This window comes from Diabrotica virgifera, chromosome 2 (genome assembly GCF_917563875.1).
Source record: "Diabrotica virgifera virgifera chromosome 2, PGI_DIABVI_V3a".
Taxonomy (NCBI): Eukaryota; Metazoa; Arthropoda; class Insecta; order Coleoptera; family Chrysomelidae; genus Diabrotica; species Diabrotica virgifera.
This window is the reverse complement of record NC_065444.1, coordinates 51,508,288-51,580,376: the sequence shown is the minus strand read 5'-3', so window position 1 is coordinate 51,580,376 and position 72,089 is coordinate 51,508,288. Positions and strand designations below refer to the sequence as shown.

At 32.2% G+C, this 72,089-nt stretch overlaps 2 protein-coding genes across 2 annotated transcripts; one reads left to right on the top strand and one right to left on the bottom strand.

Annotated features, from left to right (window-relative positions):
• Positions 1-10,992: 10,992 nt before the first annotated feature.
• LOC126879505 (uncharacterized) lies at positions 10,993-15,958 on the bottom strand. Its single transcript, XM_050642565.1, has 2 exons — positions 15,558-15,958; positions 10,993-14,996 (listed from the first exon to the last, which is right to left on the bottom strand). Exon 2 carries the CDS (start codon positions 12,503-12,505, stop codon positions 11,108-11,110), a length of 1,398 nt encoding a protein of 465 aa, XP_050498522.1. The 5' UTR covers positions 12,506-14,996; positions 15,558-15,958; the 3' UTR covers positions 10,993-11,107.
• A 26,707-nt stretch (positions 15,959-42,665) lies between these two features.
• Positions 42,666-43,453, top strand: LOC114327666 (histone H1-like). The gene is made up of 2 exons (XM_050644758.1): positions 42,666-43,162; positions 43,220-43,453. The coding sequence occupies exons 1-2, from the start codon at positions 42,716-42,718 to the stop codon at positions 43,451-43,453; spliced, it is 681 nt and encodes a 226-aa protein (XP_050500715.1). The 5' UTR covers positions 42,666-42,715.
• Positions 43,454-72,089: the final 28,636 nt, after the last annotated feature.

Below are 72,089 nucleotides of genomic sequence, written 5' to 3'. Positions count from 1 at the left end.
TTTGGAAGGTATTGAAAATACCTATTCAGTCATAATAATTTTGTTTGAGTTTAAGCTAATTTTGACGAATAAATGAAATAAATATAAAATTGTAGTTTCGCATTTAATAATTGAGTGCCTGAGTAAGAGAAGGGGCTATGCCACACAACTTGAGATTTTGGTATTTTTGTAGTTCTGCATAGTGCTGCCATCAAGGAACAATAATATGAACTTCTTGTAAGTGTGGCATATCCCCTTGTTTGTCTATCAGTGTAGGTATGTTCCATCTAATAAAACCTTTAATTACTCAAAAAAAATTTGTGGCATAGCCCCTTCTCTTTCTCAGACACTCAATTAATAAAAATTCCAAATTCCGCATATGATTACTTGACAAAAAGGTTGACGTTGACGTAAAAACTATATACTAGAGAATTGAAAACCTCAACTTTTTTGACAAAACCATAGTCGGACATTTGAATTTTTATTAATTAAATGCGAAACTACAATATTATATTTTTGAAGTTATACTTCTTTAGGCGCGATTGAGATTGAGGGTGAATTTCTATTGATCTGCGCGCATGCGCACACCGACAGTTTGGTATTAGTCTTTATACGGGCTCTAATTGGGTGTTGAAATGATCTGTCAATAATTGTTCAATATGGAGGTTATCGGTAAACAAAAATGTTGTATAATATATTAGTTTTTATTGTTGTGAGGACAGAAATAAAATCAAATTTATAATTATAGTGACTTTTTAAATAGTTTTGAAAAGCCACAGGTACGTTAATTCTAAATGTTTCAGTTGTATTCCAATAAAAAATTATCTTCATACCTATTTGGAAAATGTAAAAAAAAATAATGTACTTATTTAATGCTTTAATTTACATAATCTGATTACGAACAAACTTTCTACAAATTTTCATCTAATGTATCGCTTTCTTACTCTATATATTGTTGTATTTTAATTCGACAAAAATCAAACTAATAAAAATTCATATAAACAAAATGTCAAAAAGTTGTTCAGTTTGTGTATATTCCCACATGACGTATACGCGAAGGTGGTGCAGTTTGAAATCGCTTCGACTCTCGTACGGCGGGATACACGGGAAGTAGGTTCAAGCCCAATACAAGTTATATCATTTTTTTAATTTTTTTTTTATAGATTTTATGATTGTAAGTATATTATTATATAGGGTGTCCCAAAAGTAGGGGAACGGTCGAATATTTCGCGAACTAAACATCGGATCGAAAAACTGAAAAATACGTGTTCAATCATTTTCAAAAATATATCCAACGACACCAAACACCAACCGTCACTACACCCCCTGGAGGTGGGGTGGGGGGTAACTTTACAATCTTAAATAGAAACCCCTAGTTTTTCTTGCAGATTTGGATTCGTTACGTAAAAGTAAGCAACTTTTATTCAAGACATTTTTTCGAACTGTGGATAGATGGAGCTATAATTGGGAAAAACGATTTATCCTGATACCATAGGTAAATTATAGAAACGGTCTAATATCTCGAGAAATACACTTCCAAATGAGAAACCAAAAAACAGATTTTTAATATTTTTCGAAAACCTATCGATAAACACCAAAAATGACCCTCCAACCCACCCCCTGGGGACGGGGTGGGGGGTAAATTTAAAATATTAAATAGCAACTCCCACTTTTTATTGCAGATTCGAATTCGTCATGAAAAATTAAGCAACATTTATTCGAAAAATTTTTTAAAATTGCTGATAGATGGCGCTAATAAATCATATTTTTCCAATTAAAGCGCCATCTATCAACAATTCTTAAAAATGTTTTGAATAAATGTTGCTTAATTTTTCATGATGAATCCGAATATGTAATAAAAAGTGGGGGTTCCTATTTAAAATTTTAAAGTTACCCCCCACCCCACCTCCAGGGGGTTGGTTGGAGGGTCATGTTTAGTGTTATTCGATAGGTTTTCGAAAAGTATTAAAAACTTTTTTTTCGGTTTCTCATTTGGAAGTGTATTTCTCGAGATATTAGACTTTCTATAATTTACCTATGGTATCAGGATAAATCGTTTTTCTCAATTATAGCGCCATCTATCCGCAGTTCGAAAAAATGTCTTGAATAAAAGTTGCTTACTTTTACATAACGAATCCAAATCTGCAAGAGAAACTAGGGGTTTCCATTTAATATTTTAAATTTACCCTCCACCCCACCTCCAGGGGGTGTAGTGGTGGCTGGTGTTTGGTGTCATTGGATAGATTTTTGAAAATGATTGAACACGTATTTTTCAGTTTTTCGATCCGATGTGTAGTTTGCGAAATATTCGACCGTTCCACTACTTTTGGGACACCCTGTATAATTTTTTTCAGAAAATACGTATTTAATTAAAATTTTTGGCAACAATTATTGTTCAGAAATCATTTGTGGCATTTTTCAATGTGTTTGTGTGTGTTTTATTCTTTTATTTTTTTAATTTTTGGTATTGTTTTAATAAAAATTTTTGGAAAGTAGTAGAGAAACTGTTTAAAGTATATTGATTTCGTTGAAATCATATAATAGAAGTATAACTTCTTACGTGCGTACAAAGTACACACATTCTTTTTTTTTTTATTTAATTTATTCACCAAAATCAAAATTAACTAAAAGCCAAAAAAAATTAGAATGACTGAATAGGTATTTTGAATACCTTTCAAACGAGGTATCACTTGCCATAAGGTCCCATTTAAAATTATCGGTCACAGTGGCTCTAACGTCATCTGTCAGTATTACGTCACCTGTCATGACTAGTTAAGAAGCTTACATCCGTTTATTTCCTCCTTACAAATTTCACTATTATAGTGTAACAACTAGCTGATGATTTTCTGTTGGAGTGAATGAAAAGGGAGTGGTAAACTCCAACAGAAGTAGTAAAAAGAAGAAGGTCTACTTAATGTAGCCAAAGGACAAAAATGTGTGGCTTCTCCGTTGAAGAAGCTGGAGTAACTAAAATACAACTTTGTAGTAGTATTTGTATGGAAGGATGCCAAGACAAAGAATATCGAATTGATACAGGACTAGAGATGAGAAATCATTAACAGATAGATATAACTTGAATGGCTAGCTAAATATGTATGAGAAGGGCCACTTGACACTCAAGGAAGGATTCGGCCAATTTGCACGGCTATTTTTGGCCAGACAATAGATTAAAGGAAGTGACAATGATGGCTCGAAAAGAAGATATGAAGATAATGTTCAGAAAATAGATAGAGTAAATATAATAATATACTGAAAATAGAATGAATTTTTGGGCGCCAGAAGAAGGATAACTAGGTTAACGCTCTTCCAGGTATTCTACGCTGCTATAGAGTATGTTAAATTTGTAGTACAAGTATGTGAAAAGTTATTAAAGATTATTAAATTATAAAATATACTACTAAAAATAAAGGAGTAATAAGAAAAAAAAATCACAATAAATGTATATTTATTGAATGTAACTACTAGATCTTTTTAACAATCTCTGAGTTAGGACAAGTAACTAGTGTGTAACTCTAACATGACAGGAAAAAGTGATACTAGTGAAAGTCAATTACAAAATCATCATACAACTATGATCTAAGAATACTCTTTATAAGGTTAGAAAAACTGACTACGGGTACCTCTAATACAGGAAGTACAACTTACAACTAGGTTAGTAGAACCCTCACCAAATAATAATTGTACGTTTATAATACGTACACCTTAATTAAATACTACCTGATACTATATATAACATATAAATACCTCACTGTGAGTGGGACAGGCACAAGCCTTATTGAATAAATAAACCTACGAGTGGATACACAGATCCTTTTCCTAACTCGTGGTTTATAATAGTAATAATAACAAGTGAAACCAAAAACTAATCTGAGGGATTAGAATCCAGAAGTTCATATGAATTTAATAAATTAAAGTTAAAGTTAAATAAAGTTAATAAGTTAAAGTTAAGTAAAGTTAATAAGTTCAAGTTAAATAAAGTTAATAATTACAATTTTGACTAATATGTGAAGTTAATTTTTAAAAATTTAATTAAACATATACTAAAATAATGGAATGAGTTTAAATAATTATACAAAAGTGGAACACAGCCTAAAAATAATCAAGATAAGAGTACCGACTACTATTATCAGGGAAAATATCTGAGCTCAGAAATTTATACCTTTATAGATTGCAGAGTGTTGGGGAACGCTATCAATTAAATATTATGTTGTAAAGAAAAAAAAACCTATAAAAAATATAAAGCAGGAAAAATGTGTGTGCAATTGAACTATAAAAAAAAAATGTACTAAATATCACAAAACCAGTCTGTCTTTAATAAGAGCACAGTAAATGTTCCCAAACAAACCACTCTTTCCTAATCTTGAAGTTGATGTAATGAGCACCCAAGGGTGCTAACTCTCGCTAGCAGCTGTCCTGCTGGAGGTACAGGAGAGGAAGACTGGTAGAAAGCAGCTGAAGGTACTCAAAACTGTTGGAAAGCAGCTGGAGGTACTCAAAAAAAAAAAGAAAATGTGGAAATAATCCAGGCTGGTCGCCTATTGATTGTTTCTCTCTGTGTGGTCTGGCCTTGGTGTTGTTGTAGGGTGGCTTTAAGATTTCATGGTAGGTGCTAAAAAAAACACAGTGTGGTGTTACTACCAATCTACCAATGTCAAAAAAAAGAAGCAAGAGATACGAGGAGGTGTTTTTATTCCTATGGGAATAAGAAGAAATAGGTCATTAAGTCCAAAAACTTGAATGACTAGACAGCTTGACCTTTTATCAGGTTGCTATCAGATGACCTTGGTCAAATAACACAAGTAATTTCCAATTGAAATACAAAATATAATTACTGTGAAAGAATATTTTATTATAATATATACACCGGTATATAGATATATTATACAAGGATGAAATATAGTAAGACTAAGCGATGGATACTTATTTGATCATCGTTCAAAAGATAGGAGTTCTGTAGACTTGAAAGGAATATAAAAAATGGAGTTTAAATTAGCTCTATTTTCCAACTGGAAGCACAAATTAACAACGAATATTGAATTATCTCTAGATGAGTTTGATCCATGAAAATAAAACATAAAAACCATGAAAATAGACTATGTGAAACTTAGTTAGCAAATGTCAAGGACTTCCAAAATGGCTGAATAAAATACTTAATAAAATGTGTATTTACCGGGGTAGAACTCATTGGATATAGTATGCTCTAAAATTCTTCAAATCCACTGCTGCTGGATAACTTCACTATACTTTTATTGTAATATTTAATCAATTTGGAACTGAGAATTAGAGGTGAATAATTGAGTCTAATGACCCCGCACACTACGATTCAGACCGAACACTCGAGAAACAATGGCAATCCAAGGCTCACGTTCACAGCTGAATCCTTCGTACCCCTCTACTAAGCATTGGCTGTCAAAGTGGGGAAACCAATGTTGCCACGTTTTAAATGTGACGTCATCAAGCATTTAAAAATTCTGAGATGGGTTTAAGTTCTATTTGAATAAACATTGAAAGAAAATAATTCTGAAAATAATTAAATAATATTTTGGATAGTTAAATAATATCTTCCCATCAATAATCGATTCTATAAGGGGCGGAACGTCACATTCCCTTTCAACCACCAGAAAAAAAATTTTATTTAAAAAAAATTTTTTTTTTTTTTTTTTTTTTCAAAATATTAAACTAGAGTAGTAGTGCTTAGTGTATCATTCCCCGTTGATTCGCAAGATTACAAATAATCACCACTAATAATCAAGGGAAAGTAGGATGGTCACTGCAGCAAATAACGGAAATTGCAAAATATGACCCGAAGTCCTAGTAAAAGTGCTAAAGATGAGACATAATTTATAATGACAAATAAGTGTCGAATTGGCAGTAAATCCAAAGTTGAACTATCCATGGACATCAGATTTATAAGGAGTATATCCAAGGACGAACAACCAGGCAAAGGTGAGAGCCAATTCATACCATAACGCAAGTACATATACTAAAGTCACCAATGAAATCAATAACTATAATAAGTGAAGAATCAAACACTCAATCCTAAATTGGACTAGCAATGGACACCAGATTCGTAATAGCATATCCAGAGAAGAACAACTAGGAATATTTATAGAATAATTTTCACCAATACCAACTAATATAAATAGTGAACATACCAAAGGAATGCAAACACATTAACCAAAATAAATGTGGAATCAGACACTCAATCCAAAGTCAGACTATCAATGGACAACAGATTCACAAAAGCATATCCAATGAAGAACGACCAGGAAGATTTATGGACCAATTCACATCCATACTAAATCCTATAAATAAATTAGGTCTACGTACACCCACATCCGGTAATACGAACCTATACAACCAAATAAACAAAATAAGTGAAGAATCGGACACTTAATCCAAAATCGGACTAGCAATGGACACCAGATTTATAGGAGCATATCCAAAGAAGAACGATCAGGAAGATTTATGGACCAATTCTCACTAATACTAAATAACTAACTAAATTAGCTCTAGATCTACCCTCATCCGGTAATATGAGCCTATCGAAACTAAATAGTAAAAATAAAGGATGAACTTATAAGTTCTATGACTCCATGGTAAATACAAAATATGACGGGAACGAGCTCCCAATCTTTCATAAGACTGTATATTCATGTGAACATACATAGGATTATCCAGGAGATATTCCTGAATCTAAGCAACAATTAATGCCTAAGGAAAGAAGAGGGAATCTACTAAAAAGAAAATCAATAATTTGTCCCAGTGGGTTAATCACTAACATTACGACTCTACGTCTATGGAAAGTCAAGCATCAATATACTATGAACTAAGAGACATAAAATAAGCAAACTAGACTTCCCTATTATCGTGTGAAAATGTGCCTGGAATATTTGGAACAATTGCACAAGAATGGTTAGGAAGTGTTGTACACCATTTCCCAACCAGAAATATTATCATGGATAAACATCTGCCTACTCTGACAAGAAAGACATGGATTACGAAATCGGATAGCAGTGATCAGTTGCTGAACTTCGAACCCACGTATTCACCAACTTTGAGCATTAACAGACTAGTTCATAAGAAGAAATATGAAGGACTCAAGAATTCATTTATAAATCAAAATTCCAAATTCATTCCAGAATCATCCTGTGGAGGAAGTAAGAATCCGAATTAATATAAAGTATTTAAGGTACCTGTGACAAATATCAATAAAGTAACCCAATAACAAATTAACAACCACAACTTCTTTCCAATATGGCAAATCCAATGACATGATATAAAAACAATAAAAAAAAATAATAGGTATGTAATCAAATATCCAAGATATAACACATAATCTAAGATATGGTAGTGTAACATAGCTCCATCTATATTAAGCAAGAATACTTGTATGAGCCCACACATCCAAATATCTTAATATATAATAATCAACAGCCCTTTTATTCTGAGAGGTTGAGTACAAAACTAAGAGTACAAGTGGAGGTTATTAACTTGGTAATACTACTGGCTGGATTAGTATTTGAGAATATTTGTCGATAATGACTCAAATGCAATCTATAATACAAAAAAAATAATAATAAACTCATACAAGCGGTATTACACAAGAATTCGGTACCTAATAACTAATACGTGAGAAATCATCAAGCCATGCCGAAGGATAAAAATTGCTATGGTCAGGCATTATCTGGTGATTAACAATTTAAACTAAAATACTATACCATAATAAAACTAATTAAAGGCAAACACAGGAAGATATTAGCTTAAACAACCCTGTTAAGCTAATCTTCTTCCGATGAAGTTGAAGAATCCACATCGTCCATGGTGTTGTCAGGCAGTAAATCCTTTACATGAAATTGACCAATTCGCTTATTAGTCGAATTGTCCTTTAATTCATAAATCAAAGGAGATATTACCCTTGAGACAGTACATGGGACATATTTCTGGCAAAACTTTGCAGAAATGGCATCACCCTTATTGGATTTGACAAAATTGCGCTTTAAGACTCGATCACCAACAAAGAATCGCAGATCTCGTTTCCTCAAATTATAGTGCTGCTGGTTCCTTAGGTAAGAAGTTTTTAACTTCTTCCTAATGTCTGCGAAAATATGAGGTAACGTCTGGAGATCATCTAAGCGATGAAGTTTCTCAGATATTTGAGGAAGATTTTCGGAATTGTCTGAAATTACACCAAAATAATCACCTGATAAAGCCACATTCCTACCAAAATTCAAATATGCTGGAGAGCACTGGGTAACTTCATGGACAGAAGTCCTTATGGCTTGAGCTATGGAATGAATATATTGATCCCAAGCTCTGTGATCAGGGTAAGTATAGGACCTTAGAGCTGTGACAATACTGCGATTTACTCTCTCAGTATGATTTGCTTGTGGATGGTAGGCAGCATTATAAAAGGTCTTTTGAACCTTATATTTAGCTAGAAGATCTTTAAAGGCCTTCGATACAAACTGAGGACCGTTGTCACATGACACAATTTGAGGAACACCATACACCAAAAAGACTTGTTCCTCCAAATATTTTAAAATTGCTGGAGTTGTGGCCTGGCGAAGGGGACAAACTAAAGGAAATTTAGTGAAATAATCCACAACTACCAGGCAATAGGTATTACCCTTGTAACTCCGAGGATAAGGTCCAATGAGATCCATTGAGATCATCTGCCAAGGAAAATTTATGTTCCTGAAGGAACCCATAAGTCCAGCCTGTGGTAGGTTACTTGGTTTACAAGTAGCACAAACCATGCATTTAGAAATGTACCTTTTTATAGACTTCCGCATACCAGGCCAATAATATAATTCGGCAATACGGTGATAAGTCTTATAAAAACCAAAATGACCCGCCGTAACTTCATCATGAAACATATGCAGAATATTTTCCCTATTTGGCGTAGGTACAACTATTTTCCACTCCGACATATTGGATAAGGACTCTATCGGACTTAAGATGTGTTTGTACAGAATATTATTCTCTACCTTAAAATCAGGATATTTTTGTGGGTCCTGAGTGACCCTATCAATCATATTCTGATACCACATATCAGGACTTAAAGAGGACAGATCTAGGACATTAATATCATGGACACGTGAAAGAGCATCTGCGACCACTACCCCGTTTGCCTTTCTATGGACAATCTTATATGAATAGGCAGCCAGTTTGCATATCCATCGAGAAAGCCTCTGTGAAGGGTTTTTCATACTATGAAGCCATACTAAGGAACTATGATCAGTAATTATAGTGAAATTACGACCTTCCAGATAATAACGAAAAGCTTCTAACCCATGGATGATAGCTAAGAGTTCTTTCTCCGTAGTTGAATAGTTTTTCTGGGCCTTGTTCAACTTCTTACTAGTGTACGCTATGGGGTGTTCGGAGCCATCTTTCAACTGAAATAATACGCCTCCAGAAGCTGTATTAGAGCAATCTGTCATTAGATAAAAATGCTCATCAAAATTAGGTGACATCATAACCGGAGCGCTCGTTAAAGCATCTTTAACGCGCCTAAAAGCTTCGTCAGCCTCAGGAGTCCAAGTAATGGTCTGTCCCTTTTTCCTGTTCTTCAAAAGATCAGTAAGAGGTGACAACAAAGTAGAGTAGGACGGTACAAATCGCCGATAATAGCCACACATTCCCAATATCCTACGGACTTGGGTGGTGGTCTTTGGTATAGGAAAATTTTTGATAGCAACTATTTTCTCAGGATCAGTCCTCAGCCCCTGGTTATCCACAACATAACCCAAGAACTTAAGACTAGGGCGACAAAACTGACATTTATCCAGATTGACCGTTAGATTAGCTTCCTTAAGACGTAAAAATAACTTATCTAAAATTTCCATATGAAGGGAAAAATCAGGAGTGACAACCAAAATATCGTCTAAATAATAGAAAACATAGGGCTCTAACGGTGGACCAATGACTAAATCCATCAGACGACACATTGTCTGAGGAGCAGAAACAAGACCGAAAGGCATGGTGACAAACTGGAATAATCCTTTACCACTGACAGCAAAAGCAGTATACTTCTTGCTCTCTTCACTCAGTGGGATCTGTAGGAAGGCCTTAGACAAATCAATAGAAGAGATGTATTTGGCATTCTGAAGTTTGCTCAAAATCACATCTATTCTGGGGATAGGATAAGCATCCCTGTTAGTTGTGATACTGTTTAGTTTTCGACCGTCAAAGCAGATCCTGAAGGATCCATCCTTCTTCTTCGTTAACCAGAGCGGAGAACAGTAGGACGATGTTGAAGGTTCTATGATATTTAAAGCAAGCATCGAATCTACTTCCTTTTCTAAATCTGCCTGCCAGGCTTGAGGTATGGGGTACTGATATAATCTGAAAGGAGTGGGATTTCCCACTTCGATAGTGTGAGAGATTAACGACGTACGACCTAGTTTGTCTTTTGAAGAAAGAGTAGTAAATTTAGAGATCATACTCTCTAATTGCCTTTGTTCAGAGCTTGATAAACTAGCAAAATCGTGAATAGCACTAAGGGTAGATAAATTAAATTCAGATATGGAAAAAGAAAAATCAGAACAACTTAAGGTACTATTGAAAGCATTGAAAAAGTCCATACCTAAAATTATAGAATTCTGCACGGAAGGAATAACATAAAATGTAATTTCCCTACATAAATCTGCCACTGTGATTTTAATTTGGAGTTTGCCCGTAATGGACTGAACTGTACCATCTGCAGTAGATACTTGCAAAGATGAAATGGGCATAATGGGAATACTAGAATTTTTCAATAAATTTAACGAATGTGCCCCTATCAATGAAATATTAGAGCCACTATCTAACAAAGCTAAACACGATTGTCCTAAAATTTGAATAGGAAGATATGGCCTATTATCATTTTGTTTCCTAACTAATAACGAATTAATATCTAGATCTAAAGTATTTGGTTGTCTACAACCGTTATATGGAACTAACCCAGACGTATCATCATCATTAACAAAACTAGAATCTAATATAGATAATGGAACCACATTACTATCACAATTATTATTGTTACGTTGAACACTACCAATCAAAGAAGCGTTTGTAAATGACCATCTGTGATCATTTGAATCAAGCGAATCTAACGTATTATCTATAGAAATAAATTTCTGGTTTAATTTTGTTTTGTGGTGTGTGCTGCTTTCTTGAACGACACCCCTTTCCCTTTTCGTGAAGATGGGTTTGGGTTGCTGGATGTGCTTGGTCCAGCAGTTTCGTTTGACGATGGGGTTTGATTCCCTGATTGGATGTTGGACGGAGAAACGTTCAGGGGACGGACCTCCGACGTGTCGTTTCCCGAACACTTAGAACAGTTTCTTTTAAGGGTGTTCTCTCGGCCACAACCATGGCAGAAAATACGATTTTGAGGAATCCCACAATTGTAAAATGGGTGACCAGGCTGATCACAATTCCAGCAGACAAGAGAACTAACAACCGAAACATTATGTTCATGACCCTTATTTAGCCAAGAACGTTGCCTAAAGGAAGTTGGCTGAGAAGAAGAGTTAGAAGAGGATCGAGATGTGGATGGAGGTTGAGAAGACCAGGATAACGTTTCCTCCAAACGTTTGCATTTTATAGTAAGGTCATCAATGTTCTGAATGTCCATAAGAGCTAATTGTTGATGATAAAAGGGCAATAGACATTTAAGGATGATTTTAATTTTAGCTAAATCTGACAAAGGAGTGTCTAAACGACTACACATACCTAATATAGTATTAATAAACATAGTAACAGATTCCCCAGGTTTCTGCTTATGATTCTTAATTTGATCTAATAAATCATCCTGGAATGAATACGGAAGAAAATCCGACTTCAACTTTTTAATCAGATCAGACCAACAAGAAAAATTACCCCTGTTATTCATAAACCATGTAAAAGCGGTCCCGGTGAACAACTCAGCAGAAGCAGCAAACAGATCCTCTTCAGAAACACCTCTAGATATTCGAAGACATTCAACCCTTTCTAAAAATGACATCACATCAGTGTGCTGTTTTTCACCTGAAAATGAAATACCCCATTTGTGTACTTGAACAGGTTTGGAGTACGTAAAGCTAGGTACATTGACTGAAGCATTAGGAGTAGAGGTAGCAATGGGGTTAACTCTAGAATCAAGTTCACCCTCTAGTGTTAATATTTTAAGAGAAACAGACCTCTTGAACGGTTCCTGTTCTTCAGAAGGACAGTGTAGCAAGTGTACACGGGCAGAAATATGGCCTAGACGAGATGTTAATCGCGCATACTCTGTATCCTTTACAGTTCCCCTAAACTTTTCGATTTTTTTAGACAAGCTGTCCAATGTTTCAGTGATTCCTTTTTGCTGTTCCTCAAAAGGAAGGGATACAGCTGAAATTTGGAGAAAACTTCTATTGCCAGCTTCTTGTTTCAAAGCACCTCTCAAAAGATTGCGTTTTTTATCGACAGTTGTCGACTCCTCTGGCATTATGTCCCGAATCTTTAATTCATAATCCAATTCATCCACCAGAAGATGTTCAGCTTTAAAAGCACACATGATGAGAGCAAAGTTATTGACAAATAGTCCAAAGAACAGAAATATGAAAAATATGAAAATATGAAAGTTTGCACGCAAAATATATATAATATAAACCGAGAAAATATCAGCAACACACCAACAAAATCAAAATAGCCAGCAAAAAAAAAAATATATATATAATGCAGTATATAATCTAATAAATAAGATCAAATAAATATATAAGATCAAATAAATGGATAAATAATCCAATAAATATTGTATACTCAAGTAAACCTACTACCTAAATACTGGAAGTAAATTTTTTTATTTATATGTAACTTACCACCACTCTAGAAAAAATATATATCTATAATAATAATAATAATAATCAACACTTAGTTGTACCTCCAACTATACCACTATTGACTGAAGAAATAAAATTGTTATATGAATTATATTATTAATAGCAATATTAAATATAAGTTCCCAATAAAAATTCAAAATCTAACCCAGAATGTAAGCTGCACAAACATATACTATAATGAGGTCCCAAAATATAAACAAAAATCAAAACAGCGTTTAAGAATACCTGATATGTATCAGAAATTAAAAATAAAATAAATAAGTAACAATATGTGTATAGGATACCAAACGGAAATAACAAAGAGATTTCAGATAAAAGAGAAGAATTGACCTAAATGAATACTGTCTCAGACCAAAAATAAAGCCCCACGTTGGGCGCCAATGTAACAACTAGCTGATGATTTTCTGTTGGAGTGAATGAAAAGGGAGTGGTAAACTCCAACAGAAGTAGTAAAAAGAAGAAGGTCTACTTAATGTAGCCAAAGGACAAAAATGTGTGGCTTCTCCGTTGAAGAAGCTGGAGTAACTAAAATACAACTTTGTAGTAGTATTTGTATGGAAGGATGCCAAGACAAAGAATATCGAATTGATACAGGACTAGAGATGAGAAATCATTAACAGATAGATATAACTTGAATGGCTAGCTAAATATGTATGAGAAGGGCCACTTGACACTCAAGGAAGGATTCGGCCAATTTGCACGGCTATTTTTGGCCAGACAATAGATTAAAGGAAGTGACAATGATGGCTCGAAAAGAAGATATGAAGATAATGTTCAGAAAATAGATAGAGTAAATATAATAATATACTGAAAATAGAATGAATTTTTGGGCGCCAGAAGAAGGATAACTAGGTTAACGCTCTTCCAGGTATTCTACGCTGCTATAGAGTATGTTAAATTTGTAGTACAAGTATGTGAAAAGTTATTAAAGATTATTAAATTATAAAATATACTACTAAAAATAAAGGAGTAATAAGAAAAAAAAATCACAATAAATGTATATTTATTGAATGTAACTACTAGATCTTTTTAACAATCTCTGAGTTAGGACAAGTAACTAGTGTGTAACTCTAACATGACAGGAAAAAGTGATACTAGTGAAAGTCAATTACAAAATCATCATACAACTATGATCTAAGAATACTCTTTATAAGGTTAGAAAAACTGACTACGGGTACCTCTAATACAGGAAGTACAACTTACAACTAGGTTAGTAGAACCCTCACCAAATAATAATTGTACGTTTATAATACGTACACCTTAATTAAATACTACCTGATACTATATATAACATATAAATACCTCACTGTGAGTGGGACAGGCACAAGCCTTATTGAATAAATAAACCTACGAGTGGATACACAGATCCTTTTCCTAACTCGTGGTTTATAATAGTAATAATAACAAGTGAAACCAAAAACTAATCTGAGGGATTAGAATCCAGAAGTTCATATGAATTTAATAAATTAAAGTTAAAGTTAAATAAAGTTAATAAGTTAAAGTTAAGTAAAGTTAATAAGTTCAAGTTAAATAAAGTTAATAATTACAATTTTGACTAATATGTGAAGTTAATTTTTAAAAATTTAATTAAACATATACTAAAATAATGGAATGAGTTTAAATAATTATACAAAAGTGGAACACAGCCTAAAAATAATCAAGATAAGAGTACCGACTACTATTATCAGGGAAAATATCTGAGCTCAGAAATTTATACCTTTATAGATTGCAGAGTGTTGGGGAACGCTATCAATTAAATATTATGTTGTAAAGAAAAAAAAACCTATAAAAAATATAAAGCAGGAAAAATGTGTGTGCAATTGAACTATAAAAAAAAAATGTACTAAATATCACAAAACCAGTCTGTCTTTAATAAGAGCACAGTAAATGTTCCCAAACAAACCACTCTTTCCTAATCTTGAAGTTGATGTAATGAGCACCCAAGGGTGCTAACTCTCGCTAGCAGCTGTCCTGCTGGAGGTACAGGAGAGGAAGACTGGTAGAAAGCAGCTGAAGGTACTCAAAACTGTTGGAAAGCAGCTGGAGGTACTCAAAAAAAAAAGAAAATGTGGAAATAATCCAGGCTGGTCGCCTATTGATTGTTTCTCTCTGTGTGGTCTGGCCTTGGTGTTGTTGTAGGGTGGCTTTAAGATTTCATGGTAGGTGCTAAAAAAAACACAGTGTGGTGTTACTACCAATCTACCAATGTCAAAAAAAAGAAGCAAGAGATACGAGGAGGTGTTTTTATTCCTATGGGAATAAGAAGAAATAGGTCATTAAGTCCAAAAACTTGAATGACTAGACAGCTTGACCTTTTATCAGGTTGCTATCAGATGACCTTGGTCAAATAACACAAGTAATTTCCAATTGAAATACAAAATATAATTACTGTGAAAGAATATTTTATTATAATATATACACCGGTATATAGATATATTATACAAGGATGAAATATAGTAAGACTAAGCGATGGATACTTATTTGATCATCGTTCAAAAGATAGGAGTTCTGTAGACTTGAAAGGAATATAAAAAATGGAGTTTAAATTAGCTCTATTTTCCAACTGGAAGCACAAATTAACAACGAATATTGAATTATCTCTAGATGAGTTTGATCCATGAAAATAAAACATAAAAACCATGAAAATAGACTATGTGAAACTTAGTTAGCAAATGTCAAGGACTTCCAAAATGGCTGAATAAAATACTTAATAAAATGTGTATTTACCGGGGTAGAACTCATTGGATATAGTATGCTCTAAAATTCTTCAAATCCACTGCTGCTGGATAACTTCACTATACTTTTATTGTAATATTTAATCAATTTGGAACTGAGAATTAGAGGTGAATAATTGAGTCTAATGACCCCGCACACTACGATTCAGACCGAACACTCGAGAAACAATGGCAATCCAAGGCTCACGTTCACAGCTGAATCCTTCGTACCCCTCTACTAAGCATTGGCTGTCAAAGTGGGGAAACCAATGTTGCCACGTTTTAAATGTGACGTCATCAAGCATTTAAAAATTCTGAGATGGGTTTAAGTTCTATTTGAATAAACATTGAAAGAAAATAATTCTGAAAATAATTAAATAATATTTTGGATAGTTAAATAATATCTTCCCATCAATAATCGATTCTATAAGGGGCGGAACGTCACAATAGGTATATCCGTGCAAAAGATACTAGGGGGGTACGGACTTTTGACTAGCACTGTAGATATGGCATTCACAACCCAAGGTAAATGAATAAATAAAATAATAACAAGGTGTTCCGGAGATCGAAGAAGGGTATCAACTATCAATAAGAATTAAGAAGAGTGCAAATGCAAAAATAGACCAAAAGAGGATTGAAGATAAATAAAGACAACACCTAATAGGTGCAAAAATAAATAAGTAAAATAAGTAAAAGTAGCAAACAAATTTTAGAAGGAAATAAAGAATATTAACCAATCGAAAAATACTTCTTGTTATACTTCTTTAGTGATACTAAGGTTTGCTATTATTATGACAATTTTAACTCTCGACTCTCGAGACTAGAACTAGAATCTGTAGGCGAAGTGTGATGGATTCGACCATTATTGGATGGAAGTTCATTTTATCTAACAATAAAAGACAGAAATCTTTTGTTTTCTATACTTCGACAAAATGTATTACAATTTATTGTCCCTATTAGTCCTGTCGCCAGGGGGGGTACAACGGCCTCGTTAATTCAGATGGACTTACTCAAGTTTTTTTTATGTATTTTGACCCGTAGAACACGAATTTTTTGGGTAACAGTTGATCCGGATGTCGATAAGATTGTTAGAGACCAAGAACTTGAGGAATCAAATAACAGCGATTTTTGGCAAAACAAAACACTATTTTGTATTTTTTGGGCCATTTTAAGTAAAAAATATTTCTACAAGTTTTTTCGTAGGATGCACAGTTTTCGAGATAAACGCGGTTGAACTTTAAAAAAATCGAAAAATTGCAATTTTTGAACCCGAATAACTTTTGATTAAAAAATAAAATAGCAAGTCTGCTTACCGCATTTAAAAGTTTAAGTCAAATTATATCGGTTTTGATTATTTCCATTGGTAAAAATTTATTTTTTTATTGTTTAACAAAGCTATAAACACGTAGGGTTTCCCGTGCTTTTACATGTGTTTTAACGCATGTAACGTAGAAATAGTCTTGATTGCACTAGTACCTATTCTACCTACTCGTTCGATTTTAAATGAGAAATCATAGAAACATCACTCACGCACTAGTTGTTTGTAGCTTTGTTTAACAATAACACAATAAATTTTTAGCAATGCAAATAATCAAAACCGACATAATTTGACTTGAACTTTCAAAGGCGCTAAGCAGAATTGCTATTTTATTTTTTAATCAAAAGTTATTCGGGTTTAAAAATTGCAGTTTTTCGATTTTTTGAAAGTTCAACCGCGTTTATCTCGAAAACTGTGCATCCTACTAAAAAACTTGTAGAAATATTTTTTGCTTAAAATGACCCAAAAAATACAAAATATTGTTTTGTTTTGCCAAAAATCGCTGTTATTTGATTCCTCAAGTTCTTGGTCTATAACAATCTTATCGACATCCGGATCAACTGTTACCCAAAAAATTCGTGTTCTACGGGTCAAAATACATAAAAAAAAACTTGGGTAAGTCCATCTGAATTAACGAGGCCGTTGTACCCCCCCTGGCGACAGGACTATATAGCTGATTCGGCAGAGTGCCTTTCTCAAGTGATGTATTTTTACTATGCGCCTACCTTTTATAGTCTATAACTGAATAAGTTGGAGAGTAAAGAGCTCTGTCTCAAGCTCAAGTTAGTCATTCAGGTATATCAGTAATAGGTATTTTTTAATTTATTAATTTCCATGGATTCTATTAAAGATATCATAAGGCCTTTATTTTGAATATCAAGAATTTGAAATTGGTCATCAATAGAATGATTATGATCTAGAAGGTAAGTGCGTATTGTACCCTCGGAGATCGCTGGGAAAATTTACACTCAAAATAACAAAATTCAGTTTGGCAACACTGTGTGAATGTTGATAGTAACATATCCCTTTTAACAGAACTGTAATTTAGTCCAGACAAATTAATATATTTTTTTGCAAACAAAAATGAGATTTTTCAACCAAATAATTTTTCAAATATGATGTGCAAAATAATTTTTAATTGGGTTCTGTTAATGAACTTGCTTTTTTTGTTATTAAAGTAAAAAAAACTTAAAATTTCACTCATTAAATCATTCTCGTCCAGTTATCGTTTTAATTATTTTAACTGTACGAATATCCGTCGACTAATTCTGAATGATTAATGGGTTGTTAAAACATTTTATCTGTAGCCGCTCATGGAATGTCTTAAAAATATCGAATTTCATTGATAAAATGTGCATATCCCATAGATCTTTCTATTATTGAAAGTCCTTTTCTGTTCTGCTATTCGTTTGTTAAAGGTTCTATTACCAGTTTGACCAATGTAAGTTTTTGGGAAGTCATCACATGTAAGTTTGTATACACCACTGTATACGTGCTTTTCCTTGTTTTTCTTAAAATATTTGCTTAAATTGTTTGTTCTGAAAGCTAGTATTAGTCCTTACTTTTTTATTAAATAATGTTAAAATTTTCTTTTTTATTAAGTAAATATAATTGAAAACTTTCGTATTAGAAAATGTATAAAAAAATGACAAATAATTCCAATATTATCTATTAATAAATTTATTCATGAATTCCGTCATAAATAACTGGCTTTAGTAGCAACAGCGCCACCCGAATTCGAGCTAAAAATTGTCTGTTGTCGTTTCCGATCAATAAATTAGGTCTGTATCTATATTAAAGTCGGCAAATCTGTCTGATGACCTCTCTATATCAAAATAGTTTTAAAACTTCCATGTTTTGTTACTAAGAGACTCCACCATCGACGAATACAGAAGAATTGTTCGCTGAGATTCAAGGAATTTGAAGATTTATCTCTTTATTTGCTTTCAGTATTAGTCATGCCACATAACTTCATGTAGTGGACACATATTTGTAGTTTGATGTCAATGTTACTTTAAGAAATAATGTTTTCCATTATTTACAAAGTACTCATCTCAATAGTTTACAATTGCAAACTAAAACTAATGTTGTCTTATACCTATTCCAACAATTCAAAATAGGTGTGGTAAAATAAATATTTCTTTCATAATTATTACACTATTCTGCTACATATCTGATGCTGGTTTTCTAATTAGAACTATAGACCAGGACGCATCTGTAAAAATATTAGTACATTTCGATGTTGAGAGGTGACTCATGTTTTTTTTGCAGAAATTGCTTGAAAATAACACATATAATAATATTTGAGTTATCCTCCCACTCAAAAAGATGCGGAACATTGTTTAAATAATCAAAATGTCAAAAAATTAAGGAAAAATTCGATTTTTTCTTGATTTTTTGATTATAACTTTAAAAGTTTTCGATAAAAGTTGCACCGACATAAAAGTTAATTAGTAATTAACACCGACATAGTAGTTAATTTTAGTAATTAAATTTCCTACAATATAGGATTAACTGAAAATTTTAAAAATTGTCACCCTTGTTGCAAAATATCAATAATTTCGAAAAAACCATAAAAAAACAAGTATTCGCATTTTACGTTTTTCAACCGTTTATGCTACACTTAGGACCTTCATATTTCACCCAGAAAAAGTTTATGATATGATAAAACAATACCCATAAGATCGGTTTAATAGATTTTGCGAAATAAATTTTGCAATCCAGCTTTCGCAAAAAAAATTCATTTTTTCAAAATGTTGCAGCACTGACAATAAAGCAGACAGCAAGTTCAATTTTTTTTACTTATACAAGAATACTGTACCTTTCATTTGCAATTTGCAAAATTAAAATTGGTTAACTACCACGGCGTCAGGAATTTTTTTAAATAAACATTAACTTTTGATGCTATACGCAGGACAGCGGATACGTTCGCTCTGATTGGGCTTTTCAATGACCTTTGATACTGATTGATAAATTTTAATTTTTAGTACATTTCGAAATAAATAAATAAATTTATTTATTGCAAAATAAAAACACATACTCTGTCCTTTGAAATAACACTTTTTTTTAGCAAAAACTTTCTTTGTTCGTATATTTTAACCTAAAAAATAAAAGTGTATTTTATTTTTAAACATATATGCAACTGTTTAAACAATTTTTTACAAACAATATTCAAATTAGTTTGATTTTTGTGGAATTAAAATATGAACATACAACAAAATATAGAGTAACAAAATAATATATTAGATATAGATTGGAAGAAATTTTGGTGGAAATCAACTTGTGTGAATCGAACACCGCTGTCCTCCGCGTAGCACCAAAAATTAATGTTTATTTAAAAAAAATATCCTAAGGCCGTGGTAGTTATGGTTCATTCTACCAACATACGACTGTTTTGGATTATCGCGACAACGAATATTTCAGTGTGCAACATAAGAAGTACGAAAGTAATAATAATCCAATAATTATAATAATAAATAAACTTATTAAGTTTTAACTTATTAAGGCTCTAATAATTATTCCAATAAACAGCAATGTAATTTACAATTTATTTTCGTTCTTCATATTTTGCACAATAAAATATTCGTTGTCGAAATAATCCAACACAGGCGTATATTCGTGGAATAGGGTATAACCGATTTTAATTTTGCAAATTGCAAATGAAAGGTACAGTATTCTTCTATTTAAAAAAAATTAATTTTTGCTATCTGCTTTATTTTCAGTCCTGCAACATTTTGAAAAATGATTTTTTTTGCGAAAGCTGGATTGCAAAATCTATTGAACTGGTCTTAACTAAATTTACAGTATTGTTTTATCATATCAAAAAATTTTTCTGGGTGAAATATGAAGGTTCTAAGTGTAGCAGAAATGGTTGAAAAACGTAAAATGCGAATACTTGTTTTTTATGTTTTTTTCGCAATTATTGCTCTTTTGCAACAAGGGTAACAATTTTAAAAATTTTAACCAATCTTATATTGTAGAAAATTTAATTACACAACTTTTATTTTAGTGCAACTTTTCTCGGAAGTGAATATTTTTAAAGTTATAATCAAAAACGAAGAAAAAAATCGAATTTTTCCTTAATTTTTTGACATTTTGATTATTTAAACAATGTTCCGGACCTTTTTGAGTGGGAGGATAACTATAATATTATTATATGGGTTAATTCCAATCAAGAAAAAATTCGATTTTTTCTTGATTTTTTGATTATAACTTTAAAAGTATTGCACCTTTTTCGATAAAAGTTGCACCGACATAAAAGTTAATTAGTAATTAACACCGACATAGTAGTTAATTTTAGTAATTAAATTTCCTACAATATAGGATTAATTGAAAATTTTAAAAATTGTCACCCTTGTTGCAAAATATCAATAATTTCGAAAAAACCATAAAAAAACAAGTATTCGCATTTTACGTTTTTCAACCGTTTATGCTACACTTAGGACCTTCATATTTCACCCAGAAAAAGTTTATGATATGATAAAACAATACCCATAAGATCGGTTTAATAGATTTTGCAAAATAAATTTTGCAATCCAGCTTTCGCAAAAAAAATTCATTTTTTCAAAATGTTGCAGCACTGAAAATAAAGCAGACAGCAAGTTCAATTTTTTTTACTTATACAAGAATACTGTACCTTTCATTTGCAATTTGCAAAATTAAAATTGGTTAACTACCACGGCGTCAGGAATTTTTTTAAATAAACATTAACTTTTGATGTTATACGCAGGACAGCGGATACGTTCGCTCTGATTGGGCTTTTCAATGACCTTTGATACTGATTGATAAATTTTAATTTTTAGTACATTTCGAAATAAATAAATAAATTTATTTATTGCAAAATAAAAACACATACTCTGTCCTTTGAAATAACACTTTTTTTAGCAAAAACTTTCTTTGTTCGTATATTTTAACTTAGAAAATAAAAGTGTATTATTTTTAAACATATATGCAACTGTTTAAACAATTTTTTACAAACAATATTCAAATTAGTTTGATTTTTGTGGAATTAAAATATGAACATACAACAAAATATAGAGTAACAAAATAATATATTAGATATAGATTGGAAGAAATTTTGGTGGAAATCAACTTGTGTGAATCGAACACCGCTGTCCTGCGCGTAGCACCAAAAATTAATGTTTATTTAAAAAAAATATCCTGAGGCCGTGGTAGTTATGGTTCATTCTACCAACATACGACTGTTTTGGATTATCGCGACAACGAATATTTCAGTGTGCAACATAAGAAGTACGAAAGTAAATGGCTCTAATAATTATTCCAATAAACAGCAAATAATGTCGAAATAATCCAACACAGGCGTATATTCGTGGAATAGGGTATAACCGATTTTAATTTTGCAAATTGCAAATGAAAGGTACAGTATTCTTCTATTTAAAAAAAATTAACTTTTGCTATCTGCTTTATTTTCAGTCCTGCAACATTTTGAAAAATGATTTTTTTTTGCGAAAGCTGGATTGCAAAATTTATTTTGCAAAATCTATTGAACTGGTCTTAACTAAATTTACAGTATTGTTTTATCATATCAAAAAATTTTTCTGGTTGAAATATGAAGGTTCTAAGTGTAGCAGAAATGGTTGAAAAACGTAAAATGCGAATACTTGTTTTTCATGTTTTTTTCGCAATTATTGCTCTTTTACAACAAGGGTAACAATTTTAAAAATTTTAACCAATCTTATATTGTAGAAAATTTAATTACACAACTTTTATTTTAGTGCAACTTTTCTCGGAAGTGAATATTTTTAAAGTTATAATCAAAAAACGAAGAAAAAAATCGAATTTTTCCTTCATTTTTTTGACAATTTAAATACATAGTTAAACAATGTTCCGGACCTTTTTGAGTGGGAGGATAACTAAAATTACGAGTCACCTCTCAATGTCCATCTCAAAACAGATCCGCCCTGGACTACTCTCCAACTAGTATGTAATAAGTCCATCCACTATGTAACTATTGACAAATTGTGTATACTAGTGTATAGTATATTGACGAATGTTTGAATTATCGCTAGTTGCACTTCTGCCAAAGTATTTTATTTTCTAATCTGGTTTTCTTTGCTTTTTATCGAGACACTTTTTCATATATTCCAGTGACTGCTGAAATACGGTATTATCTGTGTCTGTGATTGTCTAAACATTTGATCTGAAGTGAAATATCAATGAATAAATCACACATTACTCTTCTTGCTTCTATTCTTCTTTAATCCTTAAGTAGGTATTTGAATTTCATCACGTATTTATAAAACTATCGGAAATTGGAACGATATACATCCTCCTCCTCTCCTCTATTTATTCTCCTTCGTAAGGATGTAGTGGCGTCATATAATTTGATTGACTATTTCTGTCAAATTACCTCTCTCCTATGCATATGGTTTTGCTTCGGAAAATGAGTAGCTTCTTGTCCTTTATTTGGTCTGGCCATCGTACTGGAGACCTTCCTCTAGATCTTTTTCCCGCTACGTTGCCTTCAACTGTCATTCGTTCCACGCCTTCTCTTCTTCTAGTATTGTGAGTAATGTGAATCCAAAATATCTCAGTATATTTTGGTGATGAGTCTAGTTTTTATGTTAAGTTCTGCTATTATTGAATTATTTTTGCGATGTGCGGTCCATAGTCCACGGTATGCGCAACATTCTATGGTAGACACATATTTCGAATGTCAATTTACTCTTCGAATCAGCTTTTTTGATGGTCAATGTTTCTGAGGTGTAGGTGGCGATAATAAAATATTAATGCTCAAACAAGGCAAAATTGTGTGTTTTCTTGTAATCTCACTGTCGTTCCATTCTTTTGTAAGATAGACATGCAATAGGGCAAAATAAAAAAAGTTTGTACCAATATAATATTATGTAATAATATTTAAATAATAAATAGGTAGAACAAGTTGTCGCAAGGAAATACAAAGGGTAGTTGGGAGTTGCTTGTTTTTCAAAACTTTTAACTACAGATAACATCTTAGAATTGCATGTGTATTATCAATTATCATTAAACATTTTCATTAGTAGAGTAGTATGGTATCCGCTTCGGTATCCACTTTGATCCTGTATCGTGTTCTATGCATTAAACATTTTAAGAACCATTGTACTTAGTAATATTCACAGGCATGTGTATTTGCCTATCTTTAGCTTAAATACATGGTATGTAATGGTTAGTATGATGGTTGTAAGGCAAAAAGACTACATTGCTTTTACCATAATTTCTTATAAAAGTACATTGCGTGTAGCCATTAACCATCGTTATATGTATAATTGGACCTTTTTAAATTAGAGAGTCAAGGTTAGTCTTGTACTTGAGATCGTATCAATAGGGATGTTCACAAAAAATTAAAAAGTCGTTTCAAACATGTAAAACGACTAAGAAACACTTTAGGAATAATTGTCCAAAATTTCAACAAAATTGAAAAAGTCTTTCTATAAAAAATCTTTATTAGAAATCTAGCATTATTTTAAATTTCAAGAACGCTTCTCTATTGGCCTGACGTCACTAGTTGCATACCCCAAGCGCGCGCCATTCTCATAGTGTTATTGTTTACCTGTTTGACGTTTCAGGTCATTTTATTTTGTTCTCTTCTTATTTTATCAGGGTTAAAGTGGAGTTTTATAGTGAATTTGTTTAGTTTAAAGTGGATAGACTGTTTGTAAGAACATATTTTGGGTGGTACAAAAATAAACAAATAAAATGGAAGAAGGTTTTCAGAAAGCCGATTCGTATAAACTACTGACTGTAGTGTAGATGTAACAATGGTGTATGATTTATTGGCATCTTGTAAAAAAATAAATCTACCACAGCTTTACTGAGTATATATTCCATATAATTTTCCATGTCTTCTTTAAGCTAAAAAAATAAATGCTTAATACTCCACAAAAAAATAGAGAAAGTTGTATGCATGCATTGTATGCATGCATATTGTATACATACATTGGCTGGTTATTACCTTACCTTGGTTAGGTGTATTAAAACTATTTTTATTCTTCTTCATGTGCCTTGTCCGTTGTCGACGTTGGCTATCATCATGGCAATTTTAATTTCATTTGCGGCGTTTCTGAATAACTCGATCAATTTTTGTCCAAATCATTGGCGTAAGTTTTTAAGTCATGAGTGTCTTTTCTTCCGGGTCCGCGTTTGCTCTCTATTTTACCTTGCGTTATCAGTTGGAGTATACGATATTTATCATGCCTCATGAGATGACCGAAATATTTAAGATTTCGTTTCTTAATTGTAAAAGATATTTCCTTTTGTTTTCCCATTCGACGCAATACCTGTACGTTGGTGTGGGTCGCCAGGATATTTTGAGGATACGTGGGTACACACACATCTCAAATGCCTCTAGCTTTTTCATTAATGTTTCCATTATTGTCCAGGCCTCTGCGCCATATAGCAAGACCGGAAATAATAACATTTTAGCAGCCGCATTTTTAGTGAAAGAGATATTATGTCGCAATGGGTGAAAATATTTCTCATGCATGTTGTTAAATGTTGCTCTGTCCTTTTCAACTCTAGATCTTATTTCGGTTGTTTCCTATTTCGAGTTGACAACTGTTCCAAGGTAAAAAATATTTTTGAACTTGGGTATTATACATTTTCATTTCAACCAATCTTTTCACTAAATTATTAATGATTTGAATATAATATAAAGTCATACCTACATCCACATGTAGTTATTTCAAGGTTTACTATTACTGTATGTATTATTAGAATCCCGTTTTTAGGAATATCCCAGTTTAAGGAATACAAATTTGAGGTCCCGAAACTTTTTCATTTACTCCTTAGGGGGTAGGTGCAAAATCTTGGTCTAATTCTATTTAAATTCATTAATTTTTTTCGAATTCTGAGAAAACTAATAAGTATTTTTGAAAAATGTAAATGCAGAAAGAACAATTACATTATTACCAAGGGCCGAAAGTCTCTGGAAATCTTCTATAGTGTTTATTTTATTAAGTTAGTTCTTCAAGTTAGTTATTTTAAGTTATAGCTGCAACAAACCATTTCTTTTTCTGTTTTAAATTGTCTGGAACGGTCATAAAAATCTTGTCAGAACTGTTTTTTGATGTACTTACACACCCAGGAACAAAACACCACTTATTTGGCTTCATTTTTAATAATCAAGTACGTAAAAAACTACGCACATTCAAATACACTTCGTAAATCAGTATACAAAACTAGTCGTCGATCAAAGACGTTACGACTGCTGACGTCACAGACCGTAGCCTCGCTGCAGGGTACCGTTTTTTTAGCCTCCAAGAAAATCAACATTGTGAACTCATTTATCTTAAAAAATATACATTTTTAAACAGTTTTATGATTGTTACGTTTTTATATACCTTGTAATCTATTGAATTTAACTATATTTAAAAATTAGTGAACATCCCTATTGTGTATTTGTTAACATTTTGAACATGTTTGTACAAGTACCAGGTTTTTGCTACAAGTTTTTAATAACGGATAATATAGTTTGTAAACTAAGAAAGAAATGGTATTTGAAGTGCAGCTGTATTCACTGAAAATTCGTCAAGAATATAGACAAAACAAGCTGAAAATGCGAGCATTATCATAACGAAGACTTTGTTTATTTACGTATTTTAATTCATAATATGGAAAATTGCTATTATGAAAAGTTGTTTAGAATTAAAAATTTTGTTTTAATGTGCAATTATATCATTCTAATTTAAATGTTGTGAACTATAAAGGTACTTTACTCGTGATCGAAATTCATATTTTTTATATACCTCGTATAAAATTAATAAAATTTGATATATGATGATTGCATCATAAATATTAGACCATGAAGAGCTTTTTATGAAGAATAACTTTTCTTCGTCAAATTAAAAATAAAAGAGTTATAAATGAAAATGTTGTTAGTATCCATAATTTGAGAAAAATTTTCAAATATTTTTTTCCATTAGAAGGATGTAATTGCACATATCAGACCATAATTTTTTATTCCAAACAACATTTCATATAGTCGGTTAGCTAAACTCAGAACTCAGACACAACTGGTTAGTGATTTTAGTCAGTAATTTTACCAATTTGACAAAAAAATAATTACTAAATAGTTAGTAATTACTAAATAATTAGTAATCTTGCCAATTTTGGCAAAATTGGCAAAAAACAAAAAAAATACCTACTAAAATTACTAGCCAGTTGTGTCTGAGTTTAGCGAATTGACTAATAACAATTTTCATTTCATAACAAATGGAACAGTCCATTTATTATTAGGTACTCCCATTAAAGGGGAGGCCGTATACTCGTATAAACCTGTTTAAAATTGTTAATAAATTATTGCTTTCAAAATATACTCAAATTGTATTTTTGAACATCGTATTTATTTTATATAATAATTAAATTCACTATCAAATGATATATTATATTTTTTGATATTTTATTAATAATTTATTTTAAATTTAGTTTGACATTCACGAAGTGTCAAACTCAAATAATGTAAATAACCTATACTTTGCTTAACAAATTCAGATTAAAAAGCTAGCCTACTTTCTAGCAACGATTTCAGCTGTAGTGTGTCGGCAGAAAATAAAAGGATTGTGACGTCACATTTTAGACTTTGAGGTCGATTATGTCGAAGACGATTAGAGATATCGAAATGCCGTTTTCAGATTTGGATTCAGAAGACAAAACTACATAAGAATCCATCGATAAATCTGCTTTAACTATTGCAGGAGCGGCAACGCAATAACGCACAGACTTTGCGAATTTATAAACGAAAAGTTTTCGTTGAAAATTTATGTATATTTCAAAGATAGATATCATTGTTACTTTAACTGTACTATACGTACTTTTTTACTGTTCTACATTTTTTTGTAAAACAGTAAAGAGTAGTCTTTACTGTTTGATCTAAAGTCTTTTGCTGACTAATTTGTTTTAATTGCAGAGGTATTCTCAACTTATTTTCCTCTCAACTTCTAACAGCTCTATCCTTTGTACCAAATAGAAATACATTTCTACACCTGACATGACCAAACCATTGCAGTCTTTGCAACCAAACTATTCGTTTCCAGCTAAATCAGCACTCCTGTATCCTGTGGGCAATTTTTAGTGTCCCATTTTCTGTTATGTTGGCGACGAGGTATTTAAATTTTCTTGCGACAAGACAAGAATTCTTGTCTTGATAACAACTTCTTGTCAGGGGCGGCCCGTCGGGGTAGGCAAGGTAGGCGCCGCCTAACCTCTCCAAATGTACAATAACATAAATTATTAATATAAATTACTTATTTCAAAATTGTTAAATTTTGACACAATACCTACAATAAAAAAAGAATGTGTGTGTACTTTGTACGCACTTAAGAAGATATTCTTCTATTATATAATAGGTAATTTAAACGAAGTAAATATACTTAAAAGGTTATTTGTACTTATTTTATTTAAAAATCAAACTAACTTTCTTATCTACCACTTTCAAAAAATAAGAATATCTTCAAAAATTATATAATAATATACTTACAATCATAAAATCTATAAAAAAAAAATAAAAAAATAATAACTTGCTTGGGGCTTGAACCCACTTCACGTCTACCGCGCCGTACGAAAGTTGACGGCACTTCAAACTGCACCACATTCGCGTATACGTCATGTGGGAATATACACAAACTAAACGTTTGCACCATAAATTTATATGAATTTAATAAAATTATTAGTTTGATTTTTGTCGAAATAAACAAAATATAGAGTAAGAAAAGATATATGAGATGAAGATTTGTAGAAAGTTTGTTCGTAATTAGATTATGTAAATTAAAGCATTGCCTACTAATAGGTAACTACATTATTTTGTTTACATTTTCCAAATATATAGGTATTGAAACTATTAGGTATTTCCAACTGAAACATTTAGAATTACGTACCTGCAGCTTTCCAAAACTATTTAAAAAGTCACTATAATTATAAATTTGATTTTATTTCCGTCCACACATCAATAAAAACTAATATTATACAATATTTTTGTTTACCGATAACCTCCATATTGAACAATTATTGACAGATCATTTCAAAATTTCAACACCCAATCAGAGCCCGTATAACGACTAATACCATACTGTCGGTGTGCGCATGCGCGCGGATCAATCAAATTTTACCCTCAATCGATTCGCCGCTGAAGAAAAATATCTTCAAAAACTACTTTTTAATTTCTCTCCGAAATTGTAATTATTGTACGTCCCTTGTAGTAGTAGTAGAATAGAAATATGCTTTATTGTCATGAAAAATTTAACAATTTTATAGACAAAGCTTACAAGAATCATAAATAAAAACAATAACAAATACAATTTACTAAAATTATACAAATCGTCAATATAAATAATAAAACATAATAAAGTAAAACAAAAAAAATCAGTAACAATCTGTTGCAAAATTAATTTTTTTTTTTGCAAATTGCGTAATCTACCTTAAGAAATTTAACAAGTAATTTAATAAGTTATGCTGCTGCATATGACACTCAAATATAGATTAAGATTCTACTTGTACATAAGAATACTGTAATTTCTTAGTTATTAGTTAAGAAACTCTGCTATTGAATAATATGGTCTTTCAGATAAATAGACTTTTGTCATTTTACGGAACTTGGGGAAAGATGATGCAGATTTAAGTTGTAGAGAGAGATGGTTGTATAGTTTTTTTGCAGAATATAATATATATTTCTTTACTAACTCACTGGACGGGATCGGTAAACATATGTCAAAGGTAGAATTTCTGGTGGAATAGTCATGTCTAGGTCTTGCTGGAAAGACATGTACATGTTTACGAATTAAGCAAACAGTTTCTAAAATATATAAAGAAGGTAATGTTACATAGAATCCTGTGATCTTTGAAGTAGCTTCTGCAATGTGTTGTTCTTCTGAGGCCAAACAGATATCTTATTGCTCTTTTTTGTAATTTAAAAATAACATCGGATTGGGCAGCTGTACGAAAACCCCAAAAAGGCAGACCTATCGAAGATGGGACTCGAACAATGAAAAGTATGATATTTTGGAAGAGGCTAAATTCATTTCCTTCGAAACAGATCTTATTGCAAAGCAAACTGAGGATTGTTAACACATCTTGCTTAACACATCGATATGAAGGGACCATTATAGGGTTCCTATCTAAAAAAATACCAAGATACTTTACAGAATCAACGATACTGACTGGCTGCTATGAAGAGGTAAGGGTTGAAGAGTTCCTGTATAGGGTAATGCTACTGTTTTATCTACGTTAAAAGAGAGTAAAGAATCGGACCAGGATTTTATTGTCAGTAGATCAGAAGTTATAGTAGCATGAAGAGTTGCGATATTTGAGTTGCTCCAAGTGATACTGGTATTGTCAGCAAAAGGAAAAACTTTTCCATCGATTTTTAAACTAGTGATGTTATTAATAAAGATAAGGAAAATTAGAGGACCCAATACTGAACCTTGTGGTACCCCACATACAACATTTTTGAGACTAGAGTCTGTATCATTTGCTCTAACCAGTTGTTTCCTATTATCCAAGTAAGATTGAAACCAGTTCAAAGAAATACCTCGAATTCCATAGAAATCTAGTTCTTTTATCAAAATGTCGTGATTTACACAATCAAAAGCTTTGGCATAATCACAAAAAAACAGTGGCAGTGTGCAGATTATTGTTTAATGCTTGATAAACCTCATGTAGTACAGAAAACATGGCATCGGTGGTACATTTATCATTTAAAAAGCCGAACTGATTTTGAGATAAAATCTTGTTATCAACGAAAAAGGACATAAGTCGGGCTTTTATGAGTCTCTCAATAATTTTGGAGAGTACTGGTAGTAGAATTCAATAGGTCTATAATTGCAGGCATTAGATTTTTCACCACCCTTATGAAGAGGAATAATGATGGCCGTCTTTAGGCACTCTGGAAATTTACCTATCTCAAAAGAATCATTAATTAGAGAGATGGTCTGTTACTTTTTGAAAAACTACAAACTTTGGATACATTATCAACATTTACCTGTTCAAACTTAATTTTAATGACTAGTTACAATGGGAAAACAGATTTTAAAGATATTTTATGTTCAGTGTAATTCTGTTAAAATTTAAAAATATGTAATTTTCTAACCCAACAACTTTTTCCAGTTCGCCAATAAAAAGGTCAATTAACCCCAATTTCATACGAAAACTGCATACAAATTAAGCGGTTAAACCAAACTTCCAAAAAATATCTGCAAATAAATAAAACAAACTAGGTGCAAAGTGCGCTTTTATTACCTCTACATCCATTAAATTTCTAGATTGTTATCAAGTATCATGTATACCACCCAGCTCGTTCATAACCCCGGGTGTCTCCAATTGACATATTGCGCAGGGGGTTGTCCATCGACGTTATTTATCGCACACAATAGCTCAAACGCAGGGTGTTGGGATCCATCCCATTCTGATAAAGGTAACCATCTTTGATCGCGAGAGGTATAAGGACTGTTTTGGTATGTATTTCTTTTGAAACACCTACCTAGCTTGTGTTAGAAATGACAGATGAATTATAATGCAGATTACCCGATGCGATTACTTAGAATGAAATATGGCGGGCAAGATGGTTTATGCGTTATGCTGAGAAGAATTTATTAAATCGGTAGTGCAGAGAAGGCACATATTTAAATACATATGAATATCTGGAACTTTTAGAAAGTTGGAAAAAAATATATTTCAGAAGTTTTATGTTTTTTTTTTGTTTTGCATTACATTTTACTGAAAATTTTATATCGCCTCAAGAAAACACAAAAATGAAATTAAATTTTTCTTTTAATATAAAAACGCACGAAAATTTTTTTGAAAGTAGCTGCAACAGTATAAACAACTTCTACCTACTTATAAAAAAAAACTAAGAAGATGTAAACCTCCGCGAGATTGAATCGGGTTTACCTCTTAGAGTAGTAAAAAAAAAACAAATAAAACGATATAATTACATAAAAAAATGCAACCAAAACAGTGAATTATTTAAATAATTGTTAATAATTGTAATGAGTTAATTTAGAGTTAGAAATGCAAAAGAAATCCTCTGATTGCAAAAAATTGTTTGTTTTAAAATATCAAAATGTCTGGCTAATTGCCTAATGATGAAATTTGGTATGTGGGGTTAGAATAATATTTTGAACAACTTGTTCAAATAACTTTTTCCGATATATGTAATGCAAAGCAAAATATCGGTATTTTACCGTGTTCTTGGATTCGCAGTAGGCCGCTTTTAGAATTAAAAAAATTCAGTTGAGTATCTCAAAAAAAGAATGTGTGTGTACTTTGTACGCACGTAAGAAGTTATACTTCTATTATTATGATTTCAACGAAATTAATATGCTTAACAGGTTATTTGTATTTTATTTAAATATTAAACTAACTTTCTTTACCTACCACTTTTAAATTTTTTTATTAAAACGATACCAAAAATATAAAAAAAATATATAAATCGTCCGGTATTTAAACCCGGGACCTCTTGATCTCCGCTCACACGCTCTACCACTGAGCTATATTACTTTTGCTTTGACAGGTTACAAGATTTCACATACATACTGACAAATTTAATACAAAAATACTTTAAATATACTTACTATTATTATAAAATATCTTATTCCCGAGGAAGACAAATCCAAAGACACAAAAATTATAATAAATAATACATTTACTAAAAATACTAATATATTCTTTTCACACCTTTTCTTGCACTGATATATTTATACATAACTTGAAAGATTCAGCAACTAAATGGCATACTGTCTGTGTGCGCATGCGCGCAGTATTATGAAATTTTATTCTCAATCGCGCCTAAAGAAGTATACCTTCAAAAATGTGAACCTTCAATCTGTATGGACTGCAAAAGTTCAAATCTGTATTTATTTTGATATGCATATCTACTTACAGAGATAGAATTGTTAACAAATAAACGACACAAACTTTGGTAATACACTTTTACAATTATTTGACTAACTATTTTTAAAATTATATGATATTATGAAATTATGAATTATGATGATATTACTTATAAAATGTAAAAAAAACTGGTCAAAAAAATGGGGCCTTAGATTTTTTTGGCAGTTTTTGAAGTTATACTTCTTTACGGGCGTAATGACGGTGAAATTTTATATGGGAAAACCTAGCGACCGGGCGCATGCGCATTATAACTTTGTTCTGATTGGATGTTCAAATGACATGACAAAAATTATCCAATATGGCAGCTGTGGCACAGCTGTGGGACTGCGTTTGGTTATAATGTATGCTTGTTGCGTTTTAAAATTTGTAGGAAGAGAAACAACAAACAAAAAGTTAGTTAATGGTTATACTGCCTTTTTAACTAGTTTTCATATTATATTGTTGGACTTATTTAAATAGAAGAGATGATTGTTTCATGCCAATGTGAAAGCTCATCAAACTGTGCCTAGTATGAGTGCCGCAGATCTCGCTTATTCAAAGCTAAAGAATCTTTCACTGGTAAGTGTTTTATAAATAGTTGATCAAATTTTGTTATGATATTTGAACATAGCCACTTTGCACGACGCAAGTGATTGCGAAATTTATTAGTCGTTATACGGGCTCCGATACCTACCTTGAACCTACCAAAATACATAAGTAGTATGTAATACTTTTATTTACATAATTTATATTTATATTTACATAATATATTGTCTTCTTACTCTATGTTTTGTTGTATTTTTTCAATTCTAAATCATTTCAATTCAAAATCAAAATAATTTAATTTACATAAGTTAAAAATGTCAAAAAGGTTAATCTGTTTAGTTAGATGATCTTCGCACATAATGACAAGCTGTCTCTGTGGCGCAGTTTTAATGCGAGAGAATCCCAATACAACGCAAATACCAGCCGCGTGGTAAGTTGGTTCGAATCCCAATAAAAACTTTTATTTTTTTATTTTTTTTTTTATACATTTTATGATTGTAAGTATATTTATTATATAATTTTATTTTCAGAAAATACGTATTTAGTTAAAAATTTTTCCGACAATTAATGTTCAGAAATCATTTCTGGCATTTTTAGTGTGTTTGTGTGTGTTTTATTTTTTTATTATTTTAATTTTTGGCACTGTTTTAATAAAAATGTTTGAGAAGTAGTAAGTATAAATTAATTTAATATTTAAATAAAATATAAATAAAAAGTATATTAATTTCGTTTATAATCATATAATCATATAATAGAAGTATAACTTCTTACGTGCGTACAAAGTACACACACATTCTTTTTTTTTGGTAGTGCAAATTTGTCTAAATATTTTACATGAAATATTTTACAATAGGGGAGGTATAGCCTCCCCTATTGTAAAAATCACGAGCCGCCACTGCCTATTTAGTTTGTAAGCAGTTTGTTAATTTATCTACATTCATTAGATTACTGTATGTTTTTGGTTCATTTTTGTTCGTTTGTATCAATGTGTAAATGTCGCTGATAGGAGTATTCTTTTTGGTATTCACTATCGGACAATATTTTGTAAACAATGCAGTATTTTTATTAATTTACATTATTTCCTATTTTTAAGTTATTATTTTCAACTATTCTTAATTAAGTGTATATCGAAAATACTTGCAAATGATGAATGAAACTTCCTGATTTAGTCATCCCCGTCTGCTCTCCTCCAAGAACCGTGTTTACGCAGAGGAATCCATTAAAACCGTTCAAGGAATTTAGAAATTGACCATCGAAATTAACACGAGAGGAACAATTTTGAATGTACGAGGTTACCCAATGAGATGTGTACACCAAAAACCAGTTTCAATTTTGGGTCCTTCACCCCAGAACACTGATTCTGCCTTTAATTATTTAATAACTATTATTACACCTCGTGAGTGCACTCGGCAGCAAACTGGGACGAAGAGGAGGGTTCTAGAAAATATAATTTAGTCATAGGAATGTAAATCAGGCAGTAATTAAGTAGTAATTTGATCGTGTGTGCACTTTATAAATAAAAAGTGCTGGCTGACGAGTTTTTAACTTTGGTCTGCATGACCCTTTTCGTGTTTTGTTTGGAATCTTTAGATTGGGTAAAGACTGTCATGCTAGGATTAAGGTTTATGAAATAGTTAATGAACTATAGTGATTGATTAGTGGGATAAAGCTCAATAGATCCGCTGTAGTAATAGTTAATTGTTAAATATAGTTAATAACAAATATTTTAGCCATTTTTGAGCTTCACATTACAAAATTAGTTAGAATGTTACAGGATGTTCGATAACACCGTGGCAGACCAACCGTATGTTTTTTTAAATGGAACACCATATCCTTTATTTTAAATTCGAAATCCTGATAACTTGTCCATCACAAAAATATAAAGGTTTGTTATGTTGTACGAGGTATTTACAAAGGTATAACGAATTTTATATGAAAATCGTAACAAGTTCAGCTCCCTGTATAAATAAAAATAAGCAAAACAGCAATGGTTTATTGATGCCATATTTTTTACGTATTATCAAAATATTCAAGAATTATTCATTTATATCAATTTTCTTTATATCAGGGTGAGTCAAAACGCAAGTACATTATTTTCTCAGTAATTTTAAATGGAACACCCTGTATTGGATATCACTATTGAAAAGTACCATTACAGTACTTTAATTTTTGGATAACATTCCCTATGTCTAAATTTATTAGTTTTCGAGATATTTTCATTTTTCAATGGACCAGTTGCGAGGCCACCCAAATCACCAGAATTTAATAAACTGGACCGATTTTTTTGGGGTACGTTAATAATGAAGTTTATAAAATACCTCCAACAACAAGGGATGAGATGAAAAATAGAATACAAAGTGTATTTCGATGTATTTATTAATTTACAAATGCTTCGTAGAGTAAGTAGCTCATTCAATGATCGTTTTTAGGGTTTACTGTAAAGAGACCGAAATCATTAGACCGAAAGCAGTAGACCGAACTCATTAGACCGAAAAGCACTTTACCGAAACCTCACTAGACCGAACAGTAGAAGACCGAAAAGCAGTTCTTTTTACTTGTCGCAGTAAAAGAGAAAGACTAATGACTAACTTATTTGGATAATTATTATAAACAGTTAAAAATGGTGTTAACGTCACTCTACCCTTAATTTATTTTTACCTTCACTAATTTGTTTAACGGATGAAAATTATTTTATATCAGAATGTACAGAGTAACAATGTACACAGTCTATATATAAAATAATACAAAAAAATCTTCTTCAAATGCAAATCCACTAATGGATGTTGGCGATCACATTTTCCATTAACTCTTTGTTTCTTGCAATGTGTATCAGTGATTGTATGTCGGTAATCCCTGTCCATTGGCTTATGTTTCGGAGCCAGGACATTTTCTTGCGTCCTATTCCTCTCTTGCCTTCAATTTTACCCTGGATTATAAGTTGAAGGAACTGGTATTTTTCGTTTCGCATGATGTGACCCAAATACGCCGTTTTTCTTTTCTTGATGTTTTCGAAAAGCGGACATCCACATTTGTGACTTTCGCCGTCCATGGTATCTTTAGGATACGGCGATAAAGCCACATTTCGAAGGCTTCTAATCTGTTTATATCCCTCGTTTTGAGTGTCCAGTCCTCTATGCCATATAGCAGCACCGACCACACGTAGCATTTAGTAAACCTTAGTCTCAGTGTAAGGTCGAACTCTGAGCAGCTCAGTACCTTCCTGAATTTTACAAAAAAATACAATAAATAAAAAGACAGATATAAAAAATCTTAGCATAATTTACTGCACACTTTTTAAATTTATTTACCATTTCGGTCTAATGCTGTTCGGTCTAGTGAGCTTTCGGCTTTCGGTAAAGTGCTTTTCGGTCTAATAATTTCGGTCTACTGCTTTCGGTCTAATGATTTCGGTCTAATTGTCGTGTACCCGTTTTTAGGCGTGCATAAATGTGTTAGGAGGTAATTTTGAACACCTTATGTTATTAAATATTAAAAATATTTTATTTTTTATAAGTAGCTTATATAAAATATTTTAAATAAGTAGCTTCTAATTTTTTCAAACATGTTTTTTTTGCAAAATGTATTCCTGATAAATAATATGTCCTTCTTTATTTGTTACATTGTTACATTTACATACAAAAGTACTGTTTAATTGTCTTCACAAAATCTTGTATTTTGTGTTTGTGTGTTTTTTTGTAAAATTTATTACTAATTTTCTTTATTTATTTGTTACATTTACATAAAAATTAGTTTTTAATTGTTTCAAAAATGTTGCATGAAGTGGTTGTTTTTTTTTTTGTAAAATGTATTACTAATAAATTATTTTTATTTCTTTATTTGCTACATTGTTACATTGATTACCGGATTGATAATCAGTAATCGTCAATTGTCAATTCAGTCATGGTTTACTTAAAATTTAGATAAATTTAGACACCTCAAATAATTTGCTCTGAAAAATGAGAATATCTCGAAAACTAATAAATTTGGACATAGGGGATGTTATATAAAAATTAAAGTACGGTAATGTTACTTTTCAATAATGATATAAAATACAGGGTGTTCCATTTAACATTACTGAGAAAATAATGTACTTGCGTTTTGACTTACCCTGCATACAAAGAAAATTAGCAATGTCAATAATTCTTGAAAATTTTGACAATAAATAAAAAAATATGGCATTAATAAACCATTGCTGTTGTGCTTATTTTTATTTATACAGGGAGTTGAACTTGTTACGATTTTCATACAAAATTGGTTATAACTTTGTAAATACCCTGTATAACATAACAAACCTTTATATTTTTGTGATGGAGAAGTTAAAAGGATTTCGAATATAACATAAAATATGTATAGGATGTTCCATTAAAAAAAAACATAAGTTTGGTCTGCCACTGTGTTATCGAACATGTAAAATTCTAACTAATTTTGTAATGTGAAGCTCAATGTTGGCTACAATTTTTGTTATTAACTTTTATTGCTATCTATTACTATAGCGGATCTATTGAGCTTTATCGCACTAATCAATCACCCTGTAGAAAAATAACTTCTTGTTTGATAGCTTATGTTATACTTAACGGAAGCAACAACGAAAAAATAGTTAAAAATTTGTTAAAAATATTAAAATTTGAACAACAAACGACTTTGTTACTTATTTGGGAATATTATTAAAAGAAAAGTAATGATTTAAACTTAACATAGTGTCTTTCTATTTGGGCGGTTTGAGTTCAATATTGCCCAGCGATATTTTTGCTATTATTTTTTCCCTATCTCTTCTGGAGTCTTTCCACATACCGCTGGTTTCTCCAAGACGTCAATCCCACCTTCGAATTGCCTTCGTTTCTCTATTTTTCTGAAAGTTATTTTCATCTTATCCCTTTTCTTAACTCGTTGTGTTATTTTAAACTCCTTTGCAGATTTGCGTGTGATTACCATTGTTTCAAAACCTATAAATACTGATATAACAAGAAATAACGCTCAAAAAATCTTCGTTTTAAATTTATGGGGATTTTCGCAGACCCAACTATGAACCCCAGTTCATAAAGCTGTCCAACTCAGTCTATCGTAGAACCAACTGTATTTTGTGTTTAAGGTAGATATATTCAGATACGTTTGGCAGTTTTGGATTTATCAAGCCTCATTTGAAAAAATAAAATTTTATCTTTTACTTGTAAGTTTTTCCCAGTGAGTATGGTAAGATTGTGATATGCACAATGTAATAACAGAAATGGTAAGACAGGGGTAGTAGGAGAAACTAATAAATTAATAATGCAGACACTTATTATATAGAACAACAAATACATGTTGCAGATATGGAAATTCAATAGATGAGTGAAGTGACCAAAAATGCTAATATGTATTGGTAATGAAAAATTAGGGGAAATCTAGGACCAACGCGACACAGTAGTATACGACAGTTAAACCTTTTGTTTAATGTTGAGATGTTGAAAAAGCTCAGTATCTTACAAAAAATGCAGAACGAATGAGGGTGGGTTTGTTACAAATGATTAAAAGGGATAGGGAACTTGTAAGCTTCATTGAAGTTAGCAAAATAAGTGATCTAGGACATTTTTACCTAGGGGAGAATATGCAGCAACCTTCTAAGTTCCATAATGTAGAGAAATATTGAATATATAAACACTTCGCGAAAAAAATTAATCGCTGGCAAGATGTAACAATAATTGTAACAGAATAGGAAACAGATATAGACCGAATTAAAAACAAAAGTTTTAACACGACTTAATTCTAAAATCAAAGTAAACATTAGGTGTGGTCGTACATAGATGGTCGTAAATATTTCTTTACTAGGAATATTTTATTCAAATATATCCATTATGTATTCTTAAACATTGTCATATATACCTAATAAACTCTTTACTATTAAGGTCATATACCTCGACTTGGTGCCACTTTTCGTTTAATACTGTGAAAATAAACAAAATGTAGTTACCAATTTTTTAAATGATAAACTTTGTCATACTTTAATTACTTAAACATTGATTAACTGATTTTTTTTTGTTACAGGTAAAGCAACTTTCTTCTCCATTGTCGGTAAGATTTTGAAACCATATAGACTTGCGGTTTATAAATAAATTAACCAATCACCAAATCAGTTCTTAAAAGAGAATATGTCCTGTCATTAGGATCTGAAACAATAAACAAAGTAGATAACAAGAGAACCTATACAATTAATACAATTCAATAAGTTTCATTTTTTTATTTTTTCTAACGACTTCATTAAATTAGATACTTCGTTTCCTTCGGCCTATAGTGTATATTGTACCTTTTTCCTCTGTAATTCCTAGAGATGCATCAAGTCAAACTAGTTTGATTTTATTCAACAAACTTGACTTGACTTGAAAATCAAACTTTTTTTGTAAAAAAGTTTGACTTGACTTGATTTCGATATCTTTAGGTTTGACTTGAAATCAAACTTCTTCAAACAGTTTGAAGTTTGAATATCATATTGGCAACGTAATTATTTCCAATTCTAATTGAGAGCGTACGGATTTTGTTGTGACTTATTTGGATAGGTCTGAATCTGTATTCTGCTACTCCGCAAATTAGTTTGTAGTTCATATTTTTTAGACGTCCATATTTGGCTTGTTTATTACGTTCGTTTTGAAGTGTGTGGCTTTGGAAGATAATATCTGAATTTGGATATTTTTCGGTTCAGAATAAGTACCAGAACAAATTAAAGAAGAAGAAGAAGAAAAAGAAGAAGAAGAAGAAGAAGAAAAAGAAGAAGACAAATTGAGTCTGATATTGAAAGTATTTCCACTGCAAAAATTAAGAGAAACAAGCTATAGTCGAAGCAGTATTAATTAAGAAAAATAAATATACTGATTTATTTGATGTTGTGGCAGGTGATTTCAAAGCAATGAAAATTGAAAAGTGCATACATACTTCTATTATATAAAAATAAAGAACAGCGTTATAAAATCACAAACAGTGAACTAATTATTTAAAAGGACAACGTTATGCATAACTCGATCAAGCGCCATTTCTTTAAAATCGAGATAAAAGCGGATTCTGGTGACACATAGCTAAAACTATCTTGGAAAAATCCCTGTTATTGTCACGTTAACGGTTACTAAGAAAAACAAAAATAAACCAAGCGACATTCTGTATATTAAGGGATTTTAGTTTTGCATAACAAGACTATATTCATAACTGCCATTCTTAACTGCCATTCATAACTGCCATATCCATAACTGCCATTCATAACAGTTTCGCAATTGTAGACTAATATAAGCGCCCACTTTAGTCTGTTTATGCTAAACTAAGCGTTTGGCCAGAATAACAGTTTTGTCCCTATTAATGTACATTAATTTTGAAGTTTCCGTCAAAAAATGATGAAATTTTTTTAAAGTGAAAATGTTGTGTTTATTTATAATTAAATTGAAAAATACAAATAATCTATATAAAATCTTTATATTATGTCTAACGTGCTATGTACTAAGAATATAGTATAAGTCATAAAATGGACCTTTCGGGATTCTTCTATATTTTGAATTTTGAATGTTTATTAATCATTTCTGTACTAAGAGTATAAATCAATAGCCTGTTTTTCATGTATAAATATTGATTTTATTCCAACAGTACAACTTTTAATTTCAAAAGTCTGCTTTGTAGGTGCAGGTCAACTTATACTGTTAGTACCTACTGCTTTCACTTTACGCAGCTTGACTTTAGTACACACCACATGTTACGATTCTCTGTTAGATTCTGGGGCGTTAGTATTGAAAAAATGTAGATAATCCAAATTTGACCATAAAATTTCAAGGAATTAACATGCTTAAAAAGGGGTTGGTACGAAAACAGATTTTTGAGGTTCTTTGTTTTCTTGCTTTTTAACTTTCCTAAACCTTTTTTTATGACTTTCGTCCTGTCGTTGAAGACGGTGCCGGTGCGGTGTTTATTGTTATGGGTTATAAAAGCAGAAAATTATAAAAATATGTAGCTAGATCCCATTTTAACCAAAAACTGTTCATTTAGTATTTTTTTTATTTAATTTTGTTGTGCGTGCTTAAAATAATTTACTGTGAAGGTGTCAGTGTTCTATTGTACATGATTTTTAAAAATGAGTAGAGGGAAACAAATACTAAAATTATTGGAACTAAAGGATGATTTATATGGCACTCAATGTATTATTAAATTTCTTATCTTAGTTGGCAACTGACATGTCTATCTCAACAAAAAAATATATAAAAAAATAATAAAATAGAGGTAAATACCTACCCTTTTAAATATACCTTTGTAAAAGGTATATTTAAAAGACCCTAATAATAATTACTTTATTAATTGGACAATGAAGAAAAATGTGGTCTAGATCTTCTTCCTCTCCACACTCACAGTATGGATGTGTTTTAATGTTGATTCGATGTAAATGAGTTCCAAATATACCATGTCCTGTTCTCATTCTTATTATGTTCGTTAAGTGTCTTTTATCAATATATGGAAACTTTTTAAACCATGGTGTATCCATGTTACATCACAAAACAAAACGTTTTCGGATTACCAAGTAATCCATCATCAGTGTTAAGCCAATAACATGCATGCGTGAGCCACCAAAAAGTTATGGGTAAAAACCCTTTAAAAGGTATAGTTTAGACACTATACCTTTTAATATGTGAGGTTCATACCTCTCATATCACATCCACGTGGGTTAGAGTCCTCTGTTGCCCTGGGTAATATTCAGGAATATTTGCAATATCCAACTATTTTAAACATAATATGTAGTATAATATAAGATCTTATACCTTTTAAAGGGTTTTTACCCATAACTTTTTGGTGGCTCACGCATGCATGTTATTGGCTTAACACTGATGATGGATTACTTGTTAATCCCAAAACGTTTTGTTTTGTGATGTAACCCTTCTTAGGGTCTTTTAAATATACCTTTTACAAGGGATCCTGTATTTTTTGTGATTTATGGTATACAGCCATCTACAGGAATTTTATTTTCCTCGTGGATTGTTAAAAAAATATATCTACGAAATAAATTATTTTTCAAACTCTTTCAAACTAGTTTGACAAACAGTTTGAATTTTCAAACCTGTGCGATTGACCAGTTTGACTTGACTTGAATTATTTGTCAGAAGGATTGACTTGAGTTTGACTTGAAATTAAGTCAAACTCAAGTCAAGTTCAAACATTCAAGTCAAACTTGTGCAACTCTAGTAATTCCTCTCTCTCCGATCTCGCTCCCTTTTCGCTCTAACTTTCTCGTTCCTTCGTCCTCGCCTCTTCCATTATCACTCTCTTTCATTCATTCTCGCCTCTTTCACTATCACTTTCTTTCTCTCGTGCTCTTTCTCTGTCTTCTGCTCTGACTCTTTCAGTGTGTCTCTTATTCGCTCTTCCGCTCTTGCTCTCTCTATTTCGCTCTTCAGCCAGTGAATCGACACATACTGCATATTAACTTACGATTTTTTATATCTCCCAACGCAATGGCAGATACAGAAAACCAATCATCAGCTGCTTCGGCTACGTCGGCTTCTGGAACGCCACAAACATCCTCACCATCCAAAAAGGAAAAGAAGGCAAAGAATCCACGGGCAAAACCTTCCCATCCGCCAACATCTGAAATGGTGAACAACGCTATCAAAGGTCTCAAAGAAAGAGGTGGTTCTTCCCTTCAAGCTATCAAGAAATATATCGCTGCAAATTACAAAGTAGATGCGGAAAAAGTTGCTCCTTTCATCAAGAAATACTTAAAAGCTGCAGTTGCTACCGGATCGTTGGTGCAGACAAAAGGAAAAGGAGCGTCAGGAGAGTTAGCGTCGGCCTCCTCGTCGTCTTCTGAATCTGCCAAGCCTAGTTCAGGAGAAAAAAGAAAGCTGGAGGAGCAGATAAACCGAAAAAAACTGCCGCCGCTACCAAACATTCTGCTACCGGTGAAAAGGTAAAATCTGTAAAGAAAGTGACTAAGGCTAAAAAAAGCCGCATCAAAGGCAGAGAAAAAGCCAGCCAAGGCGAAAAAAGTTGAAAAGAAGTCAGCACCTAAAACTGCGTTCTCATCCGTAGTTCCGACTTCCGCAGAAGTTAAAGCAAAAACACCAACCAAGGCGAAGAAATCAAATAAAGGAAGTTCAACGAAAAAACCAAAGGCACCCAAGCCGAAAACAGCCAAGGCTGCAGCAAGTTCACCAAAAGCTAGAAAGGCTGCTCCTAAGAAGAAGAAGTAATTGGACTAATGAATATCTTCGAATTATTAAAAATAATCTCCCCCTCACTCCCTCATTTTCCTGAGCTCTGCCGCCTCTGTCGCTCTATGCCCAGCCCTCTCTCCTCCTCTCTCGTTCGATATCTTTTGCCCTGTCACTTCGATTTCTCCCTCACTCTATCAAGTGTTTATATTTTTTTGAATACCGAGAAGACATTAATTAAACCCGAATTATGCTTGGGTAGCCAAAATGAATCTCTTATTCTTCTTCCTCTCATATCCTTTTGCCCTCTCAGATGTGAAAAATAAAGATATCAAGACGCATAGTGTTCCAAACTAGAAGAGACCATGTAAGCAAAGAAAACATACGAGCGCAATATTGGCAGATGAGGAAGACAAAGGCGATGTTATTGTTATAGTCAACTGAGAAAAAAAATGGAGAAATACAGACTACCGAAAATTGCTCTAGAAAGAAAGAAAGAAAGAAAGCCAGGTGAAAGCAGATGCAAGAAAGGTCTCAGGCGGGATAGAGAGATTAGGCCTGGATCCCGCGTACCAATAAAAAGTTTACTAATAGCAAGCTGAAAATTTGTTAATAGCTTAACGGTGTCTAGTCGGACAAACTTTGATGTACGGGAACACTGGAACAGGGGAAGTTTTAATTGTGAAACAGGTTACAGGTTTCGAACGTCAGACTACGAAAACGTCCCAGACGTATTTTGTCGGGCAGAACTTCCAATTGATTTGTTACCTTTTCATTAAACTTGCATACAAAAATCAGATTGCTATTTATCACCAACATAATTCCTGTGATTTGACATGTCCTACGTGTCGGACTTATTAAAATTCCCAACATATTTGTCGGACAAACATTTTTCATATATTATATAAAGTTTGCTATTGAATAAACTTTAAAACAACCTGCTAGTTTTCACAATCATAAACTTGTCAAGGTGACAAGTTCCACAATTAAAGTAACGTTCTACAATTAAAACTTCCCCTGTTCCAGTGTTCCCATACATCAAAGTTTGTCCGACTAGACACCGTTAAGCTATTAACAAATATTCAGCTTGCTATTAATAAACTTTTTTTTGGTACGCGGGATCCAGGCTTAGATATTTGACATTGCAGTTCACAAGATATCCTAGCAATGAATCGATATTACCAGATCGAAAGAGCAAAAACAAAAAAAAAAAGAAATTTATTACATCTAAAGTGTTTATTTTTCTATGAAACATTTGGTCCATATCTTTTCCACCGTTTTGAGTTTTTATAAGTTATCTTCCTTATCTGCCTTCGATATATAATTTTTGTTTCTTCTTCTTCATCTCCATGTGCTGCCTTTCCAATTTCTTCTATGATTTTGTCCGTTACTAAATTAAAAAGTACTGGGTTAGTGCTGTCTCCCTGTAGGTATTAATAGACCAAGGCACATCTGTAAAAATATTAGTACATTTGGACGTTGAGAGGTGACTCAAATTTTTTTGCAGCAATTGCTTGAAAATAACTCAAAAAGGTCCGGAACATTCAAAATGTCAAAAAATGAAGGAAAAATTCGATTTTTTTCTTAGTTTTTTGATTATAACTTTAAAAGTATTGATTTCCGAGAAAAGTTGTATTGACAAAAAAGTTGCATAATTAAATTTCCTACAATATAGAATTAATTAAAAATTTAAAAAGTAGTCACCCTTGTTGCAAAATAACAATAATTGCGGAAAAACCATACAAAAACAAGTATTCGCATTTTACGTTTTTCAACCATTTATGCTAAACTTAGGACTTTCATATTTCACCCAAAAAAACTTTATGATACAGTAAAACAACACTGTAAATCTCATTAAGATCGGTTTAATAGATTTTGCAAAATAAATCTTGCAATCTAGTTTTCGCAAAAAAAATTCAGTTTTTCAAAATGTTGCAGGACTGAAAATAAAGCAGATAGCAGGTTGAAATTGTTTTTGCTTATAGAAGTGTACTGTACCCTTCATTTGCAATTAGCAAAACTAAAATCGATTAACTACCACGGCGTCAGGAATTTTTTTAAATAAACATTAATTATTGGTGCTACGCGCAGGACAGCGGATAGTTTGCTCTGATTGGGCATTCCAATGACCTTTGATAATGATTGATACATATTAATTTTTATTACATTTCGATATAAATAAATAAATTTGTTTATTGCAAAATAAAAACACATACTCTATCCTTTGAAATAAGACTTTTTTAGCAAATACTTTGTTCATATATTTTAACTTAGAGAATAAAAGTTTATTATTTTTAAACATATGCAATTGTTTAAACAATATTTCATAAACAATAGTAAAATTAGTTTGATTTTTGTGGAATTAAAATATTAAAATACAACAAAATATAGAGTAAGAAAATAATATATTAGATAAAGATTGCAAGAAATTTTGGTAGAAATCAACTTATGTGAATCGAACACCGCTGTCTTGCGCGTAGCACCAAAAATTAATGTTTATTTAAAAAATTTCCTGACGCCGTGGTAATTAATCGATTTTAATTTTGCAAATTGAGAATGAAATGTACAGTACACTTCTATTAGCAAAAAAATATTCAACTTGCTATCTGCTTTATTTTCAGTCCTGCAACATTTAAAAAAAATTAAATTTTTTTTGTGAAAGCTGGATGCAAAAATCTATTAAACCGATCTTAATGAAATTTACAGTGTTGTTTTACTATATCATAAAATTTGTCTGGGTAAAATATGAAGGTCCTAAGTGTAGCATAAATGGTTGAAAAACGTAAAATGCGAATACTTGTTTTTGTATGTTTTTTTTTCGCAATTATTGCTATTTTGTAACAAGGGTGACTATTTTTGAATTTTTAAAATTCTATATTGTAGTAAATTTAATTACGCAACTTTTATGTCAGTATAACTTTTCTCAGAAATGAATGGTTTTAAAGTTATAATCAAAAAACCAATAAAAAAATCGAACTTTTCCTTCATATTTTGACATTTTGAATATTTAAACAATGTTCCAGAACATTTTGAGTGGGAGGATAACTCAAATATTATTATTTGAGTTATTTTCAAGCAATTTCTGCAAAAAAATTTGAGTCACCTCTCGACGTCCATCTCAAAACAGATGCGCCCTGGACTATAATATCTTTTAGTTTCACATCTGCGTTCTTTTTACGACCACATTTCACATTTCATGTAGTTTTTAGATATTGTAATTAATTGTTGTTTTGCTAACAAGATTTATCTTTTTATCGTTATATCTCTTATAAAATATTTAAAATAAGTCTAAATGAGACGAGCAAAATAATTTCTTCTTTGTTATTTTCAATGTGATCTAAAATGTTTTCGTGCTTCTAATACACAAGTAGTCTTGTGTAATTGAAAGTGAAAGAATACGCGAGTGTAACGTTTTCACGGATGAACTCGATCATTTAATAATATGCAAATGTAATTTTAAAGTCATCATTTAGAATCGCTGTGAGGCATAATGGCGTTTCACCCAAACCAACTGCATTAATGAACTCTTCTAGACTCGGACAGACATGTTTATACCCACACAAAGTTGCACGCGCTTCGGACCATATCGCTTATTTATTATTACAAGTACTTGTACTGAACGTGACCTAGACGATGGAAGAAATCATTAAATTATTACATTTCAGTTCTCCTTCTCTTGCTCAGATTGGCGAATTTAGTGCTCTTGGAGGGATAACATTCATCAAATATTTTTGCTCTGCCCGACTATTGAACGGAGAGATCGTAAATCTGCGTCTTTTTATGAAAATCCCTAGAAACATAAATGATTTATTTTCCGTCTCAAATGAAATATAATCTAGACATTAAAATCATAATCTGCAGCTAGTCTCTATCATATACATATTGACAAAAACCAAATATAAATTTTATATTTTATATTTAAAAAAATACCTACTGTTATGTAAATAGCATTTTCATTGTTTAAACTTAAGAGCGTAGGCGCAAATATTTTACGGCTATCCCTACTTTTTCTTTTTTTACACGGCAAATTACGTGTAGTAAAATTCTCACTGATATGGAGATGTAAACATTAGTTGACAATGGAACTTTTGAATGTTCTTGGATAACCGTCACTTGTATAATCGCTAAATTATTAAGTCAGTCAATTAATATGATTATCTTTTAACTAATTATGTATTCAGTATAATTTGGATTACAATAATTTATATGCTATACAATAAAAACTAATAATCAAGAAAAAGTGATAAAGGGATTTTTTTAATAATATATCGTTAGGTACTATGAAACGCTTAGATAAATTTTGAACATCTTTAACAACAAAATACTTGGATCACAGAATATACCCTGGTGTATTATCTGCTTGGATATTCCATAAACAATAAATAACTTTTTATTAATTTCACGTCTTAATGCAATTATTTATTAAATACACTATCAATATTATTTAATAAACAACTCAAAAGTTCCTGAAACATTCCTGAAGCCGTGTCAAATATTTAGTAGCATTGTTTGTCACTGTCACTGTCTTCTCATCACATTATGTTGGACTGAGTGCGTTGTATGACAAAGATAGCGAATGTTCGATTTGGAAAATATCACCACGAACATGGTGTTCATTTTTCACGAATCATGAAAAAACTAATAAATATTTTTGAAAAATTTAAACGCAGAATGAAAGACTACATTATTACCGAGGGCCGAAAGTCCCGTAGAATAAATAAAAAGTTTTTTTTGATTGAGATATTTGAAATTAAAAATCACACTAAATTTTCTCTTTTTTTTCACCCCTGTAGCTTATTAAAATAAACATTATAGAAGTTTTCAGGGACTTCCCACCCTCGGTAACAACGTAGTCTTTCATTCTGCGTTTAAATTTTTCAAAAATACTTATTAGTTTTCTCAGGATTCGAAAAAAATGAATGCGTTTAAAAAAGCATAGGAGGTGAAATTTTGTGCCTATCCCCTTTGCTATATTTAAGACGAATTAGGCACATTTCTACTAGTGTTATTGCTAAGGATTTCCACAGTTTTCATTCGATTAGTTTTCTGAACCGATCTCTTGAGTTTTTTCTATCCTGCCAACCTCAATCTTGCAAGGTTCTTCTTTTCATTGCCTTATATCTTCATATCTAAACAATATTCGAGGTATGTGTATGTGCCTTCTTATTCATATCGAACATTATAATCGGTTGTATATGAGCTGATTCAGTTGTTCCTTTGTTATTCTTCAATATCAAGGCTTTTCATTCCTGATGAAATATTTGCCGATCTTTCTGAATGCACATTCCTCTTGTGCATTGTCAAAGTTTGTTGTATGACTTGACATTCGTTGGTAATTTATTCTACTTATTTCTATCTGTGAATAGTTCTCTCCTGTTTCATACTTTCAAGATTTTGATAGGTATCTCTCCTGACCTGGTCCTCCCACTCTCTGGACTTTCCGTTGATCTTTTAGTTTCTAGCTTCCTGTATGTGTCCCAGCCATTTCAGTCTTTGCGATTTAATAAATCTAACTATATCTTCTCCCTTCATTTCATTATGTCTCTTATTAAACGCTTTTCTTTAGTTCAATCGTTTGGGTCAAATCTTTAGACGTTAATTTGACTGCCTTTTCTTCAATGCAAATGAATAAAAATTTGCAGACATATGCATTCGCGGGAACAATACACGAATAGTCAATAAGTGAGATTTTTGTATATTTAATCTGTCTAACAGTTTTTTTCGAATAATCCTTCGAGTGTGATTTTTGTTTATTTTTTGCTTTTTAGTTGTTTTTTTTTATATTTTTAATTTTAGTCACTCGTAAGTAAAGAAAGGCGTTTCTGAAAAACATTGTTTTCATATTTTTTTATTTTATGGTTCATTCTTCTTCTCATTTCTCCGTTTCCCATTCTTATTGAGCCCATAATTCTTCTGAGGATTTTTCTTTCGGATATTCTTATTTTTTTTTCATGTTCATATGTGAGGCACTTTGTCTCAGCTGCCTATGTATTTACGGGTGTGATTGCATCTCAGTTTTGTATTTCTGAATAAGTTCGTGTACTTCATTAGCCTATGGTATTTCCAATATGTTGTGTTGCCTGCTTTATTTTTGTCATTTACAATTGCTCTCAAATATTTACATTGTTATAACAAATTGTGGTTTTCTATAACAGATTTAATATATCCTGTATAATGTTCGATTACAAATTCTTTGGGACAAAATTGGCATCTTTACGCTAAAAACTCCCATAAGGATTACATTGTCCTATGTTCCGTGAACTGAACAGTCAATGTGAGTATTGTGAATCTCTGTACTAAGGTTTTCTCTCAAAGTTTTTAAATATAATCAAAAAAGTAAAATTACTTAATAATTTTGTAGAAAAATTATTACACCTACATAACTTAAATTCTTCTCAAATTTAAACTGTCCATAAATATATGAATTTTAGCCTCCATTCCGAAGTTTGAAAGCAGCGCCGTGAGTTATATATAGTATTGATTCACTCTCCCAAACCAAAAGTTTTCAACGTATAAAAGATTCATGAAGCTACTTTTCTAACTTCTTCGCTGCGTTGTAGTATACATCCACCATGCCGTTTGTTACTAGGAAGAATGTAACAGCTGGCTGAAATTGAGGGTGGCATTACCCCTTTCCTCCATTGAATGAGACTTGGAGGATTTACTGTGGTATTTTTAAATTATTGCTAACGAGTGTGATTATGTGAATTGGGTGGGTCTTTTTTAATATCTTGAAAACAAATTATTAAGCCACAAAAAACAAGGGATCGCAACATTCAACATTAAATTAGAATCAGGACAATCTTAAGATCAAACGAGTTTATGAATATATATGTATTAATATGATATTTAAATTCGTGTAACACACATACATACTAGGGCGGTCCAATAAGTAGGCTACTTAGCCTACAAAAGAAGAACAACAATTTTGTGAGAAGTAGGGATGGACTCGAGCCGAGCATTTGACAAGCTTGAGCTCTGCTCGAAATGTCTGGCTCGAAAAGCTCGGCTTGAACTTCGAGTTGCAGGTTGAGCTCGTGGCTCGTGTCGGCTCGGTTGGAATTTATTAGATATTTTACGGATACACTGTATATTGAAAATATACATATTTGTAGTCTAAGTTACTTGTTCTCAAACAAAAGTATCAGTCGCAGCAGAAACAAATGAAATAGACAAAGTAATAGCTAAAATATTGACAATCTCCTTGGAAAGCTCGGCTCGTTTCGAATTCAGCTCCGCTCGGCTCGAAAAAAATTTGATTCGGCTCGAAGCTCGGCTCGCAAGAAACATACTGGCTTGAGCTTGAAGCTCGGAGCCTCGACCCGATCCGAGCTAAGCTCGAGCTTGTGACCATTTCTAGTGAGAAGTTGTCTATTTCTGAACATTATCTCCTTTTAGCTTGATACGCTTGACCCAGTGATAATTCAACTTCCCTAACCCGTCTGAAAAATAAGTTTTCTAGATGTCTGCATAGTAGGCTTCCGTGGTGGCGATGAACTCCTCATTCGATTTAGATTTCTGCGCGACGAGTGACTTTTTTAAGATAAGAGGTACAGGGTCAAATCTGGAGGATACGGTGGATGGGACTGCAGTTCGACCAATTTGGCCATGGCAACGGTGTAGGTATGAGCCTCCACCTTCCTCCATGACAGTGCCTTGTCATGGTGGAAGAGTATCTTTTTCGTCGTCAAATGCGGCTGCTTTTCGACGTCTACTCGACCTTTTTCCAGGAAATCGATGTAGATCATACCTTGTGAATTCCAGAAAAAGGTGGCCATCACCTTTTCGGTCGATAGAACAGTTTTCGCCTTCTTCGGAGAACATTCGCGGTTTGACGTCCACTGTTTCGACTGTTTCTTGGACTCTGGAATGTACCAGTGGATCCATGTTTCGTCAACTGTTATGAAACAACGTAGAAACTCCTTTGGGTCACACTTAAATAGTGTCAAACACTGCTCTGAAGTAGTCTCACGGTTGCACTTGTTGTCTATAGTGAGCAAACGCGACACCCGACACCCATTGCGCCGACAGCTTTCTCAAACCCAAAATTTCATGCAGGATATGATCTACGCAGTCTCTCAGTGTCAGCTATCTTGCGCACCTTCATTCGGTAGTTTGCTTATTTGGGATCGTGGATTCTTCACACGTTATCCTCAGACTTATCAAAAAAATCGATGTCCTACCACGTTGAAACTCGTTAAACCAATTTTCGACGGTCGGCATCGAAGAAGAAGAGTTATCGCATACAGCAGGGGTGGGCAAAGTGCAACCCGTGGGCCGCAAGCGGCCCTTTAGACATTTTTTTGCGGCCAGCGAAAAAAAGTGAATTATTCTCATTTAAAGATTTTTTTAATTATTGCTTATATTAATAATTAAATATAGATAATACAGCTATTAACACTTTTGCAGCGGGTGATTTTTGCGCAAATTTTCAAAATAACGCGGGCAATTATTTGGGTTTCCGGCACAGTTTTATCGGCTCTCTCAATGAAATCCGTAAAACTTCAACAAATGGAAACGATATTCTTGAAGTAGTTAGAAACTGTTTGGAAATTTTTAAACTAACTCGTAACCACCTAGTAAGTGGAGCACCTGATGGAGCACCAAAAAAAGGAGCAAATTCAAATATTGTAAACTTAAAGTTTACGTTATTTTGTCACTGCATAATCCATCAGCAGGTATTGTGCAAAAATGTTTTGCAAGTAGACATCGTCATTTCAATTATTATAACTAATATTTTTGGTTTTATTCGTTCAAGAGGAATAAATCATCGTACATTCATAGCATTTTTGGAAGAGTAATAGAAACAGAACATACTGATGTCATATATCATAATCATATTCGATGGTTAAGTTTAGAAAAGGTTCTTAAAATATGCTGTGAATTAAGGGAGGGAATTGCTTTATTTTTAGAAATGAAAAACTGCGACAAATTTGCTAAATTTATAAGTTTTGAACGCAAAATAAAAGTTTTAAAATGAAACTCAAACTATTCATTGATCATACAAAAAATTCAATTCAATTATTTCCCTCATTAAAATCATTAAATAATGTACCATAAAATAAGTTTAAACTTTATGAAGAAAAACTTAGTAATTTGCTGACGGAATTTGAAAATTGTTTTAAAGATTTTGAAGATATATTTTTCATTGCCACTTCTAAGAAATCATTTTTCAGTTCAAATTGATTTGGTACATTCAACCAGAAAATAAACCACAATTTAAGTTTGAAATTAAATTTATTTGACGTTTTGATTTCCACTTCGGAAATCGTCATAAAAATAAAACATACAAAACGATTCAAAAACATATTTAGGTGTTCATCACTTTACGATTTGACAGACAAAAAAGAAATTGAAAATAAAATTGTCAAAACTTTAAACGCGTTTTTCTCAAAACTGCTTTTTTCAAAGGCGGTGGACATTGCAACTCAAAAGCTACTTGATAGATCCACCTGAAATATTTTATAGATTTTTTTAGTGAGGTAATGCTGTCGAGGTATTTTTTCTTTAACAATGATAAGTAAGTTTGTTTTGCACCCCTTTTTTACAAAAAATTTCTTATTTTGACTTCTGAGTGATATCAAAAACTCAAAAATCATTCAAACTAAAAAAAAACTTGACAACGTTACCTCGATAAACTCATAAGCTAATAAAAATATTTTTGAATTTTTTGTTGGTGTCTACTGCAAAATCCCTTTTTAGAGGTGTCTGTAAAAATTTGCCACTGTTAACTCATTTTTCAATATTTGGTCACAGCATAATAAACGAAACGTTTTCTATGGTGTGATTTGGTCTTGAAATTTTTTTGAATATTCTTTGAATTGTACCGAATATGTTTATTTAATTTAAAAATAAAATAATTCTACCATAGTTTCAAATAAAATTCACAAAAATGTGCTTGAAATGTTGATTTTAAACTATATCCTCCCCCTTCCCTTTAAACAAAATTAGTAGAGTTAAAAATTCGAACATGTTAAGGTAGGTAACAAAAAATATCGGCCCTCGGTAATAGAACAAAAACATTTTGTGGCCCTTTCTAAAAAAAAGTTTGCCCACCCCTGGTATACAGCATACAAGCGCTCTTTGATTTCGCTGTATGATTTCCCTTCCAAGAACATTTCGTTCTAAAAGAATTCCGCAATCCTGCACTAGATGAACAACTATCGCAAATCGTTGGCATCAAGAAAGACAAGCAAAATTCATCATAAACAAAAACGTTTGCAAGGACTTTCTTTTCTACTGAAAAATATCTGTAACTCTTAGTCCATCCTTTAGTAGTAAATAATTAAAAATAAAAAAATCCATTTACGTAGTGTACACTCATTAAATAAACGTCAAGCTCTTGAACGCAGTCGAAGGCTCGATCAGAGTCATAAATCACGGTAAATCACACGAGCCCTCTCGACAAGCAACGCATAAAACGTTTTAATAAAAGCCAAGACATTCTCTTTCGTGCAGTAGACCTCCAGACCCATAATTCATAACGTAAATGAACATAAGATGATAAGGAAATGATTAATTTGTAACAAATGCCTGTTTGTATATCGTGTAAAATGTAAAATAAAGAAATTTATTGCTCCCACAAGCAGCAAATCCAATGTTCGAGAGTGTACGGCTTTATTAATGCAGATTTATGGGCTGCTGTCATTTTGTTAATCAAATAGGAAACCTGCTGCAGCTACGTGAGGTTTAACTATGCATACAATACATTCCAGAAAGATTTTGCATTGATATATTAAATTTTCCTCATTTGCAAAACCTTTTGTAGATATGCATCTAGAAGTTAATTCGGTTTTCGTTGTTTCCGAACGAGAAATAACTGTACGTTTGTATAAAATTACAAGTCGCTTGTTTTATTGTAAAGTTCCAACGATATATAAAGCAACAGCATTTTTTAATTGAACAGATGCGGGTAGAACAGTTGAATAAATAAAACGAAACGTTTTACAGTCATTAAACTTTTAAAACAGATCAATCGCTAATTCGATTTTTAAAATATGTCTCTTCTTTGACACCCTACATTTATGTCTTTCTAACTTTGTCTTTTCCCCATTTTTTGTAACGCTCTTATTTTCTCGTTTTACCTTTCATGTTCTTGTTTAAAATACAGATCGATCATTAAGTGGGTTTAAAAAGCTCTTTACTTTTGTGTAACTGTACTTATCTTTTGCATTGCACTCGTTTTCTCTCTGTTTCTTTCTCATTTTATTTTTCTGTCTTCTTGTGTTTTCTCCCTACTATGGCGCTACAGCCCAAGTCGAGTCCTGGCCTCCCCCAGCATCTGCTTCCAAATGTCTCTGTCCCTCGCTGCTCTCCTCCAGTTATCGACCCTCAATATCTCTTTAGCATCGGTTCTCACTTCGTCTATCCTCCTCTTCCTTGGTTTTCATACTGGCCGACGTCCCATCATAGTTTCGCTAAGCGTTCTTCTAGGTGTTCTGTCATCCACTCTTATAAGGTGACCTGCCCGGCGCTATCTTTGTATTTTTGCATAATTTGCTAGAGAGGTCCTTTGTATTATTGGAATAACTCGTGGTTGAACCTTCATTATCGCAAATGGGTTCCAATATCCTCCTTAATATCTTTTTTTCAAAATATTAATAAGGTTTATTGTCTCTTCGGTCATGATTCATGTTTCTACGCTATATTATGTTGCTATTGGTCGTATGATGGTTTTATACATCTTCATCCTAAACAAACATTCTTGTTTTGTTGGATTTTCAAACATGGGGTGGTACAATTATTTTGCAGGTGTACCTGTCTGACCTACATTTGTGGTGTCAATAAACTAAATCACAAACAGTTCTTGTACAGTGATGCCAAATTAGTTAATTTTATGAAAATAAAAGTTCGCTTATATGGCGAACAATGTAATTTTTTTTTGGAAACGGTTAACTTTAGAAAAAAATGTTATATGACTTTTTTGTTCTATATTGTGTATTATATCCATACCTTAAAGGAACGCACTATTTTCGGGGACACCCTGTATACATATTTTAAACTTTACTTTACTACAAACACATGCGACAGAGATAAGTTTGCTTTGTTTGCAAGCATCATCCGTTTCCGTATTTCCTCCTCTTTGCTATCTTCTTGTGTTTCCCCTATAATTTTCATTGTAAATTTCTTGTTTAAGGAACAAATCAATCGAACATTCGATTTATAAAATATGTCTCATCTCCGTACCTTTCTGGCTTCACCTCTACTTGGTTTATGTCTTGTGCACATCCTACAATTTGCATCTTCCTTTCTCTTTCTTTATTATTTACTCCCATTTTCTTTTACTTTCTCTCTCTCTCTCTCTCTCTTTCTCTCTCGTTCTCTCTCTTTCTCTCTCTTTCTCTATCTTTCTCTCTCTCTTTCTCATCTCTCTTTGTCTCTCTCTTTTTTTCTCTTTCGCTCTCTCTCTATATGTATGAAGCAATAAGGAGTCAGGAGAATTTTCTTCGGTAGCGAATTAAGTGAACGGCAAATCGAAGCTTGTCGGAAGACATCAGACGATGTTAGGAATACACTTTTATTTCGACAAGAGAGCAAAGACGTCAAAATGAAAGTAGCAGTAGACGATTGTATTTCTTTTCATTTCGAACTCCACCACTGTTCTACACGTGTTTCGAGTTATTCAACTCTCATCAAGAACACTTATGGTAGCTCAAACTGAAATGAAATGCAATCTATTTGGCCGTTATAACAACATGTAGTCCAAGAGGCAGCGCTGAAAAATCTCTTTGAATTTACTAAAGCTAGTTTTTTCTTAGCTGATTACTGTGATTGTGTAGAGAAACATACTGCGGTCGCTCAAGCGAAACGTAGAACAGGGGTTACTGAGAGGGTATCAAAGTGGCTTTCCTACGAAGGTAATTAAATCCATTTACTAAGGTTGAAAATCAGTACACACATTCTAAATTGAATATAAATAAAAGTTATTATAGTCGGTCAGCTGTATGACGGGACAGAGCCGGTTGGTCGGCCCCAGTGAATGTACAGGGTTATTCACTATATTTTGACCCCCTTGTAAACTGCTTTATTTACAGAATTAGAAAAAATGTAAAATACAAAGTTATTCGATTTTTAAATTATGATTTTTGACATATATATCGTATTCGTGACGTCATCCATCTGGGCGTGATGACGTAATCGAATATTTTTTTAAATGGGAATAGGGGTCGAGTGCTAGCTCATTTGAAAGGTTATTCAATTCCTATTCAGGATTATAAACATTAACATGATTAATTATACAGGGTGTCCAAAAAACATTTTTTTAATTAAATTAATTGTTTAATCAATTATAGAAAAATTTTTTTGGACACCCTGTATAAATAATGATATTAATGTTTATAGTACTGTATACAGCAGGGGTGGCCAAACCACGGCACGCGTGCCACGGTGTGGCACGGCGGTGTCTTAGAAGTGGCACGCGAGGAAAAATTAACTTAGTAAAAAATTAAAAATTCGTCTTTTATTCTACGCCACTCTTTTATTGTACGCCACGTTCACGTTATTCTCTACTCAGTTGATTCTCAACTTTTGTGCGAGACGCTTCAAGTTTGTTTGCCTTGTGAGATAGTGTTTTTGCAGTTTATTTCCTTTTAAAACAATTGTTTTCGAAATGACCACGAGAATGAATTACTCCTTTATTGCAATGTTCATGGTTGTCCAAAGGGAATGCACTTGCAAGATTTTGGAATTTGAAAGAGTGTGTTTTGTAATTTTTGGAGGAGAATGAGGAATTGCCAAACGAGTGCTCTCTGTTGAAAAATGAAGACTGGCTATGGGATTTAGCTTTCCTTGCGGACATAATGGGACAATTGAACGTATTAAATTTAAGATTACAAAGAAAAGATTGTATTTTTCCAACCTTAGTTAGCCACGTAAGCTCATTCAAAAACAAAATATCACTTTTTTATTCAGATTTTATTGAAAAAAAACTTACTCATTTTAAATTCATGAAGGAATTAGCCATCAAATTAAATAATGTTCCAAATTTCGAAAAGTTTAAAAATTTAATGTCAAGTCTTCAAAGCTCATTTATTATGAGATTTCAGGATTTCCAGGAGGAAAATAAAAATATTCAACTTTTCAGAAATCCTTTTTCCATTTCACTTAAAGACGTTGAAAATTATCCGCCGGAATTCCAAATGGAAATAATAGATTTGCAAAGTAATATTTTGTTGAAAAATAAACATAACGAGCTTGTTTCAAGTACAAGTAATTCAAATTATATTGAATTTTGGAAATACGTTTCCACAGCTGATTTTCCATATCTTCACAATTTTGCTTTGCGGTATTGTTGTCGTTTTGGTTCGACGTATGTTTGTGAAGAAATGTTTTCAATTATGAATGTTATTAAATCACAATATCGTTCAAAATTAACCAATAATCATTTGAAAAATCTAATTTTATTAGCTGTAACAAAAATTGACCCCAACATTCAAGATTTAATTAAGAAAATTCAGATTCACAAGCCACATTAACCACATCAACCATAAACATGTACTGTACTACTAGTAATAAATTAATAAACAATCTCGAGTAGTTGATAATTATATTTTTTTTCTATTTAAAATAAAAAAAAGGTCGTAGAAAAAGTATAGTATTCTACTCGCATGTAATGGCTATTACTCACTCTGATGAATTACGACACTCGCTTTCGCTCGTGTCGCAAACTTCATCGTGAGTAATAGCCATCATTACATGCTCGTGGAATTATATACTATTGTAGCTACATTTATTTTTTGTTATTTCATACAAATTCCACCTACCTATTGAATTTTTTGTTAGAAAATTTTTGGTGGCACGACTAACTTTTCATAAACAGATAGTGGCACACTGTTAAGAAAGTTTGGCCACTCCTGGTATACAGAATTGAATAACCTTTCAAACGAGCTAGCACACGACCACTATTCTCATTTAAAAAAATAGTCGATTACGTCATCACGCCCAGAAGGATGACGTCACTAGTACGATATATATGTCAAAAAATCATAATTTAAAAATCGAGTAACTTTTGTATTTTACATTTTTTTTCTAATTCTGTAAATAAAGTAGTTTACAAGGGGGTCAAAATGTAGTGAATAACCCTGTACATTCACTGGGGCCGACCAACCGGCTCTGTCCCGTCATACAGCTGACCGACTATAATAACTTTCATTTATATTCAATTTAGAATGTGTGTACTGATTTTCAGCTTAGTAAATGGATTTAATTACCTTCGTAGGAAAGCAACTTTGATACCCTCTCAGTAACCCCTGTTCTACGTTTCGCTTGACCGACCGCAGTATGTTTCTCTACACAATCACAGTAATCAACTGCGAAGAATTTAGCTTTAGTAAATTTAAAGAGATTTTTCAGCGCTGCCTCTCCGTCTAATGCCTGAGTACCTACGCGATAGCAGCGACCTCTAAACGAAGCAATAAGACGAGAAGTTATAGCTAACGTCTTTTCTCTACGTAAAGAGTGCAACATATAGTTTTTTTTAAAGTAAGCTATATTATTGTGGAAATAAAAAGTTATTCCTAACATCGTCCAATAGCTTCCAGCACGCCTCGAAGAGATGTCTCCTGACTCGAAACACATATGATGTAGAGCGGCGGTTCTCAATATGTGGTACATGTACCACTAGTGGTACATATCATCATTTGCAGAGGTACACAAAACACAAAAAAAAATTAAAATAGTAGTACTTAGTATGTCTTAATATCTTTAATCTAAAAATATAGGTGGTACCAAAAATAATAAAAAGAACTGTAAGTGGTACATGAGTCAAAAAGAATGTGTGTGTACTTTGTACGCACGTAAGAAGTTATACTTCTATTATATGATTATATATAAACGAAATTAATATACTTTTTATTTATATTTTATTTAAATATTAAACTAATTTATACTTAGGTACTACTTCTCAAACATTTTTATTAAAACAGTGCCAAAAATTAAAATAATAAAAGAATAAAACACACACAATCACATTAAAAATGCCACAAATGATTTCTGAACATTAATTGTCGGAAATTTTTTAACTAAATACCTACGTATTTTCTGAAAATAAAATTATATAATAAATATACTTACAATCATAAAATGTATAAAAAAATAAAAAAAATAAAATTTTCTATTGGGATTCGAACCAACCTATCAGCGCGGTTGGTATTGGCGTTGTATTGGGGTTCATTCGCATTAAACGCTTCGCCACGGAGACAACGTGTCATTATGTGCGAAGATCGACTATCTAAACGGATTAAACTTTTCACATTTTTGAATTACATAAATCAAATTATTTTGATTTTGAATTGAAATGATTTAGAATTGAAAAAATACAACTAAACATAGAGTAAGAAAACAATATATTAGGTGAATATTGATAGAAATTTTGATGGTAATCAAATTATGTAAATCAAAGTATTACTTACATACTATGTATTTTGGTAGGTTCAAATAGGTAGGTACCTATGATACATTTACAATTATTACGTACCTATTGCTTTAAAAACTATTTAAAAGCCACTACAATTATAAACTTTTTTGTTTCTGTCCTCACAACAATAAAACTAATATATTATACATTTGTTTACCTTCATATTGAACAATTATTTATTATTGACAGATCATTTCAACACCCAATCAGAGCCCGTATAACGACTAATACCATACTGTCGGTATGCGCATGCGCGCAGATCAATATAAATTCACCCTCAATCTCAATCGCGCCTAAAGAAGTATAACTTCAAAAAGGTTGAGAACCGCTGATGTAGAGCAATGGTGGAGTTCCAAATGAAAACAAAGACAATCGTCTACTGTTTATTACTTGTTGGTTTTATTTGGATATAAAATAATTGCAAAGTTCTTTAAAGCCTGTGGATTATTGTCTTTAATTTCCTCACCATCTTTCTATTGTTTATAATGCATTTCAGAGCCCAATTTCTCTTTTTTTTTCGATTTATACTTTCTGGAATAGTTGAGATTTTGTACTAATTACCATTTAGTTACTTATTATAAATCTTCAGACTCTTAAGTGAAAACATACACAAGTAAACAGTTGGTTCAGGTATTTCACTGTCAAGTGAAATTTCAGGTATCAATACTGGTCAATATTGGTATAAGAAAAACTAACATTTTACTCTTTATACTTTATTTACATCTCTTTAATAATGATTCTCTCTGGAGTTAAATTGGTTCTATACAGCTTTAATATAATGGTGCTGAAGATATATTGTTATTTTCCTGTGTGATAACTTTTTATAAGAAACACCTTGTTTAACACTTGCACAGAAGTTAATTTTTGCAAATATCTGTCGCTATTTGAGTCGGATAAAAACGTTTATTAAATGATACGGGAACACCTGCTTATATAGTTACAGAGCCCCACATTACTTGTCCATCCTACTACCATACCTTAGCGCTAAAGCCTGTTTGTGCGATTTAATCTTTCTGAAGATCCTTTTAAAGGCGCATTTTTATAACATTAACAATAATTTTCTTCAATATTAATGCAGAAAGTGTGAATATTTATGTAATTATTATAATCTATAAACCAATTAAATAACTATTTATTTAATGGCGTATATTATACACGTCAGATTATCACATTTTACGGTGAAAATAAATTAGATGTAGTCTGATTTGACAACTGTACCTACGAGTTTCTACCTCTTTCTATTAAATTTAACACTTACATGTCGCAAAAGTAATTTATTGTAAACATACACAAAAAAAGCTGTCTTCATTTAGTTTACCTGTTATTACTACAAATGTTGGAAGCAAGTAATTGCATAAGTATGGGAAAGAATATACAGGGTGTCTGCGTAACTTGGAACCATATGGGAAACTTTTTTAATATCAATTTTACGAAAAAAAGTTATTCTTCATAAAGTGCTCTGTATAGTCTAAAACCTAAGATGCAATCATCAGATATCAAATTTTATCAATAATATACGAGGTATGTCCAAAAATATGAATTTCGCTCAAGAGTAAAGTGCGTTTATATTTCTTCTTCTTCTTCTTCTACGGCACTACAGCCCAAATTGAGCCTTGGCCTCCTTTATTTTTTGCCTCCACCCTTGCCTGTCTGTGGCTGCTCTTCTCCATACACGGACTCCTAAAAGGGCTTGTGCGTCGCTGTTTACTGTGTCTTCCCAGCGCTTTCGTGGCTTCCCAACCGGTCTCTTTCCTTGCATTCTAGCATTCAGTGCTCGTTTTGGTAGCCTATCCTCTCCCATTCTTATCACATGTCCGGCCCATTGCAATCTTTGTAATCTAATGAAGTCTGACAGGGGCGTTTCCTTATAAAGTTGATAAAGCTCGTTGTTGTATCGACTTCTGAAGATTCCGTTTTCCCTCACAGGTCCTAGTATTCTCCTAAGTACTTTCCTTTCGAATGTGTCGAGTTTGTTTTTGGATGTTTCTTTCAGCACCCAGACTTCACTGCCATAGCATGTTATTGGTCGAATTAAGGTTTTATAGATTCTCATCTTTGTATTTCGGTGGACACTTTTTGACCGAAATATATGGGAGAGGGCAAAATAAGCTCTGTTTGCCTGCGTTATTCTCTTCCTTATTTCTCCATCTTCTGATCCGTCGGCATATATTTCTACTCCCAGGTATGTAAACTTTTCAACCGTTTCAATGTCATCTTCATGTATAATGTTTTCTGGGACTATATTTCTTCTCGTCTGAGTCATTATTTTTGTTTTTTCTGTGTTAATTTCCAGACCTAGCATTTTTGTTTGTGTTTTTAACTCTGCATATGTTTCCTGTGCTCCTGTTGATGTTCTACTCATAATATTAATATCATCAGCATAAGCGGCCAGTTGAACCGTTCGGTTGATCAGTAGATTTCCTCGTCCAGTTTGCATTTGCCTAACCGCATACTCCAGTGCCAGGTTAAACAATGTTGGGGCCAGCCCATCTCCCTGTTTTAGTCCCTGCGAAATGTTAAAAAAGTCTGTCCGGTGGTTTTGTATTCGTACACATGCCTGAGTTTCATCCATTGTGGCTTTAATGAGTCTTATTAACTTGTGTGGTATTGCCAATTCAGCCAATATATAGTATAGTTTGTTCCTTTTGACTGAGTCGTATGCCTGTTTGAAGTCTACAAACACGTTGTGAACATCAATATCGTGTTCCCATGCTTTGCTCAAGATCTGTTTTACTGTGAATATTTGATCCAGTGTCGATCTTCCCCGTCGGAAGCCCGTCTGATACTCTCCAATAATATTTTCTGCTAGTGGTTGGAGCCGCTGGTTTATAATATACGTGAGGACTTTATATGCTGTACATAGTAGAGAGATTCCACGGTAGTTTTTGCACTGGAGTTTGTCTCCTTTTTTATAGATCGGGCATACTATACTTTTCTTCCAGTCGTCGGGTATTTTCTCTTCTTGCCATACGTCTCTGATGAGCGCGTGGATGTGACTTGCTAGGTGGTCGCCACCTACCTTATATAGTTCTGCTGGTATTTCATCAACTCCCGGAGCTTTATTGTTTTTCTGGGCCTTAATGGCTTCGAAAACTTCCTCTATGGTTGGAGCTTCTACTCCATTCTCTTCTACGTAGATCATACCCATTTCATCTTCCATGTCTACTTGAGTTCCAAGTAGTGTCTGAAAATAATGCTTCCAGGTTTCTGTGACTTTCTGTTGGTCACTGATTATTTGCCCACTTTCATCTTTACATAGACTTGTTTGAGGTTTATACCCACTTTTTATCTTTTTTAGGTATTCGTAAGCCCCTCTAATTTCGTTATTTTTGAAATGTTCTTCCATTTTTTCTATTTGTCCATTTTCATAGGCTCTCTTTTTATTTCTACATGTCTTGTCTGCTTTCCGTCTTGCGACTTCAAATAATGTTCGTCTTTCCCGTGTTCTTCTTGTTATGTACATTTTGTGTGCTTCATTTCTTTCCTCGATTGCTTGTCTGCACTCGTCATCAAACCATGCTGCTCTTCTCTCCTTTTTCTTGTTTCCCAGGGTGGACGCTGCTGCTGTCAGTACTGCTGTTTTGATATTAGTCCATTTGCCCTCTATGGAGTGCAGTTCTAGCGTCCTTAACTCATTTGCGACTTCTTGTTCGAACTTCTCTTTACATTCCTGAATCTTCAGTTTTTCCAGGTCCAGTTTGTTTGTTCTTTGTTGTCTTTCGTTTCTTTTGCTGTTAACTCTGCATCTAAATTTGGTTTGTACTAAAAGATGGTCTGATCCACAGCATGCTCCTCGTCGTGTTCTCACATCGGAGATACTACTGGCTGCCCTTTTGTCTATCAGCACATGGTCAATTTGATTGGTTGTGGTTCCATCTGGTGAAATCCATGTCATTTTGTGTATGCCTTTATGTGGGAAGCATGTGGAACTTATAACCATGTTTTTACTGGTGGCAAAATTTATCAAAAACTCCCCATTCTCGCTTGTTTCATTGTGCTGAGAGTGTTTTCCTATTGTGCCATAGAACTGCGGTTCCTTGCCTATTTTAGCATTCATATCACCCATTATAATCTTGATGTCATTTTTTGGCGCATTATCATATACTATCTCCAGCTGTTGGTAAAAGCTTTCCTTTGTATGTTGCTCTTGATCTTCTGTTGGACAGTGAATGTTTATCATTGTTAGGTTGAAGAAGTGGGTGCGAATTCTCAACTTACATATCCTTTCACTGACTGCCTGGAAGTCGATGATTTTTGACTTAAAATCATTATCCACCACAAATGCGACTCCACATTCTTTGCTTCCTTGTTCCTTCCCACTATATAGAATTGTGTGCGTTTTAGTGTCCCTGACACCTTTCCCCAGCCATCTCGTCTCTTGAAGAGCAGTAATCATGATCTTATATCTTTTTAGTTCTTGCAGAAGTGCGGTTTGAGCTCCTGGTCTATTTAGCGTCCTCACATTCCAGTTTCCAAATGCATAGTCCATGTTTCGTAGCTTGAGTCGTTTCCGAAAGTTCCGTCCTGTATTCCGAGGCAAATGTTCAGGTTTCGTAACAGTGTGTTTTTTCCGGGAGTGGGTTGTCAGCCCACTGCCCAACCTTCCTCCTTTATCCGGGCTTAGGACCGGCAGTGGTGACTCCTGAGCTACTCGATTCACCCATTTGTCACCACAGGCGGAGTTTTAGGTAGGTTCAAATAGGTAGGTACCTATGATACATTTACAATTATTACGTACCTATTGCTTTAAAAACTATTTAAAAGCCACTACAATTATAAACTTTTTTGTTTCTGTCCTCACAACAATAAAACTAATATATTATACATTTGTTTACCTTCATATTGAACAATTATTTATTATTGACAGATCATTTCAACACCCAATCAGAGCCCGTATAACGACTAATACCATACTGTCGGTATGCGCATGCGCGCAGATCAATATAAATTCACCCTCAATCTCAATCGCGCCTAAAGAAGTATAACTTCAAAAAGGTTGAGAACCGCTGATGTAGAGCAATGGTGGAGTTCCAAATGAAAACAAAGACAATCGTCTACTGTTTATTACTTGTTGGTTTTATTTGGATATAAAATAATTGCAAAGTTCTTTAAAGCCTGTGGATTATTGTCTTTAATTTCCTCACCATCTTTCTATTGTTTATAATGCATTTCAGAGCCCAATTTCTCTTTTTTTTTCGATTTATACTTTCTGGAATAGTTGAGATTTTGTACTAATTACCATTTAGTTACTTATTATAAATCTTCAGACTCTTAAGTGAAAACATACACAAGTAAACAGTTGGTTCAGGTATTTCACTGTCAAGTGAAATTTCAGGTATCAATACTGGTCAATATTGGTATAAGAAAAACTAACATTTTACTCTTTATACTTTATTTACATCTCTTTAATAATGATTCTCTCTGGAGTTAAATTGGTTCTATACAGCTTTAATATAATGGTGCTGAAGATATATTGTTATTTTCCTGTGTGATAACTTTTTATAAGAAACACCTTGTTTAACACTTGCACAGAAGTTAATTTTTGCAAATATCTGTCGCTATTTGAGTCGGATAAAAACGTTTATTAAATGATACGGGAACACCTGCTTATATAGTTACAGAGCCCCACATTACTTGTCCATCCTACTACCATACCTTAGCGCTAAAGCCTGTTTGTGCGATTTAATCTTTCTGAAGATCCTTTTAAAGGCGCATTTTTATAACATTAACAATAATTTTCTTCAATATTAATGCAGAAAGTGTGAATATTTATGTAATTATTATAATCTATAAACCAATTAAATAACTATTTATTTAATGGCGTATATTATACACGTCAGATTATCACATTTTACGGTGAAAATAAATTAGATGTAGTCTGATTTGACAACTGTACCTACGAGTTTCTACCTCTTTCTATTAAATTTAACACTTACATGTCGCAAAAGTAATTTATTGTAAACATACACAAAAAAAGCTGTCTTCATTTAGTTTACCTGTTATTACTACAAATGTTGGAAGCAAGTAATTGCATAAGTATGGGAAAGAATATACAGGGTGTCTGCGTAACTTGGAACCATATGGGAAACTTTTTTAATATCAATTTTACGAAAAAAAGTTATTCTTCATAAAGTGCTCTGTATAGTCTAAAACCTAAGATGCAATCATCAGATATCAAATTTTATCAATAATATACGAGGTATGTCCAAAAATATGAATTTCGCTCAAGAGTAAAGTGCGTTTATATTTCACAATATCAAAACTTGTTATTAAGAAAAGTTGTTTGTAATTAAAAATTATGTTATAATATGCATTTACACTCTTCTAATTGAAACAAATTTTTTGAAAATTTTTCTCAAATTACTGATACCCAACATAAATTTTATTTAAGATAACTCCGTTATTATTAATTTTGCGAGAAAAAGTTATTCTTTATAAAAATATCTGAATAGTCAAAAAACTAAGATGCAATCATAAGATATCAATGTTTTTCAATTTTATACGAGGTATGTCAAAACATATGAATTTCGCTTAAGAGTAAAATACCTTTATAGTTTACAATATTTCAACTAGAAGGATGCAATTGCATATTGAAACATAGTTTTTAATTCTGAACAACTTTTTATAATAACAAATTTTAATATTGTGAAAATTAAAGGTACTTTACAGCGAAATTCATATTTTTTGACATACCTCGTATAAAATTGACAAAATTTAATATCTTATAATTTTATCTTAGTTGTGAGAATATACAGAACGTTTTATAAAGAATAATTTTTTTCGTAAAATTAATAATAACGGAGCTATCATAAATAAAAATGATGTTGGGTGTCCGTCATTTGAGGAAAATTTAAAATTTTTTTTTTCAATTAGAAGAGTGTAAATGCAGATTATAACATAATTTTTAATTACAAACAACTTTTCTTAATGACAATTTTCGATATTGTGAAATATAAAGGCACTTTACTCTTGAGCGAAATTCATATTTTTGGACATACCTCGTATATTATTGATAAAATTTGATATCTGATGATTGCATCTTAGGTTTTAGACTATGCAGAGCACTTTATGAAGAATAACTTTTTTTCGTAAAATTGATATTAAAAAAGTTTCCCATATGGTTCCAAGTTACGCAGACATGTATACATAAAACCCTGTATACATAAAACGCACAACCAAAACAAGAGTCACTGTCGCACACAACACAATGACGAATGATATGAGGATGACAGATAGAACAAAGAAGTTCATCGATGGAGACCACATACTCAAAAAAGATCATCGATAATAAAGCAAATTGCAGGACCAATGTCCTTGATGCTAATATTGATAATCCAGGAAACGATAAGAGGAGGAAGGAGGGAGGAGTATAGGAAGAAGGAGAGTGTCATGGTTGAAGAATTTAAGGGACTGGTTTAAATGTAGTCCAATAGAACTCTTCAGAGCAGCAGTAGATGAAGTATAGATAGGGATGATGATATCCAACCTCCGATTGGGGGTGGCACTTGAAGAAGTAGAAGGAACAATGTGGAAACGACAAACGGAAACAGAAGTAAATGAAGATGAATTGTGATAATGCCTATATGTGTAATATGTATGGGTAAGAAATGGGTACATATTAGTTAATAGTACATAATATATGTACATATAGGTAAAATTATATATTTATGGTAGACGTCATATTTTTTGTTACGTTATTTTTTGTTTTTGAAATTCAATAGTTTGTTTTATACCTATGTGAGTATGATTGAGTGTGGTTGACTATCGTCTGTATTCAGCTAATTTATTTTTTAGTCCATGAAAATAGTTTCACGGATTAAATAATTTCCATGAAAACATTTTCTGTCTGAAAAAAGAGAAAAGTTCATAACATATAAAAATGAACAAATTAAAGCTGTAGAAACAATATACGAAATTCTCCTCTGCTTTAATAGGTATCATAGATATCATACGCTATTTTTTTAGAATCAAGGACTTCAGTGGTTTAGCAGGTTTTGAATAAGTATTGTTTTATCAGTCATTCTTTGCACATTTACATGCCATTTTATTCGTTAATACTACTTATATGTAAGAACAGTAAAACAAAAGAGATTAAAAATACAAATCCTAAAGCTGGAACAACAGAGCGGAACAATTTTACAAACGGTACAAATAATATTGGATCTTGTAGTTCGTACAGTGACTTCTATAAATACTACATACTTACTATTAAACAATAGATATATAAATAGTTTAGCGCACATATTCTGATTTATTCTAACTCATTATCTTAATTAGACAGTAACTATTCGTTTAACATTATTAATTAAACTTAATTTTTTAAACTTTTTGAACAGTGTTTGTTTACCAGATGTATTGTATACGGGTTCTTTGAACTTCAAAGTTAATTATAAGATCACGGGCATTAATTTCATTGTATAAACGATTGTGGTGTAGGCCTGAAATCCAAAAAACCAATTAAAACTGAACAAATACAAAATTAAGCATATGACGACACTAAATGATGTCGACATCCAGCATGAAATACAGGTTGTGCAGGTCTGACGCCATTATTCATCTCTTTTATTTTGATTTTGAGATCGCGACTCGTTTTTGTTTGACTTGTTTTTGTTCCGTTGCATGCGAAGAGAATTCCATCCTTAGTTGCATTTCTCTTAATTTTTGCCAATCGCTGCTTCTCAATCTGTCTCACTTTTGCTTGTTAGCGCAGAGCGGAGAGGTATGTGGGCATCAGACGGGTATTTGATTTAGGCAATTGTTTTATAATTTCTAAAATCTACTCAAAGGAATTATTACGTCAATAAATGATTCCTAGCAGGCATGAAGACAAATCAAAATTTTTAGAATAGAAAAAGATTTATAGGAAACCACACTAAATTTTCTTCAAATTTTTTACATTAATTATATTGGAGTACATCTTTCACTCATTGCAACATATATATGCATAAGCTTAATAGTTTTCCTTCAGTCCCATTAAACATTAACACTGAAAGTTTCTCACATTCATAACATTGTGATTATTCTCCCAGATCTTTCCAGATTGTCTGTAGTCTACAACTTATTATTATGTCTACAGTAATAACATGTATTATAGTCCTAGCCTAGCATTTCATAATGCATATTTTACGATACATTGACAATTCGCCAAAACGTGTGAATTAGAATAACATTTTAAGTACCTGGGGGCCGTAATCACAGCTGACAACGATGTTACTGAAGAAATAAAAGACATAATCCAATCGACAAATCGCTGTCTATTCGCACTGGATAAGCTTATAAAATCAAAAAAGTTACAAGAAGTTCCAAGATCAAAATCTATAAATCCATCATTGACCTGTACTAACATATGGATGCGAAACGTGGGTCATACATGACCAAAGCAAACGAAAAAAGCGCAGACGTTTTGAACGAACGCTACTTAGAAAAGTTTTCGGACCTCACTACGACACTAATACAAACAAGTATAGGATCAGAACTAATATTGAATTAAAAGCACTCTACGATGACACCGATATTGTCCAAGAAATTAAACCACAGCGACTAAGATGGACAGGCCACGTGCACAGACTTCATAACGAGAGACTTGTAAAACTGGTATGGGAGGAGTTTCCTACAGGCAAAAGACCACTCGGGCGCCCCAGAATGCGATGGAGAGATAACATCCAAGCAGATATCAGGAAAATGAACATTCATTTGACCCTAGTTTGATGGAAAATCGAACAAATTGGAAAAAGGTTGTTCAGGACCCACTCATGGTTGTAGCGCTACGTGATGATGATGTGTGAATTAAAATAGGTAACATGGTTTATTTATTTTAGACCGAAAAACCAAGAAAATTGAAACAAAAACTGGAGGATGATACATTTGAAACATAAATCAACCTACATCAATAATAAAACCGATATCATAGATCTCTCCAATTGTAATTTATAGCATAGTTTCAGTATCTTTTCGTTAGTATTAGTTTCCATTAATTAGTTACTCTCGGTGTCTTCTGTCAGACGCCAATTTCCCAAGTGAAATTTGACAACAAAGAAATCTGTTAATGTTATTCTTTCCAGTTTATAGTCTCTCGGAAATCGGTTGGAAAATTTAAATCGAATATAGTGTGGCAACACTGTGTGAGTAACAAGTTCAATAGAACCGTAATTTAGTCCAGACGAATTATTTGATTTTTTGGCAACAAAAATGAGATATTTTAAACAAATAGTGTTTCAAAAATGATGTGCAGAATAATTTTGAATTCGGTTACGCTAACGAAATTGCTTTTTTGTCCTTAAAAGTAGAAAAAAGTCTAATTATTCTCGCTTAATATTTAATCCTTTAATAATTTGATTATAAATAATTTTTTATGATTAATGTGATGTTAAAAGAATGCTAAGCTCTTATCTTTAAAGCGGCCGTATTGAATTACTTAAACATTTATACCGAACATTGATAGGGCCAGTTTTGTGCATTCTGACAAAGTTCCGCGTCTACTATACCTAAATCTTTCTGTTCAGTTGATTAGAGCGAGACCAGGTAAAAATCGTGTTCTTTAAATCATATATATATATATATAGTCTGGGCTGATTACCGGAGAATAGGCCATTTTTGGGAAACGTTATTTACCAGCAATTTTATTGCTGGAATCGAATTATAAGATCCTATATATTAATAATATAGGTATGCAAAGTCCTCAGATAGTGTGCTACTTTTTTTATAAACAAAATGGCGCACGAAAATCGTGTTTTTTTCAATTATTGCTCTATAACTCCGAAGATTTTAACTATACAACAAAAATACTCAAATAAAAATTCACCGTGATTAAATTCTGTATAGAGACGCGTTTTTCCCGATCTGCTCCGATGAAAATTTTCCTCGGAAAATGCGGGTTTTCCCAACAAAATCTTTAATTTTCAAATAAAGTTTTAGATAAGTAATTATCTACCAATATTTAAATAATTTGGTGACTTTAAAGCCTTCTTGTTTTAGATTATAGTTCCAGAAGCTGATGAAAATTAAACGAATATTTTAGCAACAATTCAATTGATAATTAATAATTTACGGTCGCAATAATAACCAAAATAATTATGATACACTGATCAAGCTTTGAAATCTTATAAAGATGAGATGTCTATTTAATATTTTGTCGACAAAATATGAATTTTTTATTTTTTTGCATAATCTTTAAATGTTTAAAAAAAAATAGTTATAAACAAATTAACGTTTCTCAGAAAGTTTTTATTATATTATAATTTTAAAAAATAGCTAAAATGCGCATTTTAAATATCTTTAAAATGAATGCTTTAAAACTTTTTTGCAACCATGTGTAAAAAAGTTATGAAACAGCAAAGTTAACATACGATTACTACTGTGTTTATATTTTTTTTAATTCTTTCAAAGCGTAGAAGTGAGTTTAAAGTACAAGCTAATTATTTACAAAAAAATATCGATTCTCAGTTTAATGGTTATATATTAATTAAAGATTATAAATATATTTTTTTGTAATTTACACGCGCGAAAGTAGAGTAACAGTACTGTAGCTAAAATTTTCACTCTGAGCGACGACCAGCCGCGTGATGTACACTTTTAATAAATAATGCATGCTGCGTGTCAGTCGCTTCGAGTGAACATTTTAGCTCCGACTCTGTATCAGGCCTACGTTTGCGCTAAAAATTACAAAAAAAAGTATTTTTAATCTTTGATTAAGATATAACCATTGCACTAATTTTTGACATTCTTTGTAAGTAATTAGGTTGTACCATAGACTCACTTTTAAGCTTTGAAACAATTAAAAAAAATTATAAACAACGGAGATTTCGTATATTTACTTTGCTGCTTTCTAACTTTTTTGCAAATGGTTGGAAAATTTTTTTAAAGCATTCATTTTCAAGACCAGTGAAATACGCATTTTAAGTATTTTTTTAAATTAGAATATAATAAACAATTTCTGAGAAATGTTAATTTGTTTATAACAATTTTTTTTAAACATTTAAAGATTATGCAAAAAAATGAAAAATTTATATTTTGTCGACAAAATATTAAATAGGCATCACACCTTTATAATCTTTCTAAGTTTGATCAATGTCTCATGATTATTTTGGTTGTTATTGCGACTGTAAATTGTTAATTAACAATTGAATTGTTGCTAAAATATTCGTTTCATTTTTACCGGCTTCTGAACCTATAATCTATAACAAGAAAGCTTTTATTTCACCAAGCTATATAATTATTGATAAATAATTACTGGCCCAAAAAATTTATTTGAAAATTCGAGAT

What these genes read in the sequence shown, in the direction of transcription:
- LOC126879505 (XM_050642565.1), bottom strand. Translation starts at nt 12,505, where the DNA reads ATGTGTGCTTTTAAAGCTGAACATCTTCTGGTGGATGAATTGGATTAT.
- LOC114327666 (XM_050644758.1), top strand. Translation starts at nt 42,716, where the DNA reads ATGGCAGATACAGAAAACCAATCATCAGCTGCTTCGGCTACGTCGGCT. An exon ending in TACCAAACATTCTGCTACCG is followed by an intron (nt 43,163 to 43,219) that starts GTGAAAAGGTAA and finishes GCCGCATCAAAG; the next exon opens with GCAGAGAAAAAGCCAGCCAA.